General features: G+C 36.6%; 10 protein-coding genes across 22 annotated transcripts; 5 read left to right on the top strand and 5 right to left on the bottom strand.

Annotated features, from left to right (window-relative positions):
* Positions 1-1,592: 1,592 nt before the first annotated feature.
* Positions 1,593-8,129, bottom strand: LOC121775186 (probable leucine-rich repeat receptor-like serine/threonine-protein kinase At3g14840). The gene is made up of 23 exons (XM_042172217.1): positions 7,906-8,129; positions 7,621-7,795; positions 6,389-6,460; positions 6,222-6,290; positions 6,012-6,083; positions 5,861-5,932; positions 5,683-5,754; positions 5,528-5,599; positions 5,371-5,442; positions 5,205-5,276; positions 5,056-5,127; positions 4,795-4,866; positions 4,609-4,674; positions 4,462-4,524; positions 4,348-4,380; positions 4,206-4,243; positions 3,555-4,130; positions 3,254-3,406; positions 3,056-3,174; positions 2,764-2,974; positions 2,452-2,689; positions 2,225-2,375; positions 1,593-2,143 (listed from the first exon to the last, which is right to left on the bottom strand). The coding sequence occupies exons 1-23, from the start codon at positions 7,985-7,987 to the stop codon at positions 1,790-1,792; spliced, it is 2,976 nt and encodes a 991-aa protein (XP_042028151.1). The 5' UTR covers positions 7,988-8,129; the 3' UTR covers positions 1,593-1,789.
* A 4,201-nt stretch (positions 8,130-12,330) lies between these two features.
* LOC121775391 (probable LRR receptor-like serine/threonine-protein kinase At1g53440) lies at positions 12,331-17,390 on the top strand. Its single transcript, XM_042172474.1, has 24 exons — positions 12,331-12,403; positions 12,502-12,673; positions 12,977-13,048; positions 13,222-13,290; positions 13,382-13,453; positions 13,526-13,597; positions 13,690-13,761; positions 13,866-13,937; positions 14,023-14,094; positions 14,162-14,233; positions 14,300-14,371; positions 14,490-14,561; positions 14,629-14,694; positions 14,782-14,844; positions 14,916-14,954; positions 15,029-15,078; positions 15,153-15,517; positions 15,585-15,780; positions 15,856-15,972; positions 16,037-16,146; positions 16,226-16,436; positions 16,505-16,742; positions 16,818-16,968; positions 17,049-17,390. The coding sequence occupies exons 1-24, from the start codon at positions 12,331-12,333 to the stop codon at positions 17,388-17,390; spliced, it is 2,910 nt and encodes a 969-aa protein (XP_042028408.1).
* A 257-nt stretch (positions 17,391-17,647) lies between these two features.
* LOC121773361 lies at positions 17,648-20,248 on the bottom strand. The gene is made up of 3 exons (XM_042170191.1): positions 19,412-20,248; positions 18,419-18,536; positions 17,648-18,336 (listed from the first exon to the last, which is right to left on the bottom strand). The coding sequence occupies exons 1-3, from the start codon at positions 20,167-20,169 to the stop codon at positions 18,121-18,123; spliced, it is 1,092 nt and encodes a 363-aa protein (XP_042026125.1). The 5' UTR covers positions 20,170-20,248; the 3' UTR covers positions 17,648-18,120.
* Positions 20,249-21,045: 797 nt separating this feature from the next.
* On the top strand, positions 21,046-24,435 carry LOC121775304 (nucleolar and coiled-body phosphoprotein 1-like). Its single transcript, XM_042172374.1, has 8 exons — positions 21,046-21,275; positions 21,475-21,530; positions 21,623-21,747; positions 22,250-22,409; positions 22,566-22,900; positions 23,047-23,544; positions 23,645-23,747; positions 24,121-24,435. Exons 1-8 carry the CDS (start codon positions 21,207-21,209, stop codon positions 24,254-24,256), a joined length of 1,482 nt encoding a protein of 493 aa, XP_042028308.1. The 5' UTR covers positions 21,046-21,206; the 3' UTR covers positions 24,257-24,435.
* Positions 24,436-24,525: 90 nt separating this feature from the next.
* On the bottom strand, positions 24,526-25,587 carry LOC121775305 (ubiquitin domain-containing protein 1-like). Its single transcript, XM_042172375.1, has 4 exons — positions 25,246-25,587; positions 25,042-25,164; positions 24,843-24,962; positions 24,526-24,762 (listed from the first exon to the last, which is right to left on the bottom strand). The coding sequence occupies exons 1-4, from the start codon at positions 25,280-25,282 to the stop codon at positions 24,698-24,700; spliced, it is 345 nt and encodes a 114-aa protein (XP_042028309.1). The 5' UTR covers positions 25,283-25,587; the 3' UTR covers positions 24,526-24,697.
* Positions 25,588-25,886: 299 nt separating this feature from the next.
* Positions 25,887-29,059, bottom strand: LOC121774940. Its single transcript, XM_042171856.1, has 7 exons — positions 28,749-29,059; positions 28,500-28,571; positions 27,909-28,079; positions 27,394-27,564; positions 27,106-27,315; positions 26,830-26,918; positions 25,887-26,733 (listed from the first exon to the last, which is right to left on the bottom strand). The coding sequence occupies exons 1-7, from the start codon at positions 28,828-28,830 to the stop codon at positions 26,065-26,067; spliced, it is 1,464 nt and encodes a 487-aa protein (XP_042027790.1). The 5' UTR covers positions 28,831-29,059; the 3' UTR covers positions 25,887-26,064.
* A 2,019-nt stretch (positions 29,060-31,078) lies between these two features.
* Positions 31,079-34,408, top strand: LOC121773713 (protein transport protein Sec61 subunit alpha-like). Of its 3 annotated transcripts, none has more exons than XM_042170629.1 (7): positions 31,079-31,177; positions 31,852-32,221; positions 32,608-32,835; positions 32,929-33,283; positions 33,375-33,499; positions 33,636-33,771; positions 34,033-34,408. In XM_042170629.1, exons 2-7 carry the CDS (start codon positions 31,878-31,880, stop codon positions 34,270-34,272), a joined length of 1,428 nt encoding a protein of 475 aa, XP_042026563.1. In that variant the 5' UTR covers positions 31,079-31,177; positions 31,852-31,877; the 3' UTR covers positions 34,273-34,408. The 3 variants fall into 3 exon arrangements, with proteins under 3 accessions (XP_042026563.1, XP_042026564.1, XP_042026562.1); XM_042170630.1 differs by having other exon boundaries at positions 31,151-31,181; XM_042170628.1 differs by lacking the exon at positions 31,079-31,177 and adding an exon at positions 31,755-31,774.
* A 970-nt stretch (positions 34,409-35,378) lies between these two features.
* Positions 35,379-37,076, top strand: LOC121773450 (DNA-directed RNA polymerases II, IV and V subunit 8B-like). Of its 3 annotated transcripts, none has more exons than XM_042170309.1 (5): positions 35,379-35,465; positions 35,800-35,881; positions 36,011-36,144; positions 36,585-36,685; positions 36,859-37,076. In XM_042170309.1, the coding sequence occupies exons 2-5, from the start codon at positions 35,812-35,814 to the stop codon at positions 36,968-36,970; spliced, it is 417 nt and encodes a 138-aa protein (XP_042026243.1). In that variant the 5' UTR covers positions 35,379-35,465; positions 35,800-35,811; the 3' UTR covers positions 36,971-37,076. The 3 variants fall into 3 exon arrangements, with proteins under 3 accessions (XP_042026243.1, XP_042026244.1, XP_042026242.1); XM_042170310.1 differs by having other exon boundaries at positions 35,395-35,465; positions 35,809-35,881; XM_042170308.1 differs by having other exon boundaries at positions 35,396-35,465; positions 35,548-35,881.
* A 1,772-nt stretch (positions 37,077-38,848) lies between these two features.
* On the top strand, positions 38,849-42,118 carry LOC121774113 (protein GRAVITROPIC IN THE LIGHT 1-like). Of its 9 annotated transcripts, XM_042171034.1 has the most exons (4): positions 38,849-38,986; positions 39,253-39,370; positions 39,711-39,826; positions 40,753-42,118. In XM_042171034.1, the coding sequence occupies exon 4, from the start codon at positions 40,753-40,755 to the stop codon at positions 41,935-41,937; it is 1,185 nt and encodes a 394-aa protein (XP_042026968.1). In that variant the 5' UTR covers positions 38,849-38,986; positions 39,253-39,370; positions 39,711-39,826; the 3' UTR covers positions 41,938-42,118. The 9 variants fall into 9 exon arrangements, with proteins under 9 accessions (XP_042026968.1, XP_042026961.1, XP_042026967.1 ...); XM_042171027.1 differs by lacking the exon at positions 39,711-39,826; XM_042171033.1 differs by lacking the exon at positions 39,711-39,826 and having other exon boundaries at positions 40,735-42,118.
* Positions 42,119-47,738: 5,620 nt separating this feature from the next.
* Positions 47,739-49,170, bottom strand: LOC121775390 (pathogen-related protein-like). Its single transcript, XM_042172473.1, has 3 exons — positions 48,954-49,170; positions 48,008-48,306; positions 47,739-47,879 (listed from the first exon to the last, which is right to left on the bottom strand). The coding sequence occupies exons 1-3, from the start codon at positions 49,168-49,170 to the stop codon at positions 47,739-47,741; spliced, it is 657 nt and encodes a 218-aa protein (XP_042028407.1).
* Between the last annotated feature and the right edge of the window lie 6,170 nt (positions 49,171-55,340).

Raw genomic sequence — 55,340 nt, 5'->3', positions numbered from 1 at the left:
TAAAACCTTCGAAGTAGCCATCGTCAAATCCCATCAAGAATTCTGGTGGCAGAATAAGACGATGGTTAGTGGGAATGAAAGCCGGAGAAGATCGATACGATGACCGCAGGAATGGAGGTGAATACTCTCGTAGCAGCAAGTTGCTATAACCGAGAAGAGTCTTTGGAGAAAGGAAATTATTGATTACATCGGGAAGTAGGGCCAGAATAGCTGCCGGAAATGGAGCTGCTGGCGGCAAAGTCAGGTAGGCCCGTGAGGGAAAGCAGAGAGCACTCCAGCCTATTTCAAGATGAAAAGGATTGGCAATCACCGACGCACATGCCTATCGAAGGAGGCCCGAGCCCGAACTGAACGAATAACAGAGAGGAGGCCGAAATACCTCCACCCAGAAAGAAAGAAGGAAGATAAGTCAAACTGCTGACAATGTCAAGACAAGGGAGATGGCTCGGATGATTCCGCGTTCGGAAATCAGATGGCATGGCCATCATCAATCGGAGAAGTTCAGAGAGAATGGTGTAGCGGTAGGTTGCTGTTGGTCTTCTCAATTGAGCATTTCCAGGAAAAGAAAATAATTGGGCCTACTATTTGGGCTCAAGAAGGGAAACAATGAAAAGTATTTGGGCTCATATGAATTTGAGCTGGAATGGGACTTTGGTCCTCCAAAATTAAAGTAGCTTCTCGATATGAGCAAAAACTATCAGAATTAGCTCCTCGACACGAGTAAAAACTGCCAGTCAGAAAAAAAATGATTTGCCTCCTAGATACGAGCAAAAACTATCTAAATGGCTCCTGGATACGAGCTAATACTATCTAAGATGGCTCCTAGATACGAGCAAAAACTATCTAAGATAGCTCCTTGACACGAGTTAAAAATGTCAATCAAAAATTGAAGAGCTCTATGACACGAGTTTAAACTGTCAACAAAAAATTGAAGAAGCTCCTTGAAATGAGTTTAAACTTTTAATGATGAAGAGCTCTTTGATATGAGTATAAACTATCAATGAAGAATTGAAGAAGCTCTATGATATGAGCACAAACTATCAATGATGAATTGAAGGAACTCTATGATACGAGTATAAACTGTCAATGAAAATTGAAGAACTCCTGAATACGAGTATAAACTATTTATCAAAGTGAAGATCGTGCAAGTTAAGTTTCGAAAAAACTCGATACTTAACTTGAGGGGGAGTGTTGGAAAGATCACTTTAGGTGTCCCAAGTATATTGGGAAAAGAAAGTGTGGAGTCTCAAGAATATTGGAAAGAGTCACTTTAGAGTTTCAAGGAATATAACATTAATAGTGTTATAGTTCAAATTGTTTAGTTCCTAGGTACATTACTTCTCTAGTCCTATAAATAGGGATGTACTATGTATTAACAAAACAATTCAAATCAATCAAAATTTAGTCTTCAAGAGTTCTTCAATTTTATTTTCCGCATTTTACTTTTCAACAAGTAGTACTAGTGAGTAGCGATACAATCCAATTGTAAATACTAGTACTACAATGTTTGTCACAGTATAATTCAACATTTACTCATCTTCATCCAAACCAAACGACAAAATACCAATTAAAATGGAATTAATAATACAACATTTTCTTCAACTCCAACTTCAAATAATAAGGCTAATCAAGTGTGTAACAACTCCCTATATCATACAGTAATGTGACAAATAAGAAAATTGTCTAATTACACATCACCAACAAGGGAAGGGAAAAAATAGTACAAAGCCATAAAAAAAAGTCAAGAAATATACAAAGTTGATAAGAAACAAGAAAAAACTTCAAAATTCTAGAGATCTCTCTTCTCCCAGTATTCAGTATCCACAGTCACCGGGTACAGATCAACAGTATTTGTCGAGGATCCGGTCCACGGCACGTCCATGGATATACTCTGCCCCTCCGTGACCTCATCAGCCCTAACCTTCCCAACCGAGACATTCGTGCCTGAGACGAAGTGCTGAACGCCTACAGTCCCCTCTAGCATGCTCACCACGGTTGACATGCTTGGCCTCTCTGCAGCCAGTGCATTCGTGCACTGCAGCCCCACGTTGATGGCCGTCATCGCTTCTTCTTTGTTGAAGTCTGATCCCAGCCTTGAGTCCACTAGCTCAAGTAGATTTCCTCTCGCCTTCAACGTATTAGCCTGTGAAACGATCATCAATGAATTTATTCCATGAATAATAAATAAAGTCATAACGAGAAAAAGGTCAAATTTGTAAAATACCCAATCAAGAAGATAGAAGCAATCATCCTTTGTCTTCATGCTGGTGTTGCTCCTTCCACATATGACTTCGAGGAGAACTACTCCAAAGCTGTATACGTCTGCTTTGTCTGTTAAATAGCCTCGCATCGCGTATTCAGGAGCCATGTATCCACTGCAAGAAAAATTAATGTTTTTATTAATTTCTTACTAAAATTAAGTTTGTGACATCAAATTAATTAGGTTCTTACAAAGTTCCAGCGACACGCGTGCTTATATGAGTATTATCCTCTTCGTCAAGCTTGGCTAGTCCGAAATCAGATATCTTAGGCATTAGATTCTTGTCAAGGAGCACATTCGTGGCCTTGATGTCACGATGCACAATTTTCAGTCTCGATTCCTCGTGGAGGTAAGCCAAGCCTCTTGCTATACCGATGCAGATCTTGTGCCTCATAGGCCAGTCCAAATGCAATTGCAGATCTTCTGGACCTGCAAACGCATAGCTTATATACACGAGTACTAAAAACACGACCGGTTGAGGTTAGAATTGTTGTAGAGATTACCAAATAGTGCGCGAGCAAGGCTGTTGTTTTCCAAATACTCATACACGAGCAGCAACTGGTTGCTTTCGATGCAGCATCCGTACAACTTAACAAGATGAGGGTGTTGCAAGGCAGAAATCATGCCTATTTCATTTATGAATTCGCGATTCCCCTGCTTTGATTTGGAAGAAAGCTGCTTCACAGCAATGACTGTACCGTCTAATAAAACACCCTTTACAAAGAGAACAGTAAACAAAGATCAGAAATGAAGAGTAAGGCTAATGGTAATGATATTGTTGTTTAGTACTATTACCTTGAATACAGGACCAAAACCACCTTCACCGATCTTATTAGCAGGATCGAAGTTGTTCGTGGCAGCTTTGATTTGCCTTAGTGTAAATGATCCAGTGTGAAGGTCTAAACCCTTCAAGTCTGAGAACAGAATCAAATAAGTCAAGAATGTCATTCGAAAAAATAAGACAAATATGGTTATGTCCGGTAGAGTAAGTACCATCGTGCATCGAATCTTTACGTGCAAAACAGCCCTTCCACCAGAGAACGCCTAGAACCAAAATGGTTGCCAAAAGAACTCCTACTACTATACCACCTATAGCACCTCCAGAAATACTGCTTCCGCCTTCTGACGAAGACGGGGGCGTAAAGTCTAAACAGATTTGAGATAGGTAGAGTTCAGATGAAGTGAAAACACGGTCTAAATGTCATACTATGAAAATCTACATGTAATGTCCGAATTTAGTATCTATCGAAAAAAATTCGATACTGTAGATACTAAATTCAAGTAGAAGACTTACTAGGATCAACGGAAATGGCTGAAATGAGAGGACCATAGACTCCTCTTACAGGCATGCCGTTCGTACCCTTTCCGGCCCAATAGAAGCGAACGTCCAAGGTATTATCAGCAACGACCGCAGTGAAGTTTTTCGTGAGCGGCTTGTTCACACCTCCTGCCTCAAGTTCAATGTTGAAATCCTTCAGCACCAGCTTTCCCTGAATGTAGACATCAAATATACGCTTTCCGAGGCTACTATACTTTCTTTCATCAGTAAACATGATCTCCGCAAAGTGAAGGTTTACTGTGTAGTTTCCGTCCATCAAACAATATCCGTAGTAAGTCAACGAGAGGGGAGAGAGGCGTGCATCCGTGTACAGCTTCTGGTTCTGTCCGGAAATGCTTGAGGCATTCTGCCAGGTGTAGGAGTCTCTAGGGCGATCGTCGTCCAAGAAGTGGCCAGTGCTGCTGAATCCCCAGTTTGTCCTACTACTAAAGAAATTCGACGCTCCACCAGAATTTGTATCATCATCATAGCTAGTTCCTTTGTCGTCCGCTTCTTGTTTTCCTCCACAGTTTATGCGAAGAGAGTAATACTCTGAGACGAACAAGAGGCGAATTCTCAACATTTGCTATAACAAGAAATTAGTATACCATTTGCATTATCACTTACTTCGTTCGCAACTGCTTCTTAAGCAGGAAACAGCGCTACTGCCATGACAATATTACCAACACGTAAGATTCAATAGATACAAAATACGAAAGAGGACAAAAGAGTTGTGCAAGTTATAAAATCATAAGTGCTAGAAACTCACTTGGTGTTTCCTTTCGAGCTGGCAAACAAGTTTCTGGAAAGAATGCATCATATCGAAGTAAGTTTAGCGATCCGTTATAAGTTTCCACGTAAAGATAAGAGTTAGAAATCTCACAGTTTACGCGGCTGACACTCTGCTGGTAAACTTTCATACGTAATGTTGTTGTAAGACAAATCACTGCATCCAAATTAAGACATTTTAAACAAATTTGTTTTTTCATCGGTTAAAAGAGAAGCACGTAGAAGAGCGAGGGAGTCTTGCATGTTGTCTCCGTCTTTGAGCATCCAAGTTGGCAGCCGCCCGCTTAGAGAATTCCCAGTTAAATAGCTGCAGCACGAGCGTGTTGAATTAGCATTGAATAGTGTTATTATTGTTCATAGCAATTTGATCAATTAAAAAACATGACGAGTAAATACACTAGTAATGGCTGTAGATCGAAACTCTTACATGTAGTCCGTGTTTGATAGACCAATAAAGCTCTCGGGAATTGGTCCGGTTAGTTTGTTGAAACTTAGATCTCTGCACAAAGCAAAAACAACAAATCAGTTAAAGAACGCACGGATAATTTATTTCGTTACATGCAAACGCTGCCTTGCAAATAGTGCTACGAAGTTTTGAAAAGACTGAATTCAAAGAGTATGCATAGTTTTCAGATTAGAATACGTGAGAACAACAAACTTAAGACAACGGGAAAAAGGTTTTACTTACAAAACTTTGAGGGTCGTCATATCTCCAATATACTCCGGCAATGTTCCAACAATATTGCAACTTCTCAATATCCTGCATATCAAGATCCACCAGAGTCATATAAAAGCAATGAATACGGTACGAGATAGCAATAACAAAATCACACTCACAGTGTCTTTAGCTTTTTCAATGGACTAAGAGATGGTAAACTTGAATCGTTTCCATTCAAGTCGCTGATTCTCCTGCACGTTTTTAATCGTATGAATACACGTAAATCCTATTAGTTCTTCTCAATGTCAGAATAACATCTTATAATATATCATAATCTATACTTACATGTCAGTCATTTTGGTTAAGGAAGCAATACCAGAAGGGATCGGCCCAGCTAGACCGCTAGCCTGAATCACTCTGTAATCGAAAGACACGGTATATCAAGAGATAATCAGTAATTAAAGAGATGGTAACATCAATGTAAATGTTGATCAACCCTTACAGTTTTTCCATGTTTGTCCAGTTTTGGACAAAATTCGGTATGCTTCCTATGAAGTTGTTATCACTAACACGACTGCATCAGAAAACATTTCGATATGTCAAAGACTGAAGCACGGTATCACGAGATTACTATAATAAAAATGATAAGAAACTTACAAGTCTGTCAAAGTGCTCAGTTTTGCTAGACTTGCCGGTAATTCTCCGGTTAGATTGTTGGAGGTAAATAGTCTACACCATGATATTATAGAAAACGAAGAGAAAAACAGCGATTAATATGACAAACCATCTAAATACGAAGGCGGGAGGGGGAAAGGAATTTGCAGAGAGGTCTTACAGTCTTTGTATTTGAGGAAGATTCCCGAGCTCGGGAGGTATAGTTCCAGACAACTGATTGTACTCCAAAACACTACAATTTTTTAATATGAGAAAGATCACCAGCAAACACTCTATTCATCAAATAAATCATAAATTTGGGGAAATGTTACAGTTGCTGAAGCGTAGTGATGTTGGCGAGCTCTTTTGGTATCGAACCAGTTATACGGTTTCCAAGCAAAGAACTGCATATATATCATTACATCACTAGTTAAACATAAATCCAACTCCTATTTGCAAATCTTGATTCAATTAATTATCCAAACACCCATGTGCGTGTGTGTGTGTGTGTGTGCACGCGCGCAAAGAGAGAGAGCGCGTACATATTTACGAGTTTCATGGAGCCCCATTCCGGAGGAATGGTGCCGTTGAGGTAGTTCCGAGTGAGATCACTGTGGAAGAAATATGCAATTGAAACTCGGCAGTTAAATTAGTTACTTTTTTTATGTTGAATTAAAAATTAATTTTAATTCGTAAAATAAGTACTTACATCTCTTGAAGGAATGGGAGCCTAATAAACTCGCGTGGGGCTGATCCATTCAGATTTTGGGCCTTCAGAATTCTGCATTATATTGGGCCAAAAATATAAATAAAAAAATGTTTAATTGACAATCAAAATTTTGGAAAAATAACCTTTTATTGAAATTTATTATTAAAAGAATAATGTAGAAATGATCAATGCATTTAATATGACTGACATGAGTAGGAAAGAAAAGTACTCCTAAATTATATGTTGGGCCAAATGAGCAATTTGACAGCACATAAGCTTTAGTATTATTTTCTACATGTAAATAACGACTTCGAGACTTATTCATATACTCCCTCCGTTCCACGTTACTTGAGGCGTTTCTTTTCAGCATGAGATTTAAGAAAATTATGTTTAATGAGTTAAATAAAGTAAAATAAAGTAGAAGAGAGAATAAATTAAGAGAGATGAGAGAAAGTAAATTAAATAAATCTATTAACTGCAACATATAATACTTTTCATTTAATTCACAACCTAACACAGGGACCTAGATTTAGAAAATACTTTTAATTTAATCAAAATTCTCAATCCATTAACTGCAACAAAATAGCCAAAAATTTAAAGAATATTCAGCTGAAAACAGAAAGAAAGAAACTATTATTATTTATTGCCTTTGGCCTGTGACATATTCTGAATTTCTACAGTAATAATTCAATTTATGGTTGGGAACACAATATTGACCAACAGGTTATGAGTACCCCAGTATTTAAGAAGTACGTGTATGGGTGGTCCTTTTGTTTTTTGAGTTTGAAAATTCAAAAGAGAAATTATAAGTTGACAATTTCTTTATTAAAAACTATTGCAAAGTAGTAAAATACATTAATCCGAATCAAATTTTATAAGGAACAAAATTAAGATTATTCTACCTTTTTCTCCTACAAAAAATAATATGCTGAGATTATTTCCACCATCACACAATATTTAAATTAATGGTCCATTCATATATTAAATAAAATGGATAACAGTCATTCGGATCACAAAATTTTAAAATAAAATATTAAATCACAAAAAATTAATCTTTCTCAATCATCTCATTTCATGTATAGAAATGGTCCGTTGGTGATGCTCAAAACGATCATTTCATCAAAATAAGAACTTTTTCGTTTCTTTTTTTATCATTTTATTCAAATAACATCTAAATTTGTCAAATTTTCTTAATTTAGAGTATTATTATTAAGCGTTTAGAAAAAGCTCACATGCTGGTGACGTGGCAAGTTGTGCTATTGTCAAACGAGCAGTTGCAAGTCAGTGCATTTTCACTGCCTTTAACCGGGTTCGGGTTGGCCCAACCCGACAACCCGCTGCATGGATCCACGCCGAAATCCCAATCCCCTTTCCCTAACCTCCTCGCTATCACCCTCAGCGATTCCACTGCCAAAATCCACAAACACAATCAACACATTTTTCACTAAAATCATTCACCAAAATACTCAATAAATAAGATTCAAATATACAAAAACACAATGCCTATATCTATAAACCTTCATCCGGAGGCAAAACCGCTGCTCCAGAAACCAAGCTCACAAACCAAATCAACGCAATAAACCTCCGGAAATACAACATTATGAAGAAATGTGGAATCAATTTCTGGAAAATGAAATCATGTTTGCTTGATTAGGCTTAGATTTGAGAGAGAGAGAGAGAGAGAGGGGAATGGGTGTGACTTGTGAGCTGAGAAGAAGATAAATAAGGAAATGAAGAGAGAAAAGTCTAGTTGGCTAGTTGATATATTTAAGTGTAAATTTATTTATATATACGCGTTTACTATTAGAAAAAAGAGGGAACATCATTTTTGGTCCACGAACTTTGTCAAAGTATCATTCTAGGTTCGTGAACTTTGAAAATATCATTTTAGGTCCATGAACTTTGAGTTAGTATCATTTGAGGTACTTTTTACTATTTCCAAGTTGTTTTGGACGAAAATACCCTCAATACCTTAAAGTGTATATATTTTTAATAAATTTATCATATACTCATAATTTTTTATAAATATCTTTACAATATATTTTTGACAAATTTTCTAAATATAATTTGACCTTAAATATTATCACTTAATTTTGTGACATGCAAGTAAAATTGCTTCTTCAATTTTTTACATTAATTTTTTTTTTAATTGAATAAAGAACTTTTCTTTAATAATAAAAAATTGAATAAAGATCTTTTCTTGCATGTCACAAAATTAAATGATAATATTGAAGGTGAAATTATATTTAGAAAATTTGTCAAAAATATATTGTAAAGATATTTATAAGGTATTGAGGGTATTTTCGTCCAAAAAAAATTGGAAATAGTAAAAAGTACCTCAAATGATACTAACTCAAAGTAAATGATAATTTGACAAAGTTCGTGGACCAAAAATGATGTTCCCTCTATAAAAAATGAATAAATATTGCGAAAAATGAGGGAGTATTAAATTTGTCAAACGAGTTGGTGGTAGCTACCACGTAGTTGTTTACTTCTTTGATCTCAAATATCAAGAAAAAATAATAATACGACGACAAATAAATAACAATTTTAATTATAGATTTGTGAATTTGGATTATGACTGAAGCAAACGGTACCGTGGGCGATGTACGGTAACAAAAAAAGTTAGCTTTAAGAATAGTGGCGCGTGAAACGTACTAAACCGGCGTGAATCGGACCGGTTAATTGCTCGGTTCCAGATTGGCAAAATGAGAATCAGACAATCTTAAGCGCGACGTTGATTTCAATTCAGCCAATTTATGATGGTCTTGATTTCAATTCGGTTTAGTAACGGTATACATCTGTTCGTAAATCACAAGACTCAGTACCAACCTAGTTGAATCAAAATCGTCCAACATAAGCTTTGGAAGTTTCGGCATTTAAGTCTGCGCGTTCTATTGGTTTTTCTCCATTTTATATGGAAATGTCTGATTGTCTGGTTCTAAGACCATCAGTAGTGGGGCGCCACAAGGCGCGCCACGTCAGCATTTTTATCCTCCTCCTTCTCCACCTGTAGTGGGGCGCTCTAAGGCGCGGCCTATGACGCGCCACATCATCATTTTGTTGTTTTGTTTAATTAATTTAACTGTTTTCAAATAACACGTAACGAGTAAAAAAAATGACTAAATAACAAGCGGCGAAGTTTTAATAATAAAAAAAATTACACCATTCAACTAAAAAAAGAAAAAAACTAAGTCGGGTCAATTCCCAACTTCATACGCAACTCATCGAGTAATGCACGGAGATACTCGGCTTGTTCGGGGTCGGTGCACTTCTTGAGGGCCTTGTGCGTCTGCAACATCGTCCTTGCCATCGGGCGAACCCATACGATTCCGTACTGAAATCGGGATCGTAATGGGTGTTGTCGCCGAACGAACGATAATCGCCGGGTTCTGTACCCGGCCGATGCGCCTCTCCGTTAAACGTAGGGCTATTGGGGCTTGAATCCATTTCGTAATAATTATGTAAATGTAAGTTTCGAAGATGAAATCGTGTGAAATGAAATGTTACAAATGAACGCTATTTATAATAAAACGAAACCGCGTGCCATCGTCCGCGTGCCATCGTCCGCGGCCTTCACAATGGGGCGGACGTTGGCCATCGTCCGCGGTTTAAGTCGCGCCCGAAGCATAGGCCGCGACTATCGTCCGCGGCCTATGCCACACACCCACAGTGGGGGCGGACGATGAATGGCGCGGACGATGCGCGCCATCGGGCGTGCCATCGTCCGCCCATTGCGGATGGCCTAAAACGGTGGATTGTGAATCTGGTCGGATCGTCTGAACCGGGAAGGGAAGCTAATTCCAATTTAGCCTATTTTTGTATGGTTGTCTTTCGATTTAACCATCCACATCTATATAATGTAGATACTGAACTACCGTAAAGTCTGTTGAGATAATCCACCACATGTGGAAGCCACCAAAGTTGACTAAGAATGTCAACAATTGTAGGTGGGCTTAATGCAATAAATGCATTACGTATGAGTTTTCTAACTTCATGCAGCCTGCAACTCCCTCAAAAACTCAAATGTTACAGCGGGAAAATCGGGTTTCTAGGGCACTTTGCTTTTAAAATTACAAAAATGTACACATTTTGTTATCTATTCCATATATGGGAAAAACGCTAACCACATTGGCGTTTTTTATTAGTGAAGACGCCACCCGCATTGGCGCTTTACAATTTTGAACCGTATGTCGTCGTATTTTATGTATGAAATTTTGAATTTCATTATTTTTGTGTATGAAATTTGGTCTTATATATAGTTATTTAAATAAAATGCAAAAAGGCAATAGTGTAACAGTGTTAGTGTGCATGCATGAAATCGCACCTTTAAGTAGAATTCGAGTAAACTAGAAAAAGTTAAATTCAGTTTTTATAATATGTTTGAAATCAAGATTTGCTTTTCAAATGTTTGGAAAGTCGATGAAAAAAATTGTAGACTTCTTTTTATCATTAAGTAATTTATTTCAAATATACATTTCTATACTGATATGGATTTAGGTGAATTTGAAAGTCGATTAATCCAACTTTGTCCATTAATGCTATCAGAAAACTACACTAATCATTGTCTAATTGTAGCCACCACATTTACCATCGTCTTCACTATGCTCGATTCTACAAGTTCCGTTTTCTGAATTCATTATTGTTTTTATATTATAGCATATATAAATAATCATTAACATCTTGCAAATATACTGATATACAGCAGACTCATTGAATAAAGTGCACTATTATATCAAAAGTATTTCAATCGAATACATGCTACATGTTTGACTACCTGTTGGCAAACTCACCTATGCAATTAAATTCTTCCACTTGCTCAATTATTTGATTTTAATTGTAAAACTCTTGATTGTTCAATTTGATGTTTATGATAGATTGGATTTAGATTAGGAAATGGGCACTTGTCCTTAATTTATCCAAATAATATATTGGAAAATATAAATCTGTATTTATATAGAGAGTATAACTAGCATAAATTTTGATTAAACAATATGTAAACAATAAGGTCTATTAGTTTATAAATCCCACCACTCTCTCTCTCTCCAAACCCATAATAAACACACATCCATTTTAAATTTCAGTATCTCGAATTTACTTTAAGAATTAAAGCTACATAAACTTTCCCATCGATAAAAGGAAGGAAAGAGAACTAAATAAAATCGTCCAAATTAATTCGAAATAATACTCTATTAATGAATATTAATATTATTGTGAAACATATTAAGGGAATGAAATTTAATGCCCATCTAAGGAATATGGACTATAAACTTTATGGGAATATTATTTTCCGTGTTGATTTCTTTGCATTTTCATGGTCAAAATATTAGTATTTCGGAAGGTTATGAAATATTTTCCACAAATGCCCCAACCATGTTTTATTTATTTATTTATTTTTGTCATCTTACTAATACGTGATAGAAACAAAATTGAAACAAAATTCACAATGATTTTTAATTAATGTTTTCCAAACATATGATAGAGAATATACTTGCTAGTATTCATTTTTCTCAAAACTTTCAACTAATTTTAATAATTAACTAAGAACATTTATTCAACTGAACTGGATTTCTAACCACAAAATCTCCCATTTTACCAATAGTTTATTACTGATTTCGTAAATACGAAATGCCACTAAATAGAAACAACTCCAATAATTTATTCAAAATTAAGTGGATTTCAACCAAAAAAAACAGTATGAGTCCTATAGTTTATCACTGAAATTTTACTTTTATTGATAAGATTATGTACCTGGATTAAGTAATCCTAATAATCAAACATTAATTCAAACAACATATAAAAATCATACTACTAAAACATGACAAATTAAAATTAAAGAAAAATTACTTAAAAACTAGTACAAAAGTTGAAAGTGAGACACCACAACAAAGATTTTAGTTTTTTTTTTGCTTTTCATTGCCACCTCTTTTCTTGAGGAGTCTATGGAGAAAATCATTCTTGTTCTTGCAACTCTAGTTCTGATTTCTGAGTCTCAACTTCTGCTTCAACATGAAGGCATAATCCTCTTGTTTACAAAATATAAAACTTGATTGTTTAATGCATAACATTTTTTTCCCAAATTGGATTCTAATCTATGCTAGTTCTTGGTGCAGTTGCTGTTCTTCAGACAATATCCTCAAAGCTAAAAAACACTTATTGGGACAACGTAAATCGAAGCTCCTGCCACGGTGGATTTAACTTCACTGAAGGGGTCAGGAATGTGTACAGCAGTGTGGTGTGCGACTGCTCGTTTAACAATAGCACCGTATGCCACGTTACTCACATGTATGTTCTTGCTATCTTATGTGCTCATTATTTGTATGTTGTATATAAAAAACCATAATGCAATAGAATATAAACTAAAAAAATTCATATATGTGGAGGTTTAGCCATGTCTTGATATGCTTTCTCGAACGAATCTCCCGTGTATTGAGACATCTGACTGAACATACATTGATTCGTACAGTGAAACATGCAACGGAGCGTGTCCATTCTCTCGTTACTTACTGCCAAATTGTTCAAATTGCTAGCTGTTATGTTAGATGGCTCTGCCTCATTTGATCATAGTTTCCCGTCTCACGTATGCAGGCAGTTGAGGGGTCTTAACTTGACAGGAACTTTGCCTGAGGAGTTTGTGAAACTCACACATCTGCAAGAGCTGTAAGAGACACATCTTTACCTTCGATCATTACTTGCTCCGACTGTATAATCTGAATTTTCGACATTTTATGTACTTGGTCATTGTGTATGCATTCAAATTCGATCTTGTAATGTCGAAAGATGATTCAATTTTGTCCTAAGCAATGAATACTGATTGTACAATTCTATTACAGAGATCTCACTCTAAACTACCTATATGGATCGATTCCCAAAATATTTGGCCAGCTTCGGCTTGCAACGCTGTAAGTTTTTATTCCTCTTTTCCTACCTCGAAAAATTCTGCCAGCCACGGCCATAGCCTGGATACCAAACACTGTAGTTTGTTCATCACAGGTGCCTTCTTGGAAACCATATTAGTGGCGAAATCCCGGCTGAAATTGGCAACATTACCTCTCTCAATAATCTGTAAGTGAAAATGCAAGCTACTTTATGTGAGTAAGAATGTTTCAGTGTCAACTGTCATTGTCTGAATTCTAGGATCTTGGAAGACAATCTGCTCGAAGGGAATCTACCGGAGAATCTTGGAAGTTTGAGGAACCTGAAGAGGCTGTAAGATTTCTGATCATAATTTATGAAGCATCCAAAACCATTCTAGTAACAAACTGCTGATCATATCTATCTTCGTCTCTTGATTTTCGCAGCATGCTTTCCGCAAACAACTTCAGTGGAACTATACCGGTGACATTTGGCAATCTAAGGAACTTGACAGATTTGTACGTTATATAAGAATAAGCCAAAACACGAAAAATGCCACTTTCTTTACAGACTGAACTTTGACATTGTACTAAGATTAAACTGCAAGGTGTTTTCTTCGCAGTAGGATAGACGGGAGCAGAATGTCGGGGAAAATACCCGATTTCATTGGAAAGTGGAGCCAACTTACGAGACTGTGAGTCTGGTTCTTTCGACCAATCTTCACTCGGACCTTTATGGTATTTACTATTTAGGTATGATTCAAACTGAACTCGTTGCAGAGACTTGCAAGGGACATCGATGGAGGGTCCTATTCCTGCAGCAATATCGTGTTTGGAAAACTTGACAGATCTGTAAGCTCTCTTATCTGTTTGCTCTTGATACCGTTCTTGTAACAAACATATTTTCGTTTATCGTCAGGAGGATATCCGATCTTGAGGGAACAGCCACGAGTTTCCCCAATTTGCAGCGGATGAGAGCCATGACGTATTTGTGAGTACATATTTTTCTACTGATAAGTTCTTCAGCAGTAGTGATGCTCACGTCGATGTGATGCAGGATTTTAAGAAATTGCTCGATCAACGACACGATTCCTGCGTACTTAGGAGACATGACTCAACTAGACACTCTGTAAGTTTGTTTTTTTCTCACATCATAAGTACTTATCAGATCATTTCGTGTACGATTTTCAGAAAAATGTTGATAAAATCCAATTATATTTGCTATCTAACTCTATTATCTTTGACAGTGACCTCAGTTTCAATACGTTGAATGGGGAAATCCCAGGCAGGCTTGGAGAGTTAGCAAAACTGAGATTCATGTACGTATATCGTTACGATTTCCTATCTGGTTTTTCTGTCTTAACGATGTTTTATGTTCGTTTATAGGTTCTTGTCTAACAACTTGCTGACTGGAGAGATACCTGCTTGGATCATTAATAGCCGACAGAATATGTGAGACTTATATCAAAATCGAGAGTAACGGAAATTTATAACTAACTAACTAACTAACGAACGAACGAACAAACAAACAAACTGTAGGGATGTATCTTACAACAGCTTCACAAAGCCTTCTGTGAGAAGCTGCCGACAGTTTTCCACTGTGTACGTTCTCGTTTCTATAACTGATTCGAACCTTTTAACAGTAGGTACTAACACACCTTGAGTGTCTGCAGAAATTTAGTTGCAAGCCATTCAAATACATCGAGCAAATCGTGAGTTCCTCTTGATTCCCTATTGCCTGTGGCAGTTCTCTTGTTTTTAACACGAAAATGAACCATTCTTACAGAACCTTATGGTGTTTGAAACGAGACCTTCATTGCGCGAGTAACCCCGGCTGTAAGTCCTTCTGCTCATGTAACTACTTACAGCTAGGTTCCATGTTCGACTACTCATTGTCGCTGTATTTCCAGACACCTCGGTATTCATAAACTGCGGAGGAGTAAAGGTTAGCTTCGAAGGAAATGAATACGAAGAGAACGCAATCGATGCAGGTCCATCACACTTTGAATCCACTGAGAAATGGGCATACAGCAGCACTGGCATTTACTTAGGAAACGACAGGGGGAGATTCGTGGCGGAAAACAACACTTCAATGTTGTCGCAGAACGCATCAATTTATGAAACAGCTCGTCTTTCGCCTTCTTCACTTAAGTACTACGGCCTTTGCTTGCGCAAAGGAATGTATAGAGTACGCCTCCATTTCGCTGAAATAATTTTCTCCGATGACTCCAAGTTTAGCAGCAATGGGAAAAGGATTTTTGATGTGGCGATACAAGTAAGCCGCGTCCTGCTTTTGTCGAATTCTTGGCTTCATTTCCATGTATACCGACTTTCCATTGCAGGGGCGCGTGGTTTTGACGGACTTCAACATAGCAGAGGAAGCTAAGGGTGTGAGGAAAGGTATCTATAGAGACTTTGATGTCTTCGTGAGCGGTGGCACGTTGGAGATCCACTTGTACTGGCGAGGAAAGGGGACGACCGCCATTCCTGACAGAGGCGTATATGGACCGTTGATATCTGCTATTGCTGTGACGCCTAGTACGTATTCCAAACCATTCTCGGTTCACATTTCGTTTCTGCATAATCATGAGACTGGCTTTTTGTTCTTTGCAGATTTTAATGTTAGCACCGGATTAACTGCCACAGCCATTACTGGAATCGTCCTCTCTTCTGCTGCGGCCGTGCTGTTGATTTTGTGTGTTATCGGAGGAAAAGGAGGCGAAGATAAAGGTAATATAACTGCAGTCTCTCGCTTACCTGCGTTTGCAAGTTCATCATTTGTTACTTGATGCAGAACTCCGAGGACTTGATGGCTACTTCACTTTAAAAGAGATCAAAGAAGCTACAAACAACTTTGATAACGCTAACAAGATAGGCGAGGGGGGATTCGGGCCTGTGTATAAGGTAAGTAAATACGTACGTACGCCTTTTGTTATTTCCTTGTGACGACAGTGAGGGATAACGAAGAGCGCTTCCTTCTCAGGGTACCCTGTTGAATGGCACAGCCATTGCGGTTAAGCAGCTCTCGTCCAGGTCAAAGCAAGGAAACCGCGAATTTCTGAATGAAATGGGCATGATATCGGCCTTGCAACATCCCAACCTCGTCAGGCTCCTTGGATGTTGCATTGAAGCAAACCAACTGATATTGATCTATGAATACCTCGAGAACAACTGTCTCGGTCGGGCACTCTTTGGTAAGTATGTGTCTCCCAAGTGTATATTCTTGGTGGTGGTGTTATGACTCTCTGGTTGTTCGTTTAAGGTTGTCCGGAACAAAGGCTGGACCTCGGGTGGTCGACTAGGAAAAGGATATGTCTAGGGATTGCAAGGGGGCTTGCGTATCTTCACGAAGAGTCGAGGCTGAAGATCATCCACAGGGACATAAAGGCAACTAATGTTCTTCTGGATAAGGATCTGAATGCCAAGATATCCGACTTTGGTTTAGCGAAGCTTGGTGAAGAGGGGAACACGCATATCAGCACGCGCGTTGCTGGAACCGTGTAAGCTCTCCTTTTAGCTAATTGTGTTGCCAAGAATGAGTTCAATGTGGATGAAAATATGAAATACATTTGCAGAGGATACATGGCGCCCGAGTACGCGATGAGGGGCTACCTGACGGACAAGGCGGACGTGTACAGCTTCGGGATTGTGGCGTTGGAGATCGTCAGTGGGAAGAGCAACACTTGTTTTAGGCCAGAAGAGGAGTACTTGTACCTTCTTGATTGGGTAAGCAAGCTTCTTCTTTTCATGTGGTTGTCTACATTTGATGGCATTCTTGAAATGGTGTTGTTCTCGGAAATGTGAAGGCGTACGTGCTGCAAGAACGAGGTAGTCTGTTGGAGCTCGTGGACCCGAGGCTTGGGTTGGGGTACTCGGAGGAAGAGGCGATGGAGATGCTGAACTTGGCGCTGCTGTGCGCTAGCCCCTCCCCGACTCTGAGGCCCTCCATGAGCTCAGTGGTGGGGATGCTGCAAGGTGCAATCCCGATTCAAGCGCCAGCTGTCAAGTGCGATGGGGCGGACGAGGAGGCGTTCGGGGGAAGTGGGTTGTTAATGGATGGACCATGGTTTGGTAGCTCACTGTCCCATTCTATTAGTAAAGAGGAAAGTGGTGATTACTTGGATGGTTTGTTTGTCCAAACTTGTTAATGTCTTCAAATCGCATTCTTCGAATGCGTTTTTCTCGTTTACAGAATTAGAAAACATTCTCATTTGGGTAACATTTTTGGTGGATTGGCCTCAAAGTAGAAAATAAAACACATTCACCCAATGTATCTTCTTATTCTAAAAGAAGAAGGTAGAGATTAAATTATTTTTAATAGATTATGACTTTAAATTCAAAATTATATTTGTGATGTTAGAAACATTTATATAAATCTAAATCTACCAAAACCTTCCAAACCTGGTTTATCAAAAATGTCATATACTTTAATAAATATTTATTCAAATCCCAATCAATCGACTACATTGGAGTAAACAAGAAAGGTAATCCAGTGTCACATGTAGCTTCCAATACTAAAATAAATAAAATCTAAATACCGAATTATCTTACATGACAGAAACAAGACAATTTCAAGAAAGTGGAGCTGCAGATTGAATAAGCATGTTGAATAATAATCCTATAAAATCTAAACACAAGGAGCTCACATGAATGAGGCCTCTCAACATATAGCAACCATCGCGTTTCCTTCGCACCAAATATCTTAGAAACCCGGCATTTATAGTGAATGTCACGTGGTTTAGTGACCGACTGCATCTACTACTAATTCGTAGAGTGTAACATCCTACACTTCCTATTCGGTCAGCACGCAAAAAAAGGGAGCAATATAATCAAACCGGACTTATCTGATATGCCAGTGCACGAATGGTCGGGGAAGCCTCAGGGCTTTTCTTGAGAAAGACTCGTTATCTCCTTTAGTAATCGACTAACAGAATTCCTGACATCTTCGGGCACGATCAACTTCTGGGGAACAGATTCCATGGCATACATGACGAGGACCTTCATCACACTATCCAAGCATAACTTGGTCGAATGTTTCTTATTACTCTTATTTGAATGCTTGCAAGACTCTTTCAGCGTGCATGCTAGGCAAACCTAAAGGTAGAACGAGGAAGAAAAACTAACAGAATTAACAAAGTTCGAGAGCAGTTAAGCAGGCTATAGCATAGAAACTTGCCTTGGGTTCGTCGATTTTGAAGAAAGCGCGAATATGTTTAGCATCATAGACAGTCCTCTGCCCAATAGACGGACACCCGAAAAGGGCTACTTTTTTCAAATCCCCAGCAGACAACCATCTGTTACAGTAATTTACAAGGACATAAGATTTCTGACAGAAAATATGAGGTTGAACAGATGCATAATGTACAATAGTGATGCAAACTTCAAATTACTATAGCAAGTAAATTTCCTAAATAATGTAGAATAGATAAGGAGATTTTCTTCATAGGAGGCATAATGGCAATCAAGATTGAGGATTTCCAAGTGAGGACTCGATCACCAGTCGATATAAATCCAAGTAGCAATTTTCTTTAGTCGTTGATTTAAATGTTCATCAATCTCTCTCGTTTCTTCGAAATTGCAAATACTCGCAACCAATCGCAGCAGTAAAGATACATAAACTAATTTTCTTTAGGTTCTCTTTTACTCCGCGTGCAAATGATACGATTTAAAGTAAACACTGCATCTTAAACTTTGACACCATACAACTAAATCATAACATCCAATTTCACTAAATAAAACATACAACCACAGATCCTTAACATTAACACTGAAAATCTTGATAATGATACCTCTTGTAGTGTATTCCAGCTTGAGGTAATCAAAAAGCATCATCTTTAGTTTCTTAAAAGACCGGCTACATCGACAAAATCTTAGAAGAGCATTAAGGAATCGCAATGTCCCCGAAATTCAGAAAAACAACACAAAATCGAACTTGATAACCTCAAGATTACTGGATGCACCAAATAAGAGAACCATCAACATCATCATCATCATCAATATTCAATCTTTAATTCCATTTACAAACATTTTCCATTGCTCAATCTCACACCATATCAATTACTCCATTTACCAGCATTTTCAATTGATAATAAGCTGAACTAACTCATGAATTCATCAAATCAAACAGAGTAGCTTTATATGAAGCTCAAGATTTGAACTAATTACATACCTTGAAATATACTGATGATCTTCCCCGAACTTCACAGCAGCAAACTTCAGAAACTCCCGGGCGTAACTGACCTCGAAATCCATCGGATCAAACCTATCTCGGTTCATGAAATTTGCATCGTTCAAGTATCCTTTCGCATACAAATGCTCAGCGAATAATTTCATGTCAGGAGAGAGCTCTCTGTGGACCATCGGATCCTCCATCCCAAACGCAGTTCGCTCAACCGGTTTCGATTCCGATTTCAAATCCACCACGAATTTCAATTCCGATCTCGAATCCGCCACTGATTTCGATTTCGACGGCCTCTTTTTCGATTTCTTAAACAATGCCGATAACCTGCGCTTCTCCATCTTCGGCGCGATTCTAGAATCAGATTTCCGCCGTTTTTCCTTCTCTTCATTAACAATTTCGAGATTCTCCACCGTTTCGCACTTTTTCTCGTTCAAATCCCTAATTTCTTCCTCCAGCTTTCGCAGCTTGTCCGTCACAATTGTCTCCTCCGACTCCGCATTTTCGGCGGCAACGCGATTGATGTCGGCACTTTCACTGCCGAAGAGGACTTTTCTGAAGAAGCCGCTCAAGGGTTGAGAAAAACTGCGAGTCTGTTCATCAGCGGTTTCTGCGGATTGAGCCGAACGCGAGAATGGGCGCTGGGGAATTGAAGAGAGGTGAGTAAATTTGGAAGGATTGGATGAAATGAAGAAGGTGAGAGTATGATTTCTGACATGAAGAGTGCGGATGATTTTGAGCGAAATCATGGAGGAAACATAGCAGTAATTGGAGAATTTGCAGTGGAATGAAATTCAGGATTTTGGCGAAGAAGAAGAAGAGTTATGGGGTCTTACAGTATTTAATTTTTATTTAATTTTGTTTTGTTTTGTTTTGTTTTGTTTTGTTAAAAATAACAAAATTTTAGGATTAAACAACGTGAGCGGATTCGTGGGTGAGAAAAAAAATCGAAAACTGAATATCCGAACCGAACCGAACCAAACTGAAATTTTAAAATTTCGGTTTTTTCGATTTTTCGGTTGGGTTAGGAGTTAAAAATACAAAAATTTTGGTTTTTCGATTCGATTCGGGCGAAAAAAAATCAAAAAAATAAAAAACCGAAATATATTTTAAATTTATTCTATTAATTTAATATATTATGTCATATACTTTATAATATAAAACTTTTAATATTTATATATATTTAAAATATATATAATATATATACTCCCCTATATATGAATATTTTATTAATTTTATATTATATATATTTATATTCTATTAGTATATAGGAGTATAAAATAAAATAAATTATATATATATATATATTAATATAATGAATATATATTCCATATTTTTTTCGGTTTTTTTGAAAATTTCGGTTTTTTCGGTTTTGTTTGATTTTTGAAGTTCGATTTTCAGTTTTTCCGATTTCTGTTTTTTGATTTTTCAAGTTTGGTTCAATTTGAGTTTTGAACTAAATTCGATTTTTAGGGTTTGGTTCGATTTTGGCAAAAAACCGAACCGAAATCCGAATGCTGACCCCTAAGCGGATTGTATAGTTTTTGTAAATATTGCAAAATATATATGATCGGTCACGTGCGATGTGATCACGTGAGCTACATCACTTTATCTTTGAAACAGGAAGTACAAAATTCATCTTCCAAAAAGCCCTAAAAATTTCCTGATTTGTGGCGGGAAATCAAAGACATCTCCTTTGAGAGGGAAAACCGCAGCAAAAGAAGTTTCCTTCCTCTTCGAGATTTTCAGCTGGCGACGGAAAATTATCAGTTTAATCAGACGAAAAATGGCCGAAACCGCCACTCTCGGAATGCTGGAAGAGATTCGCTCCCTCGTCTCCGATAGGCTTCAAGTGGTAAATCATCTCAATTTATTTATTGAACGCTTGTGTTTTCATTTTTTTCTCTCGAGTTTTCACTTGCTGATCTGCTGAATTGTGGTCGAATAGTCTCTAGAAACTCACTCTAGATTTTTATTTTGGAGTGAATTGTGAATATTTAGTTTCATTCGTCCGAGAATCATCACAAGATCCTCTTTCCCCTCTTTTTGTTCAGATTTCATACAAATGGCTAAGTCGGAGTTTTTCGGTTTCCTCCAATGCTGCAAAGAGGTATAGAGCAAGTTAATCGTGGCATCCTTTTCTGTTGTGTTGTTTTATTTGGTTTGATGTGCTGCCAATTTGATGGATTTTTGGGATGTTAGATTGCTAGAGGAGTTCGTTGAAAAGCATGGAGATGGATTAGCAGTGATTTACTCTTTGTCTGGCTGGCTGAAGAATAACCCTACAACCTACCATATAAGGCTTGTCCCCAGTCATATGCTTTCAGGTGATTCCACAGAGTGTTGTGTAAATCTGCAAGGCTAACGATCTCCATTTTACTATGCCTCGATATAATCTATGATTTCTATGTTCACTTGCTTGTCACATATCGAGGTTTTACTTTTTGCTTTCTATGTAATTGTTTGATCCTTGTGGGTTTTATGGTCACTGCGGTGGTGGTAACAATTAATATGTATCTCTTATGTCAGCTGGTTCTACACCAGTGGTATTGATAGATTCATTTGAGTAGTCCAATGTGTGGTTGTTCACTTGCTTGAGTCACATGTGTAGGCTAGACCCAATTCAGAATTGATTACGCATCAATGATCTTGGAATATGCAATTCTGACCCTCAGGGTCCACTTTGTAACGTGTATGTTATTGTTATCTTTGTTGAAATGCCAAGGTTTCATCTGCCTTCTGAATTCTATGTTCATTTCAGTCAGTTTGGAAGAATGCTCATGGTAGAAATAATACTGAATGCCACATTCGTACGTTTTTCACGTGTAGATGCGAAGGAAAAGTTCGCTGGAAAATGTTCCGTTCAAGTATACAGTATACAGCCCTGCCTCCCTAAGGATCCAGCAATACTTTGGAATCACGAGTTTGTTCAGGCTGAAGATCTTTTTAAGCAGCCATCGACCGTTGATAATTGTTTGCGAGATAACAGGTTCCAAACATCTCTAGTTCTCTACTATGAACAATTAAAATCTTTTCTACTATGAAATAGGAATTCTGTTATCTCACATATGTACAAATGTATCCTCATTTATAATGAGTACGCCTTACAAACAGAAAATTTAATGTCGCTAAAACTTACTGATAGGTTTTGTGGAGTTTCAAATTCATCTGTTAAGAGAACAGTAGGAGGAACCCCTTCTATTCCTCAAGCTATAGCTGCTCCACAATCTATTCAGAAAAAAGTTATGAATGCTGGTTTAAATGCTGTGAAAACTGAAGGAAATGTAAAGCCAGATCTAGCACAGGTATCAGAAAGAGATAAAGTTCCCCGGTCGCTCCCCAACAACAAAAAGGGCCAAAATGATCAAAAGTCTTCTGGCAGTGGAGGTTCATTAGCTAGCATGTGGGGTCGTGCATCAGCAGCACCTAAATCTGATGCTTGCTTGGTTCAAGCTGACAAAGCCAAACAAGACTCTTCTGGTTAGCTCCTTTATCGTTACCCACTTGAACAGGGAAATGTTTAAAAACAGCCTGCAATACTTCTGTTTGCTGATTATTTCCAGCCTTTAAAATTTGTTGTTTTGCCTATACTCAGAAATTTAAAGTAATTTTTTGCCTGTAATCAGTCAGTGCGGAAGCTCAAATATGTGCTCGTGAATCAGCTGAACATGAAATTAGTGATGATGATGATGATGATAAAGCTTTCAGTGCAAGAAGAACCTCTAATGGTGAAGGCAGTAGAAAGAGAAAAGTTGTATTTAATTACTCCGATGAGGAAGATGAATATGACAATGTCATAAATCTAGGGTCACCTGATCCACCAAAGAAGTCTACTCTATGCTCAAAAGAAAGTTTAAATGCTTTCACTGCAGAGTGCAATTTAAGTTTCAAGGAGAAGGAAACTTCAGCAAAGGTCAAAGAAGAGAAAGGACCTGATGCCAAAGCTAAGCCAAAGGTAAAAGAAGAGAAAGAAAGAGATGTAAAAGTTAAGGCAAAGGTCAAAGAAGAGAAAGAAAGTGATGTAAAAGCTAACCAGCATTTGCGAGAAAAGGTTGCTACTGCTAGTGATGTGCCTAAAAGAAGAAAAGTGGTAAAGACACGGATTGATGAGCGGGGAAGAGAAGGTACTTCCACATCTTACACCGAATTTTATTTCATTGTATGGACTCATTTCAATACTTATGTGCATGTACTCTATTTTTCTGATATTTCTTCTGGTTACAGTCACTGAAGTTGTTTGGGAGGGTGAGGAGCAAGATACAAAATCTAACAATAATTCTTCAGCCAAAATTGCTGGCAGTAATACAGTGAGCAATGCAACTAACAGGTACGGCTGTTCACTTGTTTGTTCATTTTACCATGTCTTTTATTTTTTTAACCATTTTATACGATATGTATTAAAACTGTTGTTTACAAGGGGAGTCATTTATACATCTTATCACTCAGATTCTGCTGCCAGGCACTGATACATCAAGTTTAATTGTTTATGTAGTTTCAAACTTTCAATATGCTATAATGTAGTACTAATATGCAGTTTCTCTGCCACATGATGTTATGATTATACTACGAGTATACATGTTCCTGTAAAGGAAAGATGAGCCATAAGCTGGCATCAATTTGTTTATTTTCTTGATTTATCTTCAAGGGGAATTTTTAGGCGTTTTCAACTAACTGATTTGTCCACGGTGATTATGATTTAGGCCCCCGGTTGCTCGTAAGTCGCCAGCAGTGGGGCATGCTGCTTCAGCAAATCAACCCGGGAAAGCTGGAAATAAAAAGGCAGCAACTAAGGATCCTAAGCAAGGGAATCTCTTCTCATTTTTCAAGAAGGTTTGAAGAAATGAAGCATTCAGAATCTAGATAAAATGCTATTGATTTTGTAAAATCCTCTTAATCATGTAAGTACAAGTTTAGATCTTTTATAGTAATTTTACTATTGTGGTAACAATTTCATTGAGTACACGTAGAAACTAATGTGAAATCGATCGAGTTACAGCTCCTTCCCACTTTTATCATTGAATTTCATCTACTTACCCTTTTCAGAGCTATTGCTGTATTACAGCATGATTTATGAAAGAACTTGTATGCTGAAATAGAAATATGTAATTGTCAGCAAAGTTGTTGGATAAATTTAGAAACCAAACAACATGATATAGCTATACACTCTATTTCTCATGGAAAATCTGCAGTATCTTGTTCCTATATTACAGTCAGCTATATCTGGGGTTAATGACGATGGAGACGACGACTGTTTTCTGGTGAGCTTTGCTTCTGTTATCAAGAATCCCGTATCAAGTTCTTTGGTTCGCTCAATACATATGTAGGTAATTCATATCTTGCACCTGCAACAGTGCAAGTTCAAAATCAAGGTAATACTGAAATCACACAGAGAGAAGATGTTGTGTTTGACTGTTTGTGTTACCTCTTTCGTCGAAACACACTGTCATGTCAGGATTTTGCAGTATGATCCCTGCACTCTCTATGATCACTTGAGAAAGCTTCGGATCAGCATCTGCTGCTGCTCTGAGTGCATCCCAGATTTCTGTAACAACGATATAAGGGTGAAAACAGATACAACCGTAAAAAGGGTGGAGGCGCCGAAAGAAAGGACCGTACGGTACCTTTTCTACCACCATAGTGAGGTGCAGTATCCCAGAACTCTTCTCTCAGCTGAATCAGCTGACTTATGGTGATTGGCTGGGGATGCTTCCACGACCTCGGTTTCTTCACCTGTTTGACACTTCCTGTCATGGGCAGCACCAGCATCATCAACGTGGTCAAAATTATGATGTACTAATACGTACCAAGATTCGAGTCTCTCTTACCTTCTGCTTTCGCCTGTGAGGATCCGACACACCCCATTCTTCTTCGCAAGTCTGCAGATGAAAACAGACTGTTTTTCGCCGTTGAAGACGAGGAGAGACGGTGTAGCTGTTGTTACTGAGTTGGGTTGGCGATGAGCCATCTACATCCAACGAGTTAGTATCTTTAAAGATATGAACAACTCAATGGGAAATACTGTCCACAAAAGCAAATATTTAAAAGTATAAAGAGCCTAGAACGGAAAGAAAGGAAAAAAAAGGCTTTGTGCAGTTGGCTGTCATCTTCCATTTCTCGTGATCACAGTTGCCAGTTTCGTGAGCTCAAGGGGCATGCACTGACTGAATCAAACTGGAAAAACCGATGTTTCGATAATTTTTCTATCACGTTCCTCGCGAATGTATAAGTCCGTATCCATTTGAGTCATTCCTTAGTGGTTGTAAATGACCGATTTTTTCAATCTTTCCGACCTTGGTTCCGTAAGTCATGAAGATTGAGAATTCACTTCAAAAATTCTAAATCAATTCGGTTTTTCGATTCGAATAGACCCGATTCATAACCCTAATCTTGTGAAGACCATCCAATAAACACATGTCTACATAAAGGCCACACCTTTACATATATCAGCCAATTTTGGAAGTAAAAATTTCTGGCAACGACACCAAATGATTTCTGGCATTCAACTTGTTCATACATATTAGATAACACTAAGGGAAAAGCATCAGCATCATGTGATTGTTACAAGATTTCTACCTGTCAAAGCAACTAAACATTAATAACAACACATTGCTCTCACATCATGTTCTAGAATGACATTTTCCGATTCAATCAAAACGATACGAATCACCCGAGTATTTCGCCCTGAAGTTGTAAGGATCGTACTTTGCGTTCTCGTACCGGGCAGGCTTGGCTTCAGCGGGCTTCGGCTCCATCACCGGCGGCGGGGCTGCTCCAAAAGCTGCGTCTCCTCCACCTTTCTCTCTGTGGCGGTGCTTGCTTCGACTCTCCTTCTGGCTCTTGGACCTCACCTGTCCGTACTGAGGAGCCTCGCCCGATCCAAAGAACTCGGCGTATTCTTGTCTTCTTGAAGACCGGTGCTTGGTTGATAGAGATGGATCCTTCATGCTGGTCGACCGAAGTTTAGGAGGTTTCGCCTCGGCTGGTCTCTCGCTGGGAACCTGTCTGGTTTCGGAGAGAGGAGCGGGGGTCCTCTGTTTGAGAGGTGGGGCCGGTTCAGCTTCGTCTTCAGGCATAACGAGAGAGTCTTTCAGTGGAGTAAGGCCTCTTCTTGGAATGTTGTTTAAGACACTCGAGGGAATGAACTGAGCAAGAATGCCGGTCAGAGCTACCACCGTGACTTTTGCAAGGTCCCAGATGAGTTGCACGAATGAGGGCCATCCAGCTTCGGGTTCTTCCTTGGCAGTGACGTCTACAGGAGTCGGTAGCTCTTTGCTTCCTAGTGGCTTGTTGAATTTGGGTTGGGGAAACTCTTTCTGCAGTTGTATAAGTAACGCAATACACACGAATGTTACATTTTCGTTTACTGAAATCGGGCCATAGATTAAGTGGAACTGAGATAGACAACATACCATCTTGGAGAAAAGTGAGGAACCTAATCCTTGTTGAAGAAGGCATGAAATGTACCCAACGAGGATAGCACCGGCAACCATAAGAAGATCTGCAAGTAACGCCAAGCTTAGCTTTTCGCGTAGAATAGCAAAATAGTGCAACATTATGCAGCCATCTATCATATGTGAAGCCGTCACAGCCTGATTGATCACAGTTTCGTTTAACTAATGCTAGCTCGCTCAGTTGTTCTTGGCTTGGCGACCTAATTTTTTCGTGTTCTAAGACAGTATATATACCTGCAGGCGAAAAGGAGCTGTTTTCATAATCACAATCCTCTTTACTTAAGGAGATTTGACGAAGAGCTGCATTTCCTCTGTCAACAACTAACAACGAACAGGTAGGCCTCACATATACGACATCAAAATCATTCGAGAACTTAGCATCTTCACTAGGCCCGTCCCTGTATCCTGCAACGTTTGATTTTCCTCCAGCAATAGTCGTCACACCTGCAAATAACGATGCAACTTAAACGTTTGTCACACTCTCCAATTCTAGTAACAGGAGAAGATTAGCATTTCAGAAACCTGCTTCTCCAATCTTTCGAATGGCGAGATTTGAAGTATCTGCAACGTAAACATTCCCTTTGTCGTCCATGGTAACCCCCTTGGGATGGCTGAAACGAGCATCGCTTGGTTTTCCATCCACATGACCAGTGCGTCCCTGAAACGATCCTGCAACCAATCTTGCCCTGCTATCTGCATCGATGACAAGATATACAACATCTTCAAACAACTGTTTGTTGCAACATAATGTATAACCGATGGTTCTCCCTCCACACATTATCTCAAACACTACAAACAACACATATTACACAATTCACAACTTTCACGACTCACGAGCCAAGAAAGAGGACACGTCTAATTGTTTCTAATGAACATGGACATATAATCATATATGTAGAGCTAAATCACACTTCTGGCTAGTTCATATATAATTAAGAACTGTCATGAATGTCACAACAAACAAAGAACTGAAATTTCAGTGTGATAGACTGCAAAAGATGCCGTAAAATCCTCTAAAGAGGAAAGAAAAGGTTCACATTGGGATAGTGGAGGCGTGATCCGGACAATGTTGCTATTAATAGCATCCACGGCAAAGAGCTCGCCATCCTGGGAGACACGGATGGAGTAGGGCAGAACCCCGAGCTCGTTCCCCTCGACCACAGTCTCAACTAGATAGCCATCCTCAAACTGAAGCACATTGCCACCATCTGCAACAAAGCAAAGCTTAAGATTACCACAACAAGCAGATATATATGATATTTCCACCACCACTCTTCTAGGCAAATTGGGATCCCTCAAATTGCAATTTCACACACACATATATCTAAATAAACAAGTGATGTACCTGCTTGGTGGGGTGCTTTCACTCATATCCAAATTGCAATTTCACACACACACACACACCCCTAAATAAACTAGTGGTGTTACTACCTGATTGGTGGGGTGCTTTCACTCATATCCAAATTGCAATTTCACACACACACACATACACACACCTAAATAAACTAGTGATGTTACTACCTGATTGGTGGGGTGATCACACACACGCACATCCAAATTGCAATTTCACACACACACACATCCAAATTGCAATTTCACGCGCGCACACAAAAAAAAATGGGCTGTACCTGATTGGTGGGGAGCTTTGGATGAGGACCTAGTCCATTTCACAAGGGATGACAAATGCTTTATCAACGGCCCTGATTTAAAGAAAAGAACTCAATCAATTACTTCCACAGCAATCAAGCACATACATTCAAGCAAAGAAGCTAAAACCGTATCAAAATTACTGAAAACAAATCTTAGCTTCTCCTCATTTCAGCTATTTCAGCAGCAAAAAAAAGTGTAATTGGGGGAAAACAATGAAGAAAACTTACCAGCAGGTGCAGCTTGAGCTTCAAACTTAGAGAAAAAGGCGAATAGAGGTAAGAAAGCAAGGAAGAAGAGGGCAGACCTCATGAAGATAAAAAGGGAGGGGGAAAGAAGCGATTTTGTGCGTGCCCACACAGATCAGAAAAGGGATGGAGTCGAGATTCCTCTACGGAAAGATTTTGTGGTTTTTCACTTGAAAAAAAGTTGAAGATTTAAGCCATGGAATCAAGCTCACTGATTACTGCTGCAACAGACACAAGCAGCTTTTTCACTAAGCTTTCTTTCTTTCTTTCTTTCTTTCTTTTCTTTCCCTTTTTTCTTTTCTTTTTATTGGATTTTTACGCTTGTTTTTTCATAAAAATAATTTAAAAAGTTTTTTCGAGGAATATGGATAGAAATTTCAATTGTTTTAATAGGGAGTCTAATGCCGGGAGGGAGTAATTTATTTGTAATGTAAAATCAATCCCAAATATGACTTAAAAAGAAATGTGTGAGTTACATGGGACTGAGAGAGTGTTATTTTGGACCGAAAACTTTATCAATTGCGCATTAAAATCAGTGTTATTTTAAAATTGGTCTATTTTGTGGTCTATTTTAAAATCAGTGCGTCAACATATAATAAATGTTACCAATATTCAAATTCTCCCTTCTTTTTAAGTCATATTTGGGATTGATTTTATATTACAAATAAATTACTCCCTCCGTCCGGCATTAGATGATGGATTACTTTCATAGGAATTTGTTCGAGGAATATGCACTTTTTCATTTGTTCTTATATGATAATCTTAGTTGTGTGCATAAAATCCCTCTTCTTGTATTGTTGTGCGGAAAGAAGTGCAACCTCTCTCTCTGAGCACGGTAAAAGCGTTGCTTGCTTTTATAGTATTACTCAAAATTCTATCAAATCTAATAATTATATTGTGAATGGAGAGATTTTCGATAAAAAAACTCCATTCGTCTCATAATAGGAGTTATATTTGGTGTGTGCACGAATTTTAAGAAATGTAAATAATGAGTTGGAAAAGTTAATAAAATATATGATTCGTTTTTTATATTGGCTTTATAATAGAATGTGAGTGAAGTGAGTTAGTGAAATATGAGACATATTTACCATTTATGATAAAAGTGAAATGTGACTCTTATTATGGGACGGATCAAAATGACAAAATGTGACTCTTATTATGCGACGAGGGAGTAAGTTGGTATATTGAAAGAATAAAATGTTCTAAGATGATACTCCTTGATAGGTATATTATCCCATATGTACAAGTTGAGATCTAATTATCATAGTAGATGTTTAGTAGTAGTAGCTATTTAATTGTTACACATAAATTAAATTCAGTCAATAAGTCTCTAAGAGCATCTCCAACGAGGAAGGGTAAATAAAAGAGGTATATCATCTATATACCTCATCAAAAAGTGAAATATACCATTTCAAAAAGAAACATACTCCAAAGGAAAAAGATAAATGGAAAGGTAAATGATTTTTTAAACATAAAATAATAGTACAAAATGCATTAAAAAACATAAAGTGTGATACCTTTTCAAATACCTTATCCCTTAGAGAATGGTTTTTCATGATAAGAAGACAAATATGGTAGTTATAAAATTTTACCTCTCCATCAATGGAAAGGTAAAGATACCTCTTCAAAATGAGAAAATGTATAATACATTCTCAAATACCTCTCCCCCTTGGAGAATGATTTTTCATGAAAAAAAGGTAAATACGATAGTTATATAACTTTACCTCTCCATTTACCTCTCCCCTTGGAGATGCTTTGAGTCGTTTATCCTATATAGATTCGCAAGGAAAAAAGTCTTTAAGTGAATCTGCATAAATGAGATTTTTGTCATAAATTTACATGAGATTTATGTCATAAATTTACAGCATTAAATTCCATTCATACCTATAAACACTTTGTAATGGCATTAATTAGGACGTATGTGGTCAATGTCTATTAATTTTCATTTTATTCAACTATTACATAGATTTATGTTGTGATTGAAGTAATTTTTAATAACTTGTTGATATATGTTGTTAATTACACGTTCATGTCAATTAAGTGTGTTATTATACGCATTAAAATTAAAACTTCTATCTATATATATAATTAAAATCCAAAAAACTTAAATAGAGCAAAAACGCAAACTTAATTCGTGGAATCCTCATTTGCCAAGCAAATTTAGAAAAGAATTAAATAAAATTAACCAATTTTTGATTTTACAGTCCGTGTAAAAATCTGATTCATCCAATCCGGCAATGACTCGGATTTCTCATACACACGTGTGCCTATATCATTGGTTCGATGTGATCAACACTGCCACATCAGCAGTTTTTACGTCACAGTAATGAAGCTCTACGATGATATAAATAATGTAAAATCGAGTATTTCTGAGAATTAGATCCGTCCCAGATTCCGACCATTCTTCACTGGTTTGTAAAGTTCTTCCTCTGTCTTGCATTTCAGATTGTTCTTAGATCCGTTTTATGATTTGAAATCATGAAATTTGTATGATTATGTGTTGATTTCTTCGGAATTTGATTTTTAGGTCGTGATTTTGTTGCATTGGATTTGTTTTCTTGTTTGATGCTCAGCTGAGTTTAGGAGTTAGCTAAGAAATTTAGGGGAAAATTGAATAATTGCTATTGTGAAAACGAAGATCGGGCGGATATCATGCATTTGAAATGATTGATTGTTTTTATCTTTTTTTTTTCAATTTCCTGGTGGATCGTCTCGGGTCTCATTGCTTTAATTTTGAATTTTGCAAAGGTTGAATGTTAATTTTTGAACGATCACGATTTCTGAGTTAAGGTTTGAAATCTTCGTTACAAAATATCGGTTGATTTTTATTTGAGAAAGTATGTTTAATGGAGTACAAATTTTATAGGGTTTAATCAGTTTGGAATGTGCAGATTGTTGGAAACTCTTGATAGAGGGTTTTGAATTTATTTAGGAATTAGGGGACAAGTATCAGGCTTTGTAGTGCTCCCCCTATGAAAGTTTGCTTTCCAATCTCTGTTTGTGTAATAGTAAGTGTAGTTCTTACGAAATGTATGATGTTCTTAGTCATACTATTACTGATGTGTTTCTCTCTATGTTGTGGCAGTTGCTGGAATAATTTAATCAACGAGAATGGGAGGTGGGTTTAGAGTGCTCCATCTGGTCCGGCCTTTCCTTTCATTTCTACCGGAGGTTCAAAGTGCAGACAGGAAGGTTCCATTCAGAGAGAAGGTTATATACACTGTCATATCTCTGTTCATTTTCCTCGTCTGCAGCCAGCTTCCGTTGTATGGCATACACTCTACAACTGGCGCAGATCCATTCTATTGGATGCGTGTCATTCTTGCCTCAAACAGAGGCACAGTGATGGAGCTTGGAATCACCCCAATTGTGACATCTGGACTGGTTATGCAACTCTTAGCGGGTTCAAAAATCATTGAAGTTGACAACAACGTGAGAGAGGATCGAGCCCTCCTGTAAGTTATTGAAAAGGCGTTTCTTTTGTGTGTGTGCTGCTTTTGATGATTTGGTATGAATGCCAATTGAAATATTGATTCCCTTGCAGAGATATTTCTATAAATGCCATGTGTGAAACTGGAATAGTGGAATTGTACTTGAGCATTTTCTTATATTACTGTCAGCATGAATTTAGGCTTTTAGCAGCCGTTAATCTGATCTGATGGGGCCAAGTTATGAGATTAGGTTTCTTTAACTTATTTTGACTCATATCTTTTGCATTTCAAGTTCCCTAAATGGATTATTTCAATTTAATTATATGTATTGCTTTCTCATCCAGTTCAATTTCTATTCATCGTAATACTCGTGTGGCATGCTAATAATCACTGTCTCTGTCCTTGACCAGAAATGGAGCACAGAAGTTGCTGGGCATCTTAATTGCAGTCGGTGAGGCTGTTGCATATGTTCTTTCTGGAATGTATGGCAGTGTGGGCCAACTTGGAGTTGGGAACGCAATCCTTATAATTCTGCAACTTTGCTTTGCGGGCATTATAGTTATTTGCCTGGATGAGCTTCTCCAGAAAGGATATGGACTTGGATCTGGTATTTCACTCTTCATTGCAACGAATATTTGGTAAGTGGTGATTATCCAGATAATTCTATATTATTACTACTTTCTGGACAAGAGTGATGGTATTTACCTATTAGAATCTTCTTTATTTTACAGTGAAAACATCATCTGGAAAGCATTTAGCCCAACTACTATTAACAGTGGGCGTGGAGCTGAATTTGAAGGTGCTGTCATTGCTTTGTTCCATTTGTTGATAACTAGGACCGACAAGGTTCGTGCTTTGCGAGAGGCATTCTACCGGCAGAATCTCCCCAACGTCACAAACTTGCTGGCCACTGTCCTGGTCTTCCTTATTGTCATTTACTTCCAAGGGTTCCGTGTAGTTTTGCCAGTGAGGTCAAAGAATGCTCGTGGGCAACAGGGTTCTTATCCTATTAAGCTCTTCTACACTTCGAATATGCCCATTATTTTGCAGTCTGCCCTTGTATCCAACCTCTACTTCATTTCCCAGGTAACAAGCTATTCTTCGTTGAATTATTGGTTGGGATGCCTTTTTCTCTCAAATGCAGCTGGTAGCAAATGTTTGCTGTTCGTTTTTGCAGTTGCTGTATAGGAAATACAGTGGAAATTTCCTTGTAAACCTTCTGGGAAAGTGGAAGGAATCTGAATACTCTGGTCAATCTGTTCCTGTTGGGGGTCTTGCTTATTATATAACTGCCCCATCAAGGTAAGTATCTGTCATAATGTCGGGTCGTGCTTATATTATCTACTATTCGTAGCTTATCTATGTGTCTCTAAGTTGATTTGCATTCTTTGATCCCTTTGTTACATTTTATTCACTTTCCAATTGGTTGGTTTTGCAGTATGGCAGATATATTGGCCAATCCTTTCCATGGATTGTTTTACATCGTATTTATGCTGTCAGCTTGTGCTTTATTTTCAAAAACGTGGATTGAGGTCTCAGGATCCTCAGCCAAGGACGTGGCAAAGCAGCTGAAGGTATCCTCGTTACCTCATAAGGGTCTATAGTCGTGTTAGATTACACATGCTACATTACAAAATACTCCTACTGTATGTCCATTGTTTCGCTTTTAAGTTGATTTGTTGCATACATTTGGCGTAAAACAAACATGATGCTGAAATCGTGGTAGTGACTTGCAAGTTTTTTCACCATTTGGAATGCTTATTTCTCATAAGATAGATTCATTCCCAACCAACTGTGAGTATACACGAATCTAATTCCGTCTTTTTCACATCTAGGAACAACAAATGGTGATGCCCGGGCATAGAGAGTCGAATCTGCAGAAGGAGCTAAACCGTTACATTCCCACTGCTGCTGCATTTGGCGGGATATGCATTGGTGCGCTGACAGTTTTGGCAGATCTCATGGGCGCAATTGGTTCCGGCACAGGAATTTTGCTGGCAGTTACCATCATATACCAGTATTTCGAGACCTTCGAGAAGGAGAAGGCCAGCGAACTTGGTTTCTTCGGTTTCTGATGACATTCCACTGAGCTAGCTAGTTACTTGACTGAAACTTTTCAATTTTGGTTAGCTGAGGAATGTAAAGAACAAAAATCCCTGTTCACACCTTGGAGAATTCTAATGGAGATTTAGTTGAGCTTTTGTTTGTTCATTCTAGTACTACTTGATTTATTGGCCTTTTCTTGTTTGTTTAATCCAAAGATGATCAACTTCTAACATAAAACATAGCAATGATGGAGAATTTATGTTGTTTCCTCAAATTAAGGTTTTTAATTTACCAATTCTTGTTGAAGCATATATTTCGGGATGCGTGAAGGTCGATATATCAATACTGATTTGATTCGAACTTGATTTGATTCGAACTCTCTTATTGAATTGCTTATTCAAGTCTTTTTAATTCATGGTATCGTAATTTTGACAATTTTTTCAATAATTGCACGGACTCAGATTTGGGGAAATTTTAAGTTTGATATGACAGATACACCTAGTTGAATCCATATCTTTAATTTTATAAATTAAAATATCGTTTAATATATCTAGCCACTCATACTTTTAAGTTTTACACATTTGCGCGATAATTATAAATTAGAACAGTAGAATACGGTGGGTAAGTTGGCCAAATGAGAGAATTACACCATACATATAAAAAGTTTTACCAATGCTTCGAATTAGTACAAAAAGTTTAAAGTTTACGTATATCATACAAAAAGTTCAATTAGTATTCCAAATTAAGTACATTTCTTAACAATCAATTAACGCTGTTACTTTTCTTACGTGAATGATTCATTTTACTTTCTTTTGATTCATGAAAAAATGAAATTAATGATTATTTTTTCAACTTTATAATTATTTATTCCGTCTTAATAATACAGCAGATTGGTTTATACACTGAAAAAGTATTTATTTAAACAAGCAAGCAGGTAGCTGAATTTACTATTTAAACTTTTTGTATGAAATACGTAAACTTTAAACTTTTATGTACTAATTTGAAACATTAATAAAATATTTTGTATGAATGGTTTAATTACCCTGCCGAATGATAGAGTAGGTTCGAGTTTGCCATGACACAATTTTTCAAATTTATATTTATTTGTCTATATAAAAGCATTTAAAAAATATCAAAATTATTATACTCCTAAAATTCGGAAAAACCCTAAAACCCTTCATCGCCTATCTCAGTGCAACGAATCGCCCAGCTCAATCGTTTGGTAAAATTATTTTCTTAAATTTGGAATCAGGTCTCTTTGACATCCATTAATGCGTATATTTTGCTTTGATCGATCTTTTCAGAGCTATTGATCTGACACAGTTGAATTGTACGAACAATAAAATCGGACAGCTCGGCCATTTTTAGGGCTCACAATTTATTTTCACCAATTCTGTGTTTGCATCCAATCAATCAAATCGACAAATGCTGGCTTTTATGCATTCATTGAAGTTGATTAGCTCAAACTGTGTTTAATTTTGAGACCCTAATTTTTCCCCTGTTGATATTACTATCTTTATCTTGGACTTCATTGTATAACTACATTCTTGTTTAAGTTTGGTAAGGCTATGGCTGATTTGTACTTCGATGAGGTAATCGATGTGGTCAAGACTGATAGCCAAGTAGTGTATGACAAAGGTAAACAAAGAAGATAGTAATACTATGTTTTATGAATTCATTTGCTAAACTTCAAACTATGATGTTTATGAAACAGAAAAAAAAATTGGTTGGATTGAGCTTGATTGGCTTTGCTGATGATTTCTGCAGTTTCTAGGATAAATGCAAGGAGTGAAGAAAACGATTTTTTTGTGGAATTGGATGTGCACTCTGAGCTGTATCCTATGCTTCCTAATGAGAAACACAGGATGCTGATTTCGAACTCTCTGATTATCAATGGTTCAGTACGTGTCCTTTTCTTTGTCTCTGCAAGAATTGGCATTTTGAGGATAGAACACAGTACAATATTTCTAGAAATAGGATTTTACTCGTGTCAATGCTTGCTACTTATGTTATAATCGAGTGCAATCAGTGTTCTTGAATATCGGCAATGATCACTTTCCTTTGTAGTAAAGGGATAAGCTTGTTTAGTAGAGCGTTTGGAGAGTGTTAGATGCTTGGGTCTATCGAGGATTACATGTGACTAGCGAGTCTTATTTACTTAGAGGGTGTTTATTTCCCACGATTGATAAGATATATACCATTCCTATGATTTCTCCTATTATTTCCTTTTAATGGGATTGGAATCGAGCAAAATTAGGTCCAATGATGCATGCTGTCGAAATCCTTGAGATTTCGAAGTTCAAGTGAAACCCCTCTAATAGTTCTTATCCTTTGATTGCAGGGGGAGTCGAAATCACTGACAGACAAATTCGAGTATGTGATGCACGGTCTTTTGTATAAGATGGCTGATGCAAAGAGTGAAGGGGACGCTGATGTTAAAGTGTATGTATCTATGCAGCTCTTCGTCTAATGAAATTTGCTGTCGTTACTCCTAGAACGTGAAGTTAGCCATTTTGTTTGGAGATGAGCTATACTTGTTTGAATATTTGTTGCATGACTGCTTGCTGTTATCTCGATTTCCGACATTAAATTTGGCCCTCATTCATTTTCGACAGGGAGGTATATATTTCGTTTGGAGGACTTCAGTTGATGCTGAGAGGCGATCCTCTGAAGATGCACAAGTTCAAGGTCGATCAAAAGTTGTTTCTTCTCTTGAGGAAGAACTGATAACTTTGGGTGTAAAAATGCAAAAAAACGACAAGCTATGAGACTGTGGAATGATCTGGCCCGTTGCTAACCCTAATCGAACTATTGAAGACTCTTTCTTTCCCTATCTTCAGTTTTCTTTATTTATCTTCAGTTTTCTTGCTGGCTCCACTCATCATTCTCGTAACGAAATGTTGAGCTATGCCCCTTTGGGGATGATCGTCCACTGGTAGAGTGAGTTTGCCTAGTGCTGCACATCTCGAATAGTGACAGCGAATTACCCTAGTCGTAATGACTGGCCTGATCTGAGCCTGATGAGCTTTTCCTCGACCCTAAACTCTAAAACCCTTTTCCTGAAAATCGAGCTGCATCTGGTTAGCGTTACGAATACTTACCAGCTGAAAAATTAGAAAGCCCAACCCAGAGCCCACGGGGTTTAAGTGTAAAATTTTCAGGTGGGTCGTGTGGGCCCAACCTGTGCGCACTGAACTTTTCATTATTTTGGATCGGACCCAGCCGTATGTCCCACCGGGCTAGATCGAGCACGTTTGTCCAGGCCAGTGGGCCAAGCCAGGTCAAACAAAATGAGGACAAGATTTGGGTTGGAAATATAAAAGCTTACAAAAAATAAGCCCATCTTCGCCTCAGACCATTTATTATCAATTAATACCTAACTATGTTGTCGTACGAAATCAATACAATCAAACTTGGCTTAAGACTAATTGAAAACCCCACAACAAAAATCCAATGGAAAAAAGTCACTGTGTTCCTACACACTCCTATTTATATAATAAAACCCTCAAAATTGAGAATAGAGTAAATAAAATTAAAGATATCAAATGATGGTAGAAATTAAATTGGTTTCTTAAAGTGCTTCTATTAAATTAATAAGAGGCTCGAAGCATGGGCCTTCACTCCGAGGATAAGTGGGTGAAGCCACACAATGGTGTACTACAATGTACTCCCTCCGTATACAAATAAGAGTCTCGGTTTATAATTACTATAAGTGGTAAAAAGGCTTCACATTCTACCAACTCATTCCACTCATATAGCATTTAAAACTAATATATACAATTGAGACTCATATTTCACTAATATTTTTCCATCCGCTTTTCTTAACATTTCTAAAAACTCGTGCCAGTAAGAAATGATACTCCTATTCGCAGGCGGAGGAAGTAATATTGATCGCCACTGAGGGATAGAGAAAGATTGGATGTAGTGGTTGTTCGCGATTTTGAAGGGATGGTGGTGGTGGAGATGTGTGGCCAGGTGAGGAGCTTGGTTGAACTAACTATGATCGAGCTCCTAACCTTGAGGGAGATGTGGAGTTAGGTCAAAAGTAAGAGATGGAAAAAAATAGAATTCGAGATGAATGCTCAGTCGGTAGTACTCGCGGTGAGAAATGTAAAGAAAAGATGATTCCATCTTTGGAATAGTGGGTGGAGATTGTCGTCAGCTTTTGAAAAAAATCTCTGGATCCTGTTTAAGTCTGTAAGACAATCAACGAATCAGGTTGCCCAGGCACTAGTTCAAACCGTAGTTCTATAGCTCCATTTTATGTGGATAGAGGAAGTAGAATCTATAGGTTGAATTTTATTCCACCTTTTACTCGTGATGTAATCCCATTGGATTTATTTAAATAAAATGTTACAATTGGAGTATAAAATAAAATAAAATAAAATAAAATAAAATAAAATAAAATAAAACAAAATAAAAACTTGAGCAGCTGCAGTCCCTACTAGACTTGGCCCATTCCCACCGTTCTGTCCAAAAGCCGCGTTTATCAGACATAACACGATTTTACCAATTTAACCTCACACTGCAACAGACGCACGCAAGCACGACTCCCAATGCAAAAGGACAAAACCGTCCAAAAAGTCTCCAAAATAAGGAATTTGTCCCCACTCTAGTTATAATGTCTCTACTTTCCAATGCTTCTTTTGTCAGTACAGTCCAGCCTTCTCCCCTTCACCTGCTCGTCACTCTTAACTCTTCCTTTTCAGAGCAACAACCAATACTCACCCATTTTCTTTGCAGGTGCATATCTTGAGCAACTATATCTACACACAAACTTCTCCATTTCTTCGCTTTCTTTCTTTGCGATAGTTTTTTTCATTGTTTAACAATATAACTCTTTAAACACTGGATTTTGTTGGGCTTCCTGTTTTCTTCTGAGCTTCTAATATCATATTCTGCATAAAGATTCCACCTTTCTCTGTCCATACATACAAATACACACACTACACGCTCATGTGCGTATATGTGTCTTTTCTTTTGACAATTTTCAGGTTTCTTGATCTCAGGGGTTGAACACCTTGTTTTTCTTCTAGTGTTCCACGCTTCCTCAATAGAAAAATCCCAAATCCACAGCTTCTTTCGGTTAAAGATTTCTGGGGAGTCGAAATTAAGCTTTGGGTGTTGGTAAAAATCTAATCTTTATCCTTTTTTTTCTTGCTTTACTTACCTTTGTACTGTTGTGGTGATTTTTCTGTCTGTGGAGCAATTGGGAATGTGTTGTCACGTGAGTGCCACGTGATCACCTGGTGTAATTGTTTGTTTTCCCTTTGAATTTTAATCACGTGAGTGAAAGAATGTAGGGTCCAGATTAAAAATCTGCAGTGATGAGAGCTACTTTTATGACTCTGGTTTTATTTTTATCCGTTGGAAATGATGTGTGTGGGGTGGTGGATTTTTATCAAAACTTGTTGGAAGGTTATGAATCATGGCTGAATCTTGATTAATTATGTCCCTTTCTGGATAGTGATTGCTAGGAATTCTTGTTAGCTGACGTGGTGGTAGCTAGTGTCCGGATCACCCGGTTTACTAGGGTGAATTAACCGGGGAGTAGTGAGCCGGGGATGGCTCTTTCTGTTTTAGGTGAGACAATCATATTTATTTGATCCCAAATGGTTGTTACCTAAACTGTTAGGTGGATTGGATGTCTTGCATTTGTATTGGTAGATTTGTGTACTGAAAGATGTATTTTGATGCATCTATGTAAGATTTTCGTTTTAGGAGATGGAGAAAAACGAGGGATCAAGATTCATCGGCTCGTTACACTCTCGCCCTCTCGTTTTCAATCTAAGATGCATATTCGACACGATGTGAACACTTTATCGCTTCTTATAAGCCAAGTTGATAAGTCTATTCCAAGGGCCGATGAGTCTGTTTTCGGTCTCTTGTGTCAACCCGTAGTCGTCACTGATTAAACACTGAAAGATGTATTTTGTTGCATCTATGTTAGATTTTTATTTAAGGTGATGGTGATTAACGCTTTCGTTTTCAATCTAAGATGCATATATACGACATGATGTTAACGCTATATTGCCTGAGACATGCATAACTCGAGCCTTTTTGTATCAACATATATGTAATGAATTGCTCGGAACTATAGTTTATTTGTGCACAAGATCTTTCATTCCCTTGTAAATTTATGTCTCCATCACTTATACTAAATCATGTTCTTCCTTGATAGTACTATATATTTTATTCCAGATTTGGTTCACATTGCTATTTCTTGCTGTCTTTCAACGACAATTAAAGACATCATTTGAGGGTCAAACATTGTATGCTGTAGTAGAATATTATGACTAATAGTTCTACCTAACTTTTCAATTTGGTTGTCTATTCCCACAATCATGCTTTTGTTAGTACTAATTTACAGAACTTTGTCTAGTTTTGTGTCCCCTTTTCTTGATTTTTTAAAGTTGTTTATGTAAGATTCTCACTATGACTAATTCTTGTGGCTGATTTTCTCTCCTTATTGTTCATCATCTTCATTTTAGACACTTTTGTTGGTTCAGATGGATTCAGTGGAACGCTCGCCGAGAAAGGGTAGATTAGCCCGCGCCATTGCCAAGGTCTTGCACGTTCGTGCAGTCACGGGTGGAGCTCCAGACGATGGCGGTATTCAGAAGGCAAAGTCTCGTGACAAGACAGAGAAAGATGGTTTCGAGGTTCAGACCTTTAAAGACGAAGACGAGGAGGAGCTTCGCCACGATGGCCGGATGGTCCAAGAAGCCTTCCTCTCAAAACTGTTTGCTTCAGTGTCTGCTGTTAAAGCTGCGTACGCGGAGATGCAGTTCGCGCAATCCCCTCGCGACGCGGATGGAATCCAAGCGGCCGACGAGATGGTCATATCCGAGCTCAAGCACCTGTCTGAGTTGAAGCAGGCTTACTTGAAGAAACAGCTGAACGAGGCGTCTCCAGGAACGACGTTGCTCTTATCCGAGATTCGTGAGCAGAGGAGTACGCTGAAAATGTACGAGATCACGGCCAGGAAGCTCGACTCTCTGCTCAAGCACCGAGACTCGGAGACCGCCTCTCTGAAAAAGAAGCTCTCCGAAGCTAATAAGGCTAACAAGCTGCTCGAGACGAGGCTGAGCTCGAGCGGGCGGTTTTTCTTTCCCGAGACGTTCGTATCGTCCCACCGGCAGGCGTTGAAATCTATCGAAGCCTTCGTGCGGCTTCTGATCACAGAGATGGTATCTGCTGGCTGGGATTTGGATGCAGCGGCCGAGGCGATCGAGCCAGCCGCTCGTTTTCGTAACCCTAGCCATAAGTGTTTTGCGTTCGAGTCCTTCGTGTGCGAAAAAATGTTCGATGGATTCAACCGCCCTAATTCTCCGTTCGCAGCATTCTGTCGCGCGAAGTATTTGAGGCTCGTGCACCCGAAGATGGAAGCGTCTCTCTTCGGGAGCTTGGACCAGAGGGATCACATAACATCCGGTGGGCTCCCGGATACGCCCTTCTTCGCAGCATTCAGCGAGATGGCGAAGCGCGTGTGGCTCCTGCGTCGCCTGGCTCTATCCTCCGAGCCGGAGATCTCTGCCTTCCAAGTGAGGAAGGGGAGCCGGTTCTCGGAGGTTTACATGGAGAGCCTGAGCGACGACGCCATGTTGCTTCCGGAGCCTCTCGTGGCTCTGAGCGTCGCGCCGGGGTTCCGGATTGGCAAGAGTGTTGTTCAGTGCCAAGTTTATCTGTGCTGATCTTGATCTTGATCTTGGATGGGGTCTTAGGTTTGGTTTTAGGTTAGGATTTTTTTTGTTTAAAGGAATGTGTTTGTAGCTTCCAATTTTGCTAGTAGGATGGTAAGTGTATATTGTAATTGTAGGTGATGTTCGGTTTCCAAGATAAAATAATACTTAGATACAATCTAGGATTGAGTTATGAGATTATTTTAGTCATAGGACGTTAGCAATGACCAATTATCGCATGATTATTCATCTAGAATTGAGTTATAGGGTTGAATCTCATGAACCAATCACTATACAAATTTAATCTCGGATACAATCTTATAAACCGAACACCCTCTAGTGTACTTGTATGCATTTTTATGTGCCATATAAATAGGTAAATCTATTTGATGGGCTAATCCGAAATTATACAAAAAATAACATCCGTAAATAATATCCTATGTCCCAATAATAATGTCCTAAATTCATTTTTGCCGCGTCACGTAAAAATTACTACCTCCATTTGTTACGTCACTTAAAAATTACTACCTCAATATGTGATTTAAATTTTTTATAATTTTTTTCTATTTTAGTAGCTGAACCTATATAAAACTATTAAATCATTACATATACATATTAGTATAAAACTAATATTCTTGTACTATAAATTTAAATTCATATTCTAGTAGCTCTTTCTACGAATTTTCTTAAAATTAAATAATTTTTAAAATATGTGCCAAGTGCAAATAAGACTTTAAATGACGGATGGAAAGAGTATTTTAGAAGTAAGTTTCTGTAATTTATAGCTATTTCTTAATTTAGTCACAAATTAAAAATAGAGTACGGCGCTTCGTGACAATTACTATGGGCTTATATAGCCCATAATGGACACAAAATTTGAACTGGGCCCAAATTATTCAGGGACAGATTCAATGACAAAAAAAAGGCTAAAGAAATGAAATCTCCTTTTTCTTGTAATAATGGGAACATACTTAGAATAAGGTGCAGAGTTCGACTATAATAAAGAATTATTTAGCTCTACAAATGTAAAATTATGCTTGTAGTAAAATATAATTTTAGTAAAATAGATTTAAAAGCTATGCTCGTAGTTCATTTGTGGCTTTATTTTCTCTAGTTAGTAAGTTTTGTTGATTTTCTCATATTCATTTATGTTTTATGGACTCTCACATTCTTAACTTTTATTATTTTTTTAAACTAGTAATTTTATAAAAATCATTTGAATTTTTAATTGATTTTATAGTTGAAGTATAGAATAAAATCAATTTTAATGTGATGCTCTTTATTATAAAAAATAGTCTATTGATCTAATAAATATTAAAATATATCATATAATATTTTTGTAAAATCGATGTTATGCTTTAACAAATCTATTCACTAGTTAATTTTTTCTATCATTTATTTTTTTCACGTATGGCTTTTTATATTGCTCATGTCCGAGTTTTTCTGTGTCGTATGCACTGAACCTTAAAGATGTCATTAGCACTCAAAAAATTCAGTGATAGTTTGGGGCATCCACTGTTAAAATTCTAGCTCCGCCATTGTATATAGGGACGGATCCAGCTACTAGTTAGCATGGGCAAATGCCCCCTCTCAAATTTCATCACATATACATAAATTATACATTATAATATATATTTGTTTTAATTTTTCACTAATTGCCCCTCTTAAATCTCTTAAATTTTGTCTATGTATGATATTGTGTTGACACTGTGTTGACATTTTCTGTTGCTACTATTTTGTCATCTGTTGACATTTTCTAATGGTCCAGATCATAGTTTAGAGTTTGTACAATATATGAGTTTGCATTTTCTGTTGCTACTATTTTGTCATCGGTTGACATTTTCTAATGGTCCAGATCAGAGTTTGGAGTTTGTACAATATATGAGTTTGCATTTTATCATTACCCTATATATATATATATATATAGGGTTGTGATCAATGTCGAATCAATTTTAAAGACCGAACTAGAGACCAAATCTGGGCCATTAGATCTAATTTTTTTGATGAGATGTGCTGCTGTGTAAATTTTTCGGTCTTCATTACAAGCCTATTTTACTTCATTGTATAGATTTATTACTTCATTCCGTACGTAATACCTTGAAACTACAACATGTTTTTACTTTCTTCCAGTAGGTTTTGAAATGATTCAACATATGTTTCATTTGAATTCATTGACCTGAGTTTTTACTTTATTTACATTAAAAAATGCAATTTATTCAAGTGCGTTTATTACTTCATTCAGAAACGTTATTACTTCATTGGATAAGGTTTTTACTTCATTCCAGTAGGACTTCACATACTTCATTCCAATAATTTATTGCATCATTCCATGTGTTTATTACATCATATCAGCGTTGTGGCGGTGGTGATAGATATTGTAGAGAGAAAGAACGACACGCGACGGCGAAACCGCATTTACGTACTGGAATGAAGTAATAATCATACTGGAATGAAGTAAAAACTTACTGGAATGAAGTAAAAACCTACTGGAATGAATTTAAATCTTTGTAACATTTTTGTATGACTTATTTACCTTCGGATGAATTAAAATAGGCTCGTGATGAAGGTGAAAATAAATTATAAATTTGTGCCTCTCATCCATAAAAAAACTAGATCAAAAAACCCTAATTTGGTATGGTTCGGTCTTTAAGAGTGGGTTTGTGAATAATGAGACTCTATATATATATATATATATAGGGTCTTGTTAGGTTGAGATTTTTTAGCTTAATTGAGAATTGAGATGCATTTTCAGCCACTCATTTTGAAATGTCAACTACAAGTAGATTATATCAACTAAGGGTATTATCGTCATTTCATTTCAATAGCCAGAATATCAAATATCAACAACTCGTATTAAAATGTCAACAACTAAAAAAAAATTATTTTTTTATTTTTTTAAATTTATTTTTTTATTTTTTTAAAATTTTTTAAAATTTTTTTTTAAATTTTTTTAAATATTTTTAATTTTCACGCGATGTCAACTACGATGTGTAGCCTGCACATCAAATGTCAATAGCCCTGCACATCAAATGTCAATAGCCTGCACATCAAATGTCAACAGGTTATAGTTGACATTATATGTGTATAGGTGATATGAATCGTATATGTAGTTGACATTATATATGTGCAGTTGACATGAATTGTATATGTAGTTGACATTATATGTATGTAGTTGACATGAATTGTATATGTAGTTGACAAAAAAATAAAAATAATAAAAAAAATAAAAAATCGAAAAAAAAATTTAATTTTTTTTAAAAAAATAAAAAAATATTTATTAAATAAAATGTATGATGAAATTACCATTCTGCCCTTTCACAATTAATTAATGTAAAAATATTTTCCATGTGGTAAATTCTGGACCACTAATTTAATAAAAATGAGTGGCTAATAATGCATCTCAATTCTCAATTAGGCTAAAAAATCTCAATTGATCACAACCCTATATATATATATATATATGGTCTTGTTAGGTTGAGATTTTTTAGCTTAATTGAGAATTGAGATGCATTTTCAGCCACTCATTTTGAAATGTCAACTACAAGTAGATTATATCAACTAAGGGTATTATCGTCATTTCATTTCAATAGCCAGAATATCAAATGTCAACAACTCGTATTAAAATGTCAACAACTAAAAAAAATATTTTTTTATTTTTTTAAAAATTTTTTAAAAAATTTTTTAAATTTTTTTTTAATTTTTTTAATTTTCACGCGATGCAACTACGATGTGTAGCCTGCACATCAAATGTCAATAGCCCTGCACATCAAATGTCAACAGCTTATAGTTGACATTATATGTGTATAGGTGATATGAATCATATATGTAGTTGACATTATATATGTGCAGTTGACATGAATTGTATATGTAGTTGACATTATATGTGTGTAGTTGACATGAATTGTATATGTAGTTGACAAAAAAAATAAAAATAATAAAAAAATAAAAAAACGAAAAAAAAATTTAATTTTTTTAAAAAAATAAAAAAATATTTATTAAATAAAATGTATGATGAAATTACCATTCTGCCCTTTCACAATTAATTAATGTAAAAATATTTTCCATGTGGTAAATTCTGGACCACTCATTTAATAAAAATGAGTGGCTAATAATGCATCTCAATTCTCAATTAGGCTAAAAAATCTCAATTGATCACAACCCCTATATATATATATATATATATATATAATACCATTGCCTAAGCATACAAAATATTCCACACTTCCCACCTTATATGAATGCATCCACACAACTCAATCTTATTTAGTGACCAATATCTATGTATATTATACAACTAATGAACTAAAGCAGTTAGTGATGACCAGCGCCAGGACTAGGGTTTCCCGTCACTAAACTCCGACGATCCGTGCCAGCGTGCTGCGAACCCGGTAACGTCCGAAGAGCTCCTCAGCCAGGGCTCTGGAGGACGAAACCGGAGTTGCCACGAACGACGAAGAACTTTCCGGAACCTTCTCCATGCATGAAAATTTTCTAGCTTGCATGGCTTGGGGTGAGATGATCAAAGCAACCACAATCACAGCCCAAATTGTGGGGAAACGTTGCATTTGGATTAAATATATGAATAATTTTGGAAATAGGATAATTGGCGAGAGATGGATTATATTTTATTTTTGTGGGGATTGTGACATGCTTCTATAGTTACACTGGCACGACTTGATTTTGTGTTTTAGATCAGGATTTTAGAAATTTTGAACAGGAAATTATTTGCTAGAATTTCAGTGCAGAATTATAATGTGATTTCTCCATATATAGCTAGTACTATATATATAATATTGTTGTGAATATGATATATTATTTTGCAACTACCAAGTTTTATACTTATAACCTAATTCGATTTTGGGGTTGAGATTCAGTCCTAAGTTCATAAAATTTGAGATTGATTATTTAATGAAATGAAAATAAAATAGTACTCCCTTCGTCCCTATAGTAAAGACAGTTCATTTTGAGCAATCATTTTGGAAAAAAAATGATACTCCCTCTATCCCACTAAAGATGACTCACTTTCCTTTTTGGTTTGTCTCATCTAAGATGACCCATTACCATATATAGAATCACCCTTATCTCTACTTTATTCTCACTCTCTTACTTTACTCTCTCTATCTAACACACAAAATAAAACTGCATAAAACTCCGTGCCGCCCAAGGAAGGGGTCATCTTCTTTGGGACGGAGGGAGTAATAAATAGTTAAAATGGAGAGAGAGAGAGAAAAGTAAGTAAGAGAATAATATAAATAAGAGTCGTCTCTATATTATTCTCTCTCTTATTTTAGTTTTTCTTTACTTTAATTATTTATTACTATCATTTTTTAAAAAGAGCGCTAAAAGTGAAATGTCTTTACTTCAGAGTGAGTACTAGTTACTATTAATACGACTTTTCAAATTGTTTCCTTGATTAATTCGATTTATTAAATTTTACTAGAGATGTTTATCTATTTCAATCATATTTTCTCTTTTTTTATCTCATATTATTAATTTTGAAATAAAATTTATACCATCCACTACTAATAACTATTAATACTAGACGAAATATACATGGAATGAGATTTATAGAAATCAAACATTTTGTTTTGTTATTGGGGCTGTCCTCGTCATATCTATTATTTAGCCCGAATGCAAGAAAGCAAAATAATAAAAAAAGTACCATAAGAACACAGAAGTAAATAGGCCACACATAATACATATACATAAGTTCAAATCAATCCGAACAGAAAATGCAAAATACAACAATATATATATATATATATATATATATATATATATATATATATATATATAATTAAGAGGTACTATAATTAAGAGGTTTTGTGGTGTTGAAATGGGCAGTTTTGAGGTTGGTCGGAATTGGAAACAATTGGTTGTTTTAAAAGTCCACCAAAAAGCTCAGCTGGATCATAGTATATCTCCACATCCTCAGCCCTCAAAGAATCATCCACCTATTAATAAAAATAAATTAAACAAATTATTCGAAATAATATTATAATTATATACACACATTATTAAAGTAAAATAAAACAAGTAATATAATATATTTGTGGATATGGAAAAATGAGAGAAATAGTACTTTGAGAATTCCTACTCCGTAGAAGTGCACCATCTCTCCGGTGGGGGGATGGCCTTTGAAGGGGCCTTCAAAGTAACCCCAATGCCGGAATTTAAAGGCGATGAGCGGCGGCCCTGAGTATACCGCCACCACTTCCCACGCAAATCCCCGTGGAAGCGCCGCCCGGAATGCGTCGTGCGACGACTCAAAGCTTTCTTCCTCGGCTTTGTAATATTTGAATTCCTCAGGCAATGAGCTCTTCAACAACGCGTTGTAGCTCCCCAACTTCAGCGTCTCTTCACCGGATAGCCCCTCTCTTCCTGTTTTACATTTACAAATTATTTAAATATCGACATGAAAAAGATCCCGGTTGATTCTACTTGTATCCCAAGCTTACTTTTTCTCTTAAACTATTACTACTATCTTTCTCAAAAGTTTGATTTTTGTCTACTTAATATGAGTATATAATTCTACAACAAAAGGATGAGGTTTTAAGTAGGTTTATACATTCCATTAACGCATTTTATTTACATTTTATTATAAAAACTCATATATAAAATGGACTTGCTATAGTAAATTCTTTTAGAGATTTTTTTTTCCTTTTAAGATGTGAGTTGAAATGATAAATGTGATGATCTAGAGTCATAGACATTGTTGTGACACTAATTTAATTTAAATGTCGGTATACTTGTAAAAATATCTTAAATGTTGATATAATCAGACTAAATTATATGCTCTTCCTTCTAAAAATGACTGATTTAATTTATATGGCTTAAAATATCTTATAAAATGTTGAGATAAATAAAGAAAACATTATAAACATACTCAATAATAATGAGTACCCATTATCAGTATTTTAACTACTCTTCTCCTCTCTCTCTCTTACTTTATCAAGTATACATCTTTATTTTCTTGAGATAGAATGAGTACCCATATACATATATATAGAAAACAAGCGAAAAACAACCTCGTCCACATCGATCAGAATAGATACATATATACGTATAAAAAAGAGATAAATAGATAGATAGATAAATAGATAGATCATAGATAGATGCCTTGGTGCGGCCTTCCTCGAAAAGCTTGTTAACGGCGTCGTAAATGGGAGGGCCACCGTGTCTCCACTCTATATTTTTGGCTTCATCGTGCAAAAAAGATCTATACTTATCCCCTGCTTCTTTCATTTCACTCTCCATCTCTCTCTATTTATATACTGATATGTTCAATATTTATGATATCAATCATGCTTGTGCTAACACCTATATATAGGAAAATATGTAACCATACTGAAATCACGGATATACCCTTCTCTGGTTTTCCTTTCTACTACCAAAGGAAACCGATTTTAATTTTCTTTTCCAAAAACAAGGTAGGGAAACCGAATTTAATTTCTTTTTGGTAAAGGCGGTACACGTGTCCAACTACCACGTCCATTTTTCACCTCCATTTAATGTGATGAGTGAGTTAGATTTGGCAGAATCTTAGAGCATCCACAACCGTGCTCTTGCCAGCGGCACGGTTGTGGGCCCGGGCGATACTATTCATGCCTGCTCTCTGGCAAGAGCACAACACCCACAACTGTGCTCTTCCGCAAGGACGAGCACAATTAATATAAAATTCAATTACACAAAAACATTTTCATAATACTAAAATTCATTAAAAAAACCACAATAAAAATAACAAATTACAAATAAAATAAAAAGACATAATTAAAATCCTAAAAATTAAAAATTACATAATTAAAATACTAAAAATTAAAAATTACATAATTAAACTCCTAAAAATTAAAAATTACATAATTATTGGCTAATATAACCCGAGGAAGACTACGCATCCGGCGGCACCAACCCCAATTGTTTTTGGAGACCCAATATCATGGACTCGTGCGTTTGAAGTTGCGTGGGGGTCATAGTTGACCTATCGGCCAAATTGAGTTGGGCCAAAAGGGCCCACAACGAGTTGTTCGGGGGTGGAGGTGGAACATAGGGTGCGGGTTCGGGAGCAGGGGCAGATGGAGTCGCGGCGCGACGTCGTTCGGCCGCCGCCTTCTTCCTACCTTGCGGTCGGCGTCGGGAACCGCTTGGTTGGGCATCGGGGCTACCCAAGTTAGCTTCGGCGAGTTGGCTAGCCACTTCTTCGCCGGCGTCGGATAGGGATGCCGACCGTGAGCGTTTGGAGGAGGCGCTAGAGGAGGATGTTATGCCTCCCTTATACTTCGGGTGCGTCCGCGTCTCCTGCCAAACGTTAAGATATTTGAACGACTTACCGTTCATGGATTGGTAGGTGCTCAGCGAGGCGGTGATGATGTCGACCTCGCTTCGGCCGCTCCCGGCATTCCGGGACTCCTGGATGAAATAGCCGTTGAACTTGCCAATTTCTTCGTTGGCTCGGCCGATGCAGTTGCGCACCATACTCTCGTTGCGCTCGATCGTTCCCGGCGGCCGGTGTGCATTGTACCGGCTAGAGACGCGCCACCAAAAGTGATCGCCGGATTGGTTCGTTCCAACCACCGCATCTTCGGAGATTTCCAAGTACGCCTTGAACAATCTTTCCATCTCCGCCGGTGAGTACGGTGTGCGGACACCGGCGCGAGATGGAGGATTCGGCATTTGGGAAGGGGCGCGAGGCCTAGGCTCCGGTGTCCACCCGTAGCGCCCATCGGAGGCACCTTGATCGTCGATTGGGTATGGCCGGTAGCCACTCGGAACGCCCGAATCTTGGGTGAGAGGAGGGGCCGAATATTCCGTTTCAGGACTATGAAACGGTTGCGAACCGAACCATTCGGGGTTCCAACCGTGAGAGCCGCTTGGGTTGTCGTCGTTACCGGACATAGTGGTGTTGTAGGGTGTGAGAGGAAGATGAAAATGGATATGAGAGATTGATGATGAGAATTGTGTAGTGAAAGTGTGAATTTTTTGGAGTGAAATTGAGGGTATTTATAGATGAAAGTGTGTATTTTTGGGGTAAAAAAAATAAAAAAAAATTAAAAAGTGGGGAAACGGTTATAAACGGATATAATTTTTTGGGGAAGTGAAAATTTTTTTTTTATTTTTTATCGATTTTTTTAATAAAAATCCGATTTTTAAAAAAAAAAAAAAAAAAAAATTGTTTGAAACCAACGGCTATGCCGTTGGCGAATCGGAGGCCGCCACGTGTGCGTCCGCTGGCACGGACGTGCTCGATACATCGAGCAGCGCCGTGCCAGCGGCGCGGTTGCAGCGGTGGCGGTCCTTCGCCTTGCCGCTGGCACGGACGGCGGTGGCGCCAACCGCCACCGCTGCGGATGCTCTTATGTGCAAGAAATATGAATCATGTCCTATTCATAGTTTAGGAGTATTCTCTATCCATTTCTAAAAATAAAAATTTCAAACAACACATATTTTAATATAAAATTGATAAAATAAAGAATAGAGTACAAATAATAGTGAAATAATGTCAGTGGATTGTTAGATTCACATTATTAGTAATGTATTAATCTGTTTGTAATGTTTTCGAGTGAATATAAAATGATATTTTCGGCAATTTAAAATTTTCTAAAATGCAAAGTTTGTAATTTTAGGAAATGAAATAAAAGACTATATCTATTTTTTAAGACACGGGTTGAATACTAAATTCATCCATGAACAGGTCTTAGTCGTGGACTACATAGATTTAATTTTAACAGAAGAAATTCTTGGTAAACCATAATGTAAATCTCCATTCACAATATACGTAGTTACGTACCTAATTAATTCTCCGTAAATTGACCAAGTAGTATATAATACTAATTCTCAGATTTGCATGCATACAAGAATTGAGAATTCAATTCATCCATTCGCAATTCTTTTCATTAGTTAAGAAAGAACTAACAATTCTTTACATAAATTAAGGTCTCGATAAATTGACCAAGTAATAAAAAAATTGACACAACCTTGAATTCCATAAATGCATGCATACAATTTTGGTATGAATTCTCTTACTAAAGCCAAAGTTATTAAACATTTGCAAAACCATCATCAACCAAAATCTCATCGACCAACTACTCAATAAGTGCATAATTCAAAGATAACCATTAATTCTGGGTAAGTGTGCACATCATCAATCCACAAATATAATAGAAACATTATTTTAAATTTGGTATCTACGCTTATGGGGTTGTGGGGTTGTTTAATTAAGTACTAGTATTAACACCCGAGCTATGCACGGGACATAAGAGTTTCAAATAATGAATATAAAATATAATAAATATATAGAAAATAAGAATTGAAAGCAATATGGAGATTTAAAAAAAACAGAAATGTACTTATCTTGTCTTACTCAAAATAAAGAATTCACTACTCCCCATTGAATGAAACATTTATACAATTTTAATTTATAATCTAAGTGAAGTAAAAACAATAAAATTAATGACAAAAATAAGATGTGTGACTAATGATCAAAGAGTATGAATTAATTAGAATACGATATACAAATAAAGAAAATATGTGTGAGTAAGATGTTTATTGAAAGTGCTATGCAAGTCATTAATCCAAATAAAAGGTAAATTAATATATAAATTTAATAGCTTAATTTATAAAAAATTAATTTGAAAAAAATATATGGAATATTAAACATATCCACATTAAATATATAAATAATTTAAATCATATAAATTTAAAACTTCTTTGAGAAGTCAAGTTAGAAAATTTGTATTATCCAATAATCACATTTTAATTGATTGTTTATTTCTTTCTTTTAATTTCAGACCATAGCATAACTTGATATACATTGCCAAAGACTAAATGAATTTTTTATATTGGAAAGAATAAATTTCTTACTTCCCGCCACATATACGTATAAAAAGTAAATTACTACTATCACTTAAAATAACGATAATATTTTATGCATCTTGTTTGTTTTGAATAATGTGAGAATTTACACTACTCTTTATATTAAGAAGTTATACAAACTTTATAAGTTAGATTTAATTTTAAATATATATAATGTCATCTTATTCCTTAGTTTAATCTATAAACTTAGTAGTATTGTTTAATTAGAGGCGAATTAAAATATAGGAACTAAAAACTTTAATTGAGTAAATATAGGAAGGAAATTGTAAGCATTATATATATGTGTTGTCGTTTAGCTTGTGAATTAATTCGGAGAAAAAATATTGCAATAAATGATTAAATCTCAATTTTAATCTAAATAAATGGAAGGCAAACTAAACTCTCTAGCACAATTCCAATTTAACTCAAATATAAGGCTAATTAATATATAAATTTAATAACTTAATTATAAAAAAATTTAATGGTAGTGCACTATTTAAATGTGTTTTAAAACTTCTTCAAGAAGTTAGCATTTTATTGGGCTATTATTTGTCCAATTGTTTTTGCCTTAAAGAATTATTTTTTAATAGAAGACACATCATCTTTTCATTTTCCCTCCAAAAAGGGCATCAAGGACTTTTCATCAAACTGGCACTTTAGATTAGTATAGATTTGTTCATTGATGTGAATGTAGTAAAAACACTAACTAATTAATATAATGGTGGTGATCACTCAGTTTGACAAAGCGATAACCCAAAAACAAAATACTTAAGAAAATAGTCCAGAAACAAACTCTTGGACTCCTACAACAAAGATAAAATTGCTGGTACTTAGACAATTAATAGTCCTTACCCCAAGGCTAAAAAAAGGTCTCGGGTTAGAATCATCATGATACGGTCTTTAAATTTAAATTTATTTCATTTGCCCGTAAAAGGAACTACAACCCGTACAAAAAGTTGAACACCAAGGGAAAAACCGAAAACCTCCACCGGCTAAACTAACTAAAAAAAAGCATCATAAAACAAAGAAACAAGCAAACAAAGTGAATAACCACAATTAAATTATACATTATCAACTAAAATATCATGTTAAACGAGAAAAACATCAATGTAATTAGTAATCTTTTTGGGATTACTTAATGCAACGACCGATAAACTCCAACAAAGAGGTATCCTGATGGAAAACACTCCAAAATTCACGGTAATTAATAGAGGGAAGCCATTGCGAATTTGATGGTTTTTGCTTGTGACATGATCATAATATGTTGGAAATAATTTGGGATATTGGCCCTAATATCATGAAATTTCCTAGAATTGAGTTTTTCCCATAACTTTAAACTTGTCAAATAACATTACGAACTTTATCCGAGATGTTATTTCTCACCGATGAAAAAATTACGGCAAAAAAATGTCATGACACAGATTTTTTTTCGTAATTTCTCGACCACAACTTCGAGAGTTTCAAGTTCTTCAATCTTTGAAGATATTTTTTCTTTGAAGTACACCCTCCAAAATTATTCTTCAGTCCATTAATATAACTAGAATTCTTTCGTTGGTGAGAAATAACAAACCCGGATAAAGTTCATGATATTATTGTTGGAATAAAAATAATTATACATGATTTTTGTAGTAGAACTATCTAAATATGATAAATATCTAGATATTATATATAATTATCTAGAATTAAGTAGTAGAAATATCTAGATACTTTAGGAGAATTCTCTAGATTATAGATACTATTATTTAAGAAATATCTATATTTTTATAGATAAAAGAGTGAACTGCACCAAATAATCTTAACTTTTGCACTTGTTGCATCAATGACCCATAACAAAAGAAAATAGCACTAGAGAGACCTAACAAAATATATAATCACAAACGAGGTTCTTTTAATAATTTTTTGGATGAAAATGCCCAAATGGCTTGAAGAGCAATTTAGTACGATGACCGCCAAACCTGCACACCACTATGCATACCTGTAGAGTTTTGTCAAATCATACAGGATTGTATTACGAGTTTTTGTGAATTACTAATATTTATTCTCATCTGCCTCATCCCCAGCCTCCTTCGGCGTGCCATCTTTTCCTCTCGGACCTCCCCTCCGCGACTTGCCATTTTTTCCTTAGAGCAGCTTTTGTTCTTCTAATTGAGCTTCAAGCAAAAGTAGATGAAAAGTTAATTTAGGAATTTGGAGAAGAGAGAACGTGATGATGAGAGAGGAGTGGTGGGTGAATTTTGAGTGGGATCGGGTTTGATGAAATTTATTTCTATGTAACAAATTTTTAGAAATAATAAATAATTAGGGACTTGATTCAATAAATGGAAACTCATATCATATAAATGGCATTAATTAAAATCGAGCCTTAAATAAAAGGTTTTCTCTTACAAATTTTCTTAATATTATAAATTTATAAACATAACCATTTCTTTAACATAAAAGCATTATATTTGATTAAAAAAATTATAATTAACAATAGAACTAAGTAGATTTATAAATAACTAAAATTTTAAGAATTCTGCAAATTTTGGAAAATTGGATGGAGTGGGTTTTCATTCCCAATGTCATAA

The sequence above is a fragment of the Salvia splendens genome, chromosome 17 (genome assembly GCF_004379255.2).
Source record: "Salvia splendens isolate huo1 chromosome 17, SspV2, whole genome shotgun sequence".
NCBI classification, from domain to species: domain Eukaryota; kingdom Viridiplantae; phylum Streptophyta; class Magnoliopsida; order Lamiales; family Lamiaceae; genus Salvia; species Salvia splendens.
This window is presented reverse-complemented; position numbering and strand designations above follow the sequence as displayed.

Bases quoted from the DNA above. Each gene is read 5' to 3' on its own strand.
- LOC121775186 (XM_042172217.1), bottom strand. From the start codon at position 7,987: ATGTTGTATTTCCGGAGGTTTATTGCGTTGATTTGGTTTGTGAGCTTG. The intron at 6,461-7,620 runs GTGAGCTTTTTC...AATATAATGCAG, and splicing joins ACTTGCCACGTCACCAGCAT to AATTCTGAAGGCCCAAAATC. The intron at 6,291-6,388 runs GTAAGTACTTAT...TTTCTTCCACAG, and splicing joins CTCCCATTCCTTCAAGAGAT to TGATCTCACTCGGAACTACC.
- LOC121775391 (XM_042172474.1), top strand. From the start codon at position 12,331: ATGGAGAAAATCATTCTTGTTCTTGCAACTCTAGTTCTGATTTCTGAG. The intron at 13,291-13,381 runs GTAAGTTTTTAT...TGTTCATCACAG, and splicing joins CAGCTTCGGCTTGCAACGCT to GTGCCTTCTTGGAAACCATA. The intron at 13,598-13,689 runs GTAAGATTTCTG...TGATTTTCGCAG, and splicing joins TTGAGGAACCTGAAGAGGCT to CATGCTTTCCGCAAACAACT.
- LOC121773361 (XM_042170191.1), bottom strand. From the start codon at position 20,169: ATGATTTCGCTCAAAATCATCCGCACTCTTCATGTCAGAAATCATACT. The intron at 18,537-19,411 runs GTATGTAATTAG...TTACTGTAACAG, and splicing joins GATCATCAGTATATTTCAAG to ATGGTTGTCTGCTGGGGATT. The intron at 18,337-18,418 runs GCAAGTTTCTAT...TTCTACCTTTAG, and splicing joins TCAAAATCGACGAACCCAAG to GTTTGCCTAGCATGCACGCT.
- LOC121775304 (XM_042172374.1), top strand. From the start codon at position 21,207: ATGGCCGAAACCGCCACTCTCGGAATGCTGGAAGAGATTCGCTCCCTC. The intron at 21,748-22,249 runs GTGATTCCACAG...TTTCACGTGTAG, and splicing joins CCCCAGTCATATGCTTTCAG to ATGCGAAGGAAAAGTTCGCT. The intron at 22,410-22,565 runs GTTCCAAACATC...ACTTACTGATAG, and splicing joins AATTGTTTGCGAGATAACAG to GTTTTGTGGAGTTTCAAATT.
- LOC121775305 (XM_042172375.1), bottom strand. From the start codon at position 25,282: ATGGGGTGTGTCGGATCCTCACAGGCGAAAGCAGAAG. The intron at 25,165-25,245 runs GTAAGAGAGACT...TGCCCATGACAG, and splicing joins CTCACAGGCGAAAGCAGAAG to GAAGTGTCAAACAGGTGAAG. The intron at 24,963-25,041 runs GTACCGTACGGT...TCGTTGTTACAG, and splicing joins TCACTATGGTGGTAGAAAAG to AAATCTGGGATGCACTCAGA.
- LOC121774940 (XM_042171856.1), bottom strand. From the start codon at position 28,830: ATGAGGTCTGCCCTCTTCTTCCTTGCTTTCTTACCTCTATTCGCCTTT. The intron at 27,316-27,393 runs GTTTCTGAAATG...CGTTATTTGCAG, and splicing joins TCGAAAGATTGGAGAAGCAG to GTGTGACGACTATTGCTGGA. The intron at 26,919-27,105 runs GTATATATACTG...CGTTACTTGCAG, and splicing joins CAGCTCCTTTTCGCCTGCAG to ATCTTCTTATGGTTGCCGGT.
- LOC121773713 (XM_042170629.1), top strand. From the start codon at position 31,878: ATGGGAGGTGGGTTTAGAGTGCTCCATCTGGTCCGGCCTTTCCTTTCA. The intron at 33,500-33,635 runs GTAAGTATCTGT...TTGGTTTTGCAG, and splicing joins TATATAACTGCCCCATCAAG to TATGGCAGATATATTGGCCA. The intron at 33,772-34,032 runs GTATCCTCGTTA...TTTCACATCTAG, and splicing joins ACGTGGCAAAGCAGCTGAAG to GAACAACAAATGGTGATGCC.
- LOC121773450 (XM_042170309.1), top strand. From the start codon at position 35,812: ATGGCTGATTTGTACTTCGATGAGGTAATCGATGTGGTCAAGACTGAT. The intron at 35,882-36,010 runs GTAAACAAAGAA...TGATTTCTGCAG, and splicing joins CCAAGTAGTGTATGACAAAG to TTTCTAGGATAAATGCAAGG. The intron at 36,686-36,858 runs GTATGTATCTAT...CATTTTCGACAG, and splicing joins GGGGACGCTGATGTTAAAGT to GGAGGTATATATTTCGTTTG.
- LOC121774113 (XM_042171027.1), top strand. From the start codon at position 40,753: ATGGATTCAGTGGAACGCTCGCCGAGAAAGGGTAGATTAGCCCGCGCC.
- LOC121775390 (XM_042172473.1), bottom strand. From the start codon at position 49,170: ATGAAAGAAGCAGGGGATAAGTATAGATCTTTTTTGCACGATGAAGCC. The intron at 48,307-48,953 runs GTTGTTTTTCGC...AATGTAAAACAG, and splicing joins TTCTGATCGATGTGGACGAG to GAAGAGAGGGGCTATCCGGT. The intron at 47,880-48,007 runs GTACTATTTCTC...TTTTATTAATAG, and splicing joins ACGGAGTAGGAATTCTCAAA to GTGGATGATTCTTTGAGGGC.